At 43.9% G+C, this 72,089-nt stretch overlaps 1 protein-coding gene and 2 long non-coding RNA genes across 3 annotated transcripts; 2 read left to right on the top strand and 1 right to left on the bottom strand.

The window, feature by feature from the left end:
- Window positions 1–62,839: 62,839 nt before the first annotated feature.
- On the top strand, window positions 62,840–63,723 carry LOC136482840 (uncharacterized). Its single transcript, XR_010765214.1, has 3 exons — window positions 62,840–63,216; window positions 63,331–63,489; window positions 63,599–63,723. It is a non-coding gene; the product is annotated as an uncharacterized lncRNA (long non-coding RNA).
- Window positions 63,724–64,484: 761 nt separating this feature from the next.
- LOC136482285 (uncharacterized) lies at window positions 64,485–66,341 on the top strand. Its single transcript, XR_010765026.1, has 3 exons — window positions 64,485–64,959; window positions 65,471–65,562; window positions 65,656–66,341. It is a non-coding gene; the product is annotated as an uncharacterized lncRNA (long non-coding RNA).
- Window positions 66,342–68,585: 2,244 nt separating this feature from the next.
- Window positions 68,586–70,398, bottom strand: LOC136483874 (uncharacterized). Its single transcript, XM_066481019.1, has 6 exons — window positions 70,298–70,398; window positions 70,081–70,217; window positions 69,828–69,998; window positions 69,495–69,719; window positions 69,163–69,396; window positions 68,586–69,010 (listed from the first exon to the last, which is right to left on the bottom strand). Exons 2-4 carry the CDS (start codon window positions 70,213–70,215, stop codon window positions 69,591–69,593), a joined length of 435 nt encoding a protein of 144 aa, XP_066337116.1. The 5' UTR covers window positions 70,216–70,217; window positions 70,298–70,398; the 3' UTR covers window positions 68,586–69,010; window positions 69,163–69,396; window positions 69,495–69,590.
- Window positions 70,399–72,089: the final 1,691 nt, after the last annotated feature.

The raw sequence follows: 72,089 nt of genomic DNA, 5'->3' as shown, positions 1-72,089 counted from the left end.
GTCCAGAAACTCCTTGAATGAACTGTGCTGATTTGGCTCGGCCCCTGGTTGCTGTGGTTGGCCACGAGCAGTGTTTTGCGCGATAAGGCGCAAGGCTTCCTCCATTGTTCTTTGGCTTCCTAGGAACTGGGTAAAGAATTCCTGAGCAGATGGTGGCGGTGGGGGTGGCAAGTCATCATGGTTGCCATCCTGGCTGCTGCTAGCTCCTGCACGGGTGCGCGTCATCTGCGAAGTTGCAACAATAAGCGATTATTGGTCGATGCCAAGAGATTGCAGACGAATTAGGTACTCATGCCAAACTGAAATTACTGGAGAAAATTCTCAAAAGCACAATAAAAACAGAGGCATAATAATTCATTCTCGCAACATGACATCACCAATTTGACCACTTATCGTGCTCATAACGCATGCAATTTAAAGCGTGATGACCGACAAGGAACTGGAATTGCATTAACGTTTACCCAAACGTGCGATTTAACATTACATGATAGTCTAGTTACTAATGCCAAATTCAAACTATAGGTCCATTACATAAATAAATGTGATACATTAGTCTTCCCACTACACGCTAAGCGATCTAATCCTCATCATGATCACTATCGAGGTCAGACACAGAATCATCTCCTTCCCCAGGTTCTACTTCTTCTTCAAGTGCCACTTCTTCTTCTTCCTCGTACCCCTCTAGACCCATTTCTGCGGCTCCAGGTGGTACATAAGGGTGGAGCTGATTGTGCAGTAGGTGAACCTCTTCATGCAGATTATCATTGTATCCCTCCGCATTGGCCAGCTGCTGTTCCAGCTCAAACTGTTGAGCTCTTAGGACATCTTCCCTGGACCAAGCTGCATTTCGCTGGTGAGTTAACCGAGTCATTTCTTCAGTGAGCCTCTCTATCTCGGCGTCGTGCTCCCTCTGAAGCTGACGTCGGTCTTCGCGGGCATGACCAAGAGCACCAGACACACGTCTAAGGCTACCTTCAACTCCATCTAACACTCTCATCACTGCGAACATGGCGCTCATGGCAGGGTTATCGCTGTTCTACCTTTCTGCTGCACCAATCTCCAAAGGTCTTCCTCTTGCCTGCTGCCATGAGTCAGTGGAGGGATTACCTCTTGGAAAGACTCCAACCATAGCGGCTGCCAGCTCCTAAGGAAAACGATCCATGATATCCCTCAGGATCCCAAAGGCTACCCTGCCAGCTGCTTCTTCAGCAGTCCTGCCAGTCGACTCATAACACCAACCTGTCCACTCAGAATCGTCACCTCGAGGACGGACAATGGCCTCCACAGTAACTAAGAGACCTTCTCCCAACCGCTCATTTGCCCAAAAGTAGCGGGGTTCCATTCCATCGGGATAACCTACATAGCTGAGCACTCTCCACAAGAGGGTAGGCATCCCAAACTCTCCAAGGAACGTGTGACGTTGACGGGTACGTGGAGCAAGCTGACGGCTAGGAGCTCTACCTCCAGTGGACTTGCGAGCAGTCTGCTTGGTGCGTGCCATCTGCACCATCAACATGTACCCTTTTGTGAGACAATGCCATAATGGATAAGAGTTACATAACCGAGTAAGAATTTTATAAGGGGAGGAACAAATGTGATTATGTGAATGGTGTTTAACATGATGCATGCTCGTGCCGTACGTCCTCACAAACTTAGGAAAAATTTGTTTCTAACGGTAGACACGGTGGCATACATACGTTCTCTCATATAGATCGTAACTAGTCGAACTACACATTTCGTTGTTAGTGTACCTGCATAAAATTTCATTTCAGCCCTAATCCCATAATGAAATATGCAGAATGTAATTGTAAATACTTTCATATATGTATCCCCATACATATACTTCTGTATCAATCTACCCAACAATAATTTAAACCCACAATTAAATACGTACCATGTACACATGCAAGCATGCATACATAGCCGTACCAAAGCTAACTCTTCCCGACCGCACGCTCACATCTTGCGGTCATACACTCATCTTACCTTGGCGTAGAGGCATTTGATCCATACATTACCACTCAAGTGAATGGCATCCATACTATAGCACGCCGTATGGACGGCGAAGTAAAAAAAAAAACCCCATGTTAGTACTTAAATAGCCACCTAATAGTCCTTAATTTGGGCATAAGGAAAGTGATCATTGGCACAACAGAACGAATCCCGGCCAGAGTTGAATTACTCGGCTTCGCGGTCGGAACGAGTTATCCGGCCAGCTAAGTGAGAGGCATGCGTTCAATCTTGTCAGAAGCACCAACAACGGTACGGTCCTTAATCGACACAGACGGGGATAAGTCCACACCCAAGACCTCCATGCCTTGTTGCTTCCCTATCGACCTCCCGTCCGGTCTCACTTTACTTTTACCACATGGTTCTGTTCCATGATAGCAGATATAGCCAACCGTGCTCCGGTATCCACCTATATCTCGCAGGTGACAGGACATCACCTGACTTCTACTGGTCTAAGCATGGCTAAGCATATATATTCGATCCTGGACCTATACCGATTAAAGGTGTAATATCTGGACAAGGAATGTACATGCATCAAGTGGTTTCATTCAACTCTTATAACCTAATGCATCAATCATAAATACGTAAGTAAACATTTGTAAATTACTGGGAGACTTATAATGCTCCGGGGCTTGCCTCGCAGAAAGGAAGTAGGGCGGTGGTCAGGGCACTCCGGAAGCTCTTCAGGGTTCTGCTCCACGCCTTCGGGAGCGGGGGCTTGCGGATTCTCCTGCGGGTTCCCTTCCTCTGCTTCTTCGAATTCCAGCAATGTGATCTCTTCCTCCGATCCTAGATGCATGAGTATGGTATGAGTATTACGAATGCATAATGTTAACAAGTGCATCGCGTTGTTTGAGTAGGTGCATATCTCTTCTCGATTACTACTTAACTATTTCTACAATGCATCGACTACGCCATACCGTAGTTACTTGTTTCACTCATAACTGGAGTTCTACAAATCCAAAAGCCGTGATCCTAGACTTTCTGGAAAGCTTATCAAATTCTCTACAACTTTGTTATTAACCATTTTTACAGTCTACCTCAGTTTCCACATGCAACTCATCATATTCTAGAATCAGTCCGGAAATGACTTAACATGCAATATAAAGTAATAACACTTCTACTTCAGGTAATTATTCAAAATTTGACAACCTAGAACCTACCAACAGTTTCAGCATACCAAATACAGTTAAGATGATATAATGGCAAGGCCCAAACTATTTATTAAATTGCCTTTATTATTTTATTTAGATATCTAGGTTAAATAATAAATATATATCAGATGTGCTGAATAAATTCTCAAAAATTTACAGAGCCTTAATACTGCTATCAAAGGACTACTACAAAAATTTAATGTCATTTTGCTAAGTAGAACATCCTATACAAAAATGATAAGGAAGCAAGGCTTGAAATAGCATAAATGGAAAATCCTATTGAAAAGTGTCAAGCAACAGCTTTCATATTTTTCCTTACATCCATATAGTACTAGTATCACCTCCAACAAATTTCATGAATTTTGGACTCATAATTAATTTATAAAAATTCATGCAAGGATTAACTATTTATAAAATAAAAATCTATAACTATAGATCTACACATGCACTGGTCCTCAAATTTTTATCCAAGCTCACGTATAACAAGAATAGCCTACCACAAAAATTTCATAATTTTTGGAGCATAGGAACTCTAGATATAAAATAAACAAATTTAAATGCATTCAAAAGCACATTTGAAATCCCTATTTAAATCTCCAGAAATATCTACTGTACAAGTCAAGAACACATTTTTCCTAAATACTACTCTTCCTCAAGAACACTCACAAATTTATTTCACAATTTTAGGAGCTATCAGACTAAAGATACAAAAATAACAAGATACATGAAATCAGGGTTCAAATCTGTCAAAATGAGCTAGCTTTCTATTTAACCGACACTGACAGGCGGGACCCTCCAGCCAGTTGGGCCCACATGTCAATGAGACGGAACAGAGCAACGGCGCGGGAATGACGTGGAAACGGCGGAGCTCGCCGACGGCGAGGTTGCCGGCGGTGAGGTCATCACGACGTGCTCTAAGTGACCTAGCGCATCTATTGAGCCACTTGGCCGGCCCTATCGTCGATGGTAAGGACGACGGCAACGGCAATGGCGGAGCGGCGGAGCTGGACCACGGCAAAACGCCGGTGGAGGCTACGACAACCCAATAGAATGCTACGCCGAGCATCACCGAGCTACGGCGGACCTAGCTAACGCTCTATCGCGGCCTGGGGTGGATGGTGGCGACGTGGCCACGGAGACGGAGCTAGCGGCGGAGCTCCGGTGATGCTGTGCACGGCGCGGTGGCTTACCAATGCTTGAACCACGGCACTAGGGGACGTAGGGAGTCACAGGGACGATGGTGATGCAGTTGCGGTGGCGACTGGGCGGCTCAGCGCTAGCTGGAGCTAGCTATGGCGATGGTGGAGCGAGGAGGCGCTCGGCTGCTGCTGCGGCGAAGAAGGAGGCCGAGGCGAAGCGAAAATGGAGTGCGGGGCGACTCGGGCGGACGCTGGCGTGATGAAGGCGCGCCCAGGCGCTGCGTGGCCTGCGCGGTCAGGGCAACGGCGACGTGCGGCCATCGTCGGGGACACGCGGCGCGCGAACTCTGCCGGTGTCGGCCACTGACGCTCGCGATTCAGTTTCGTCAGTTAACTGAAAGGGGCGCCTGACAGCCGGTTTTGGCGATGACTTAACTTCCAATACGTGACGAATTAGTGCTAGGTTACTAAACCAACTTTGTAGACCTAAGTACCAGTTACAATTGTTGTTCAATGATCGAGTTCTAATTCTCACCTGAACTCGAGTTATAATGCCCTGAAGGTCAGCTTGTCAGGCTGTCAGGGTTTCACGACTTAGCAAGAATTTGCTAAGTGTAGAATTTGTGATTTCTCTGATTTTTGAAACCCAAATTCACACATGTTAGGAGCTGAATCAGTCAAAGGCCCAAAAATCAAAGTTGTTCCTTATGCCAAACACTACAACTTTGCTTTAGTGAACTCCTCCATGCAAGGTCCCTAACACCTAGTTCAACTTTAGTCAAACATGTCACTTTGAAATCATGATACACATTCAAACCATGGCTAAATGACCAAACTAGCCCTAGCACTAAATACCAAAGTTGTTCCTAATGATATCCTAAGCATGTTTAAACAATTTGCAAGGTCATTAAAGCATTTCATGTAGTAGTCACTCATATAGCCATTCAGGTCAACACATGAAATATCCCTTAAGTGCTTGATCATGAAATGTGGCCTTCATGAACAAGGTTCCTTTTGTTAACCTAAGTGTAGCTAAGGTGTTGTAGTGACTAGCACTACCCACTTGCATTCATTTGCACATGATCATATGCATATGTTCTAAGAAACACGAGATAACAAGCAATGTTTCATATGTTTCGATCAAATGTTTCAATTGTAAATGATGATTTATGAATGCTTGATGCTCATGCTCATGTTATGCAAGCCAAGTTATGCAAGGCTAACACCCGAGGTGTTACATCAAGTGTGGGGTGTAGCCACGAGCGGGATTGGGGGTGCGATGAGGCTCCCAGATGGAAGGAGTAGGACCGGTGAACGGAAGTAACCGACTGATCCCAAAATAGCCTGGACTAGAAGGTGGGGTCATTATGCACACATCCTTAGCAATAGTCCTCCCTTCTTGATCAAGAGCTTCCTTAGCAAGATCAACAGCAGGCACATCACCAAGGCTAGGAACGAACTCTTGAACAGCAGAACCAATGGGCGGAAGTAGAGCTTGGGTTTAAGCACAAGCAGCACAAGCACGACCACCATGACCACTAGCTGCATCATGAGGAAGGGACACCTTGGTGTGTCCAGTCGGCCAAGAGGATGTGGCGGGGTCATTGTTCTTATTAGAATGCTTCTTGCTATGACACGGAGGAGTGTCATCACTACTGGAAGCCATCGCTGCGAAGAAAAACAAAGAGAAACTAAGAATCAAGAAGAAGAAAGTTGAATGAGAGCCTAGAGATGGAGAAACATGGATGGAGTAATGACCAAGGGGATGGAGGTTTCGACTATTGCTGGGACTCCCGACAGTCGAGAGTTCTAGCCCTAGAGCCGGGACTTCCGGCGCACTTTGGTGGCCAATCCATACATGGGGCTCCAAATCTATGCAACCATTCGCACAAGGAATGGAGAAGAGAAGAGAGGGAGAAAGAACAGATTCATATCGCAAGGTACATTGGAATTTAGGGTTAGCCATAGAGGTTGTACCTTGGGATAGAGAGGATGAAAAGGAGAAACACCAAATCTGTTGCACCAACAAGCAGATCCATGACAGGAACCTGTATCAATCTACCCAACAATAATTTAAACCCACAATTAAATACGTACCATGTACACATGCAAGCATGCATACATAGCCGTACCAAAGCTAACTCTTCCCGACCGCACGCTCACATCTTGCGGTCATACACTCATCTTACCTTGGCGTAGAGGCATTTGATCCATACATTACCACTCAAGTGAATGGCATCCATACTATAGCACGCCGTATGGACGGCGAAGTAAAAAAAAAAAAACCCCATGTTAGTACTTAAATAGCCACCTAATAGTCCTTAATTTGGGCATAAGGAAAGTGATCATTGGCACAACAGAACGAATCCCGGCCAGAGTTGAATTACTCGGCTTCGCGGTCGGAACGAGTTATCCGGCCAGCTAAGTGAGAGGCATGCGTTCAATCTTGTCAGAAGCACCAACAACGGTACGGTCCTTAATCGACACAGACGGGGATAAGTCCACACCCAAGACCTCCATGCCTTGTTGCTTCCCTATCGACCTCCCGTCCGGTCTCACTTTACTTTTACCACATGGTTCTGTTCCATGATAGCAGATATAGCCAACCGTGCTCCGGTATCCACCTATATCTCGCAGGTGACAGGACATCACCTGACTTCTACTGTCTAAGCATGGCTAAGCATATATATTCGATCCTGGACCTATACCGATTAAAGGTGTAATATCTGGACAAGGAATGTACATGCATCAAGTGGTTTCATTCAACTCTTATAACCTAATGCATCAATCATAAATACGTAAGTAAACATTTGTAAATTACTGGGAGACTTATAATGCTCCGGGGCTTGCCTCGCAGAAAGGAAGTAGGGCGGTGGTCAGGGCACTCCGGAAGCTCTTCAGGGTTCTGCTCCACGCCTTCGGGAGCGGGGGCTTGCGGATTCTCCTGCGGGTTCCCTTCCTCTGCTTCTTCGAATTCCAGCAATGTGATCTCTTCCTCCGATCCTAGATGCATGAGTATGGTATGAGTATTACGAATGCATAATGTTAACAAGTGCATCGCGTTGTTTGAGTAGGTGCATATCTCTTCTCGATTACTACTTAACTATTTCTACAATGCATCGACTACGCCATACCGTAGTTACTTGTTTCACTCATAACTGGAGTTCTACAAATCCAAAAGCCGTGATCCTAGACTTTCTGGAAAGCTTATCAAATTCTCTACAACTTTGTTATTAACCATTTTTACAGTCTACCTCAGTTTCCACATGCAACTCATCATATTCTAGAATCAGTCCGGAAATGACTTAACATGCAATATAAAGTAATAACACTTCTACTTCAGGTAATTATTCAAAATTTGACAACCTAGAACCTACCAACAGTTTCAGCATACCAAATACAGTTAAGATGATATAATGGCAAGGCCCAAACTATTTATTAAATTGCCTTTATTATTTTATTTAGATATCTAGGTTAAATAATAAATATATATCAGATGTGCTGAATAAATTCTCAAAAATTTACAGAGCCTTAATACTGCTATCAAAGGACTACTACAAAAATTTAATGTCATTTTGCTAAGTAGAACATCCTATACAAAAATGATAAGGAAGCAAGGCTTGAAATAGCATAAATGGAAAATCCTATTGAAAAGTGTCAAGCAACAGCTTTCATATTTTTCCTTACATCCATATAGTACTAGTATCACCTCCAACAAATTTCATGAATTTTGGACTCATAATTAATTTATAAAAATTCATGCAAGGATTAACTATTTATAAAATAAAAATCTATAACTATAGATCTACACATGCACTGGTCCTCAAATTTTTATCCAAGCTCACGTATAACAAGAATAGCCTACCACAAAAATTTCATAATTTTTGGAGCATAGGAACTCTAGATATAAAATAAACAAATTTAAATGCATTCAAAAGCACATTTGAAATCCCTATTTAAATCTCCAGAAATATCTACTGTACAAGTCAAGAACACATTTTTCCTAAATACTACTCTTCCTCAAGAACACTCACAAATTTATTTCACAATTTTAGGAGCTATCAGACTAAAGATACAAAAATAACAAGATACATGAAATCAGGGTTCAAATCTGTCAAAATGAGCTAGCTTTCTATTTAACCGACACTGACAGGCGGGACCCTCCAGCCAGTTGGGCCCACATGTCAATGAGACGGAACAGAGCAACGGCGCGGGAATGACGTGGAAACGGCGGAGCTCGCCGACGGCGAGGTTGCCGGCGGTGAGGTCATCACGACGTGCTCTAAGTGACCTAGCGCATCTATTGAGCCACTTGGCCGGCCCTATCGTCGATGGTAAGGACGACGGCAACGGCAATGGCGGAGCGGCGGAGCTGGACCACGGCAAAACGCCGGTGGAGGCTACGACAACCCAATAGAATGCTACGCCGAGCATCACCGAGCTACGGCGGACCTAGCTAACGCTCTATCGCGGCCTGGGGTGGATGGTGGCGACGTGGCCACGGAGACGGAGCTAGCGGCGGAGCTCCGGTGATGCTGTGCACGGCGCGGTGGCTTACCAATGCTTGAACCACGGCACTAGGGGACGTAGGGAGTCACAGGGACGATGGTGATGCAGTTGCGGTGGCGACTGGGCGGCTCAGCGCTAGCTGGAGCTAGCTATGGCGATGGTGGAGCGAGGAGGCGCTCGGCTGCTGCTGCGGCGAAGAAGGAGGCCGAGGCGAAGCGAAAATGGAGTGCGGGGCGACTCGGGCGGACGCTGGCGTGATGAAGGCGCGCCCAGGCGCTGCGTGGCCTGCGCGGTCAGGGCAACGGCGACGTGCGGCCATCGTCGGGGACACGCGGCGCGCGAACTCTGCCGGTGTCGGCCACTGACGCTCGCGATTCAGTTTCGTCAGTTAACTGAAAGGGGCGCCTGACAGCCGGTTTTGGCGATGACTTAACTTCCAATACGTGACGAATTAGTGCTAGGTTACTAAACCAACTTTGTAGACCTAAGTACCAGTTACAATTGTTGTTCAATGATCGAGTTCTAATTCTCACCTGAACTCGAGTTATAATGCCCTGAAGGTCAGCTTGTCAGGCTGTCAGGGTTTCACGACTTAGCAAGAATTTGCTAAGTGTAGAATTTGTGATTTCTCTGATTTTTGAAACCCAAATTCACACATGTTAGGAGCTGAATCAGTCAAAGGCCCAAAAATCAAAGTTGTTCCTTATGCCAAACACTACAACTTTGCTTTAGTGAACTCCTCCATGCAAGGTCCCTAACACCTAGTTCAACTTTAGTCAAACATGTCACTTTGAAATCATGATACACATTCAAACCATGGCTAAATGACCAAACTAGCCCTAGCACTAAATACCAAAGTTGTTCCTAATGATATCCTAAGCATGTTTAAACAATTTGCAAGGTCATTAAAGCATTTCATGTAGTAGTCACTCATATAGCCATTCAGGTCAACACATGAAATATCCCTTAAGTGCTTGATCATGAAATGTGGCCTTCATGAACAAGGTTCCTTTTGTTAACCTAAGTGTAGCTAAGGTGTTGTAGTGACTAGCACTACCCACTTGCATTCATTTGCACATGATCATATGCATATGTTCTAAGAAACACGAGATAACAAGCAATGTTTCATATGTTTCGATCAAATGTTTCAATTGTAAATGATGATTTATGAATGCTTGATGCTCATGCTCATGTTATGCAAGCCAAGTTATGCAAGGCTAACACCCGAGGTGTTACATCAAGTGTGGGGTGTAGCCACGAGCGGGATTGGGGGTGCGATGAGGCTCCCAGATGGAAGGAGTAGGACCGGTGAACGGAAGTAACCGACTGATCCCAAAATAGCCTGGACTAGAAGGTGGGGTCATTATGCACACATCCTTAGCAATAGTCCTCCCTTCTTGATCAAGAGCTTCCTTAGCAAGATCAACAGCAGGCACATCACCAAGGCTAGGAACGAACTCTTGAACAGCAGAACCAATGGGCGGAAGTAGAGCTTGGGTTTAAGCACAAGCAGCACAAGCACGACCACCATGACCACTAGCTGCATCATGAGGAAGGGACACCTTGGTGTGTCCAGTCGGCCAAGAGGATGTGGCGGGGTCATTGTTCTTATTAGAATGCTTCTTGCTATGACACGGAGGAGTGTCATCACTACTGGAAGCCATCGCTGCGAAGAAAAACAAAGAGAAACTAAGAATCAAGAAGAAGAAAGTTGAATGAGAGCCTAGAGATGGAGAAACATGGATGGAGTAATGACCAAGGGGATGGAGGTTTCGACTATTGCTGGGACTCCCGACAGTCGAGAGTTCTAGCCCTAGAGCCGGGACTTCCGGCGCACTTTGGTGGCCAATCCATACATGGGGCTCCAAATCTATGCAACCATTCGCACAAGGAATGGAGAAGAGAAGAGAGGGAGAAAGAACAGATTCATATCGCAAGGTACATTGGAATTTAGGGTTAGCCATAGAGGTTGTACCTTGGGATAGAGAGGATGAAAAGGAGAAACACCAAATCTGTTGCACCAACAAGCAGATCCATGACAGGAACCACCTCTTCCAATGATTGGACGAACTATCCATCACTAGGGGCAACGATGAACACAGGGAGGCAGAGAAGTCGGCTGCATCAAGAAATGGAGGCAGCGGCGGTGTCAAGATTCCTGAGTGGGGTCAGAGGAAGGATGGAGCCGAAACCCCCGATGACAAGGATAGCCAGAGCTCCTAGGACACGGGCACGACGGCGGCTACAGTGTGGCTCGGGGGAGGGTGAGAAGGGCGAGGAGACGGTGAATGGCAAGTTACTAGGCCGATCCATAGTCAAATCAAGTTAACCCTTGGTCACACGCGGTCAAACGGGCGGTCTACCAACATAGATCTACATCGGAACTTTCGCTACTGAGTCAGGAGTTTTGGCAGTCGGAAGTTTTGGCTGGAGCCGAGACTTCTGACAATCGGGACTTTCGGCTCGAGCTGGGACTTTCCGATGTAGGAAGACCAAAAAATGTCCTAACTTGTACTCACAGTGCCATGTGGAACAAAAATATGATGGACACTAACATTTTCACATGTGACTTGATTTCAATCATCCAACACAAAGCAATAGTCACAAAGAAATTATAAAAAAGATTTTGAAAGCGTCACACAAAACTTTAGCAAATCTTTTCTCCTTTCTAGATCATACAAATTATGTGCAAGACATTAGGCCACGTTATGAGAATCAGTGATATTTAGCTCACTCCTCAAAGCACAAAATCTTGACTCCTCTAGGGGCTTTGTGAAGATATCGGCTAGTTGCTTTTTTGGTGCTCACATGATGAATTGTGATATCTCCTTTGGCTTCATGGTCTCTCAAAAAGTGATGTTGGATGTCTATGTTCTTTGTTCGTGAGTGGTTTATAGGATTGTTTACCAACTTAATGGCACTCTCGTTGTCATAGAAAAGGTGAATCTTGGTTAGCTCACAACCAAAGTCTTTGAGAGTTTGCTTCATCCAAAGTAGTTGGGCACAACATGCACTAGTCGCCACATACTCAGCTTCAGCGATGGACAAAGCAATGGAGTTTTGCTTCTTAGAGCTCCAAGACATCAAATACCTACCAATAAATTGACAAGTCCCAGTGGTACTATTTTGGTTTACTTTACAACCGGCATAATCCAAATCGGAATAGCCAAGTAACTCAAAAGTGGAGCCTTTAGGATACCACAAGCCAAGATTAGGAGTGTGCACTAAATATCAAAAAAATCTCTTAACGGCCATCAAATGACATTCTTTCGGATTAGCTTAAAATCTTGTATAGATGCACACACTAAGCATAATATCGGGCCTAGATGCACAAAGGTAAAGGAGTGATCTAATCATAGAGCGATATACCTTTTGATCGGTGTTCTTTCCTCCTTGATCAAGGTCAAGATGTCCATTGGTTGGCATAGGTGTCTTGATGGGCTTGGCCTTGTCGATGTCAAACTTCTTCAACATGTCTTTGGTGTACTTGGTTTGACTTATGAACATGCCATCCTTAAGTTGCTTGATTTGAAATCCAAGGAAGAACTTTAACTCACCCATCAAGGACATCTCGAACCTATTCGTCATAATCCTACTAAATTCCTCACAAAAAACCACATTAGTGCTACCAAATATTATGTCATCGACATATTTGGCAAACAAAGATATCATTATTGACTTTGCGAGTAAATAAAGTAGCATCGGCCTTTCCTATCTCAAACCTTTGTTTGAGTAGGAAGTCCTTCAAGTAATCATACCAAGCTCTAGGGGCTTGTTTGAGCCCATAGAGTGCCTTGTCAAGCTTGTGGACGTGGTTGGGATACTTGGGGTCTTCAAAGCCTGGTGGTTGCTCTACATATACCAACTCAGATAGGGGGTCGTTGAGAAATGCACTCTTCACGTCCATTTGATATAGCTTGAAATCATGATGAGTAGCGTAGGCAAGAAGAATACGAATTGATTCTAGCCTAGCCACTGGTGCATAGGTCTCCTCAAAATCTAAGCCTTCAATTTGAGTGAATCCTTATGCCACCAACCTTGCCTTGTTCCTTGTCACCATGCCATGCTCATCTTGCTTGTTGCGGAAGACCCACTTAGTTCCAATCACATTTTGCTTGGGCCTTTCAACTAAGGACTAGACTTCATTCCAAGTAAAGTTGTTCAACTCCTCTTGCATGGCTATCATCCAATCCGGATCATCAAGTGCCTCTTCCACCCTACAAGGTTCCAAAGGAGAAATAAATGAGTAATGTTCACAAAAACTTGCTAAATGAGAACGTGTCGTTACCTCTTGTCAGATGCTCCCTAATATGTTATCAACGGGATGATCCCATTGAATGGATTGATGCACTCTAGGATGTGGCACTTGAGTTTATCTTTGGATGGGGCCATCATCTTCAACAGCATGGTCATTATCAATTGGAGGGTTGTCTTCACTTCTTTCGTCATTGTTGAGTTGAGGTTGAGGTTGCTTATTGTTGACAACATCTTCATGAGAATGACCTTGTGTTTCATTTGATCTCCCATCTTGATCATTTCTTGTTGTGGAAGATTCACATTATTCATTGGATGAAACATGATGAGTGGTTGGATCAAGATCAACATGCACAATATTGTCATCATCTTCATCTTCGATGGGCTTTACTTCACCAATTGCAAGCTTCTTGATGGCTTTATGTGGAGCTTCTTCATTACCTACAATCTCAACATTGACTTACTCCTTTTGAGAGCCATCAGTTTCATCAAAAGTCACATCTACCATGATTTCAATCGAACCGGTGGTTTTATTGAAAACATGATATCCATGTTCATTAGTACCATAACCAAGCATGAAACCTTCATCAACATTTGGTGCAGACTTTGAGCTTTTGGATTTCTTGTTAAGTATGAAACACTTGGATCCAAAAACTCTAAAGTAGTGTGGCTTAGGCTTTTTACTGGTTAGAAGTTCATAGGTGGTCTTGTCCCTTTTCTTGTGAAGATATAAGCGGTTGGTAGCATGACATGCCGTGCTAACCGCTTCCACCCAATAGTTGGCTGGAGTCTTGTTTTCGTCCAACATTGCTCTTGCGGCTTCAATGAATGTACGGTTCTTCCTCTCTACAACACCATTTTGTTGTGGAATATATGGAACCAAAAACTCATGCTTGATTCCTTCTTCATCAAGGAACTCTTCAATGTTGGTGTTCTTGAACTCCATCCCATTGTCACTTCTAACTCTCTTGATCTTGACATCAAACTCATTTTGGGCTCCTTTTGCAAACTTCTTGAAGATGCCATGGCCATGTTCACTTCTCTTATAATCCGTCTTTTTTAGCTTGTTTTTTTAGCTAGAACAGTATTTTTCTCTCACAACAAATTAGTCAGAATAGTGTTTCAGCTTGTTTTTTCAGCGAAGCGAATGGGGCCCATGTACTTCACTCTTGTCATGCAAAAAAATACCCAAGTGAAATGTGAATAATCATCAACAATTATGAAACCATATTTGTTACCACCAAGGCTTATATAAGCGACGGGTCCAAATATGTCCATGTGAAGCAATTCCAATAGCCTTTCGGTTGTCACAATATTCTTGATGGGATGTTTAGCTCCAACTTGCTTTCTCGCTTGGCATGCGCTACAAATCCTATCTTTCTCAAAAGAGACATTTGTGAGTCCAAGGATGTGTTTCACCTTTTTGAAGTTTGGCCAAGTTCCTCATCCTAACATGGACAAGTCAGCGATGCCATAACCAACCCATGCTAGATTTTGCCATTAAACAAGTCTTGGGATTTACTCTATTTGATGTGAAATCAACTAGATAGAGTTTCCCTTTTAAATGACCCATAAATACAATGGAGGAATCCTCCGTTCTATAGACTTTCACACCCTTATCCGTAAAGAGACAATTGTAGCCTATCTCACAAAGTTGCAAAACGGACAACAAATTGTATCTCAACGAATTTACAAGTAAAATATTGAAAATGGAATTATCATTTGAGATAGCAATTTTACCCAAACTGTGAACTTCTCCTTTTTTATTGTCACCAAACACAATGTTCCCACTTAGGTCATATGATTGGTGCAACCACTATCCACCACCCAACTCGTTCCACCGGAGGAATATTCCTACAAAGACAAATCAAGCTTTTGTTTTAGGTACCCAAACGGATTTGGGTCCTAGGGGGTTAGTCATATGAAACTTGGGTACCCAAGCACTCCTCATATTTTCCTTCCTCTTTTGGGCACCAACATACTTGACTACAATCTTGCCATCCTTGCCCCAACAACACATATAGTCACTAGCATAGCACCGTGGAAGTGGTGCTTGTGGCTTGGGGCCTCAGATTGCTTCGTCTTGATTGTCTTGTCACTTGTAAGGTTGGATCTTGGGAATGTAGACCTTGTTGTTGGCCTTGCATATAAGTTCATCAAGAGCAATCCCCTTATTAAACTTTACATGAGGCACACCATTGATCATGTTTCTTCCATTGGCCTTTCCATCATACCTATTGTAGCCAATGCCTTCCTTGATTGATGGGTGCCTTGATGACTTGTATATAGTCTTATTGGATTGCTCTTGACACTTGCATCCATTCTTCAAGATCATCTTCAACCTATGAATCTTCTTGACTTTCTTCTCCAACTCAACAAGGTTAGTTGCATATGCATTCACATCAATTTTATAGCATCTTTTACAACCATTACTAGTAGGAGACATTAGAGTCTTCGATTGCCATAGGAGAAGTTGAAGTGCTAGCCCAAAGAGTGCTATAGTTTAACTCAAGATTTTGGTATTTTTCTTCCAAGCTTGTGAGGCTTTCTTGAGCTATACTCTTCTCATTATTGAGGATAGCTACTTGATCATTAACCGAGGAATGTTTCTTAGTTAATTTCCTAATTGAGTCATTGGCTAAAGACAATTCTACGGTTAACTTCTCAACCTTCATCTTTTCCTCGGCGATAGATGCTTCATAGTGCAAGGTTTTTCTCTCTCTCTTGAATGATTATATCTCCTTGCATCTTTAAGCATCTATCCCTCTTCTCTAATTTCTTCATTAGCATTTTTATTTTAGTGAAGGCCTTTTTACCAAATTTCTTTATCATAGTTGCTTCAATTTCTTCTATGTTCTCATCACAACTATCATACTCATCACTAGAGGGATCGGATGAGATATGTACATTCTCCCCCCTTAGCCATGAGGCAAGTTAGAGTGTAGTAGCCGTTGTCGATGAGGTTGAAGAAGAGCCTCAAGGATGAAGATAGGTCGGGGAAGAGTTTTGGTGGTGAAGTTGAATCTGAGAAGATCATGGTTGGTGAGGAAGCATGGTGGATGGTGATGTTAGTGGCGCCCTTCTTCTTCTTCTCATTATCACTTGAGTCACTATCATTTGACTCCCACTCTTCACCAAGATGAGCTTCACCTCTCTTCTTGCCTTTGTTCTTCCTGTCTTCATCCTTGTCGTGCTTGTGCTTCTTCTTCTCATTAGGGCAATCGGCTATGAAGTGACCGGTTTGACCTAGAAAAACCTCTTCTTGTACCTCTTCTTTCTATCACCATAGGTCTTGCGGTTGCTCTTCTTCTTCATAAACTTTCTAAGATTTCTAATCACAAATGCAACCTTCGCTTCAGAATCTTCTTCTTCACTTGAGGAATCATCTTTCACTTTCTTCTTCTCTTGACTTGAACCTTAACCTTCATGTTGTTGGGTTGCTTTAAGGGCTTCACTCTTGTTGTATCCCATTGCATTAGGATTTTGATTGTGAGCATTGATTGCATCTTCATCTAGACACTCATGATGCTTGAGTTTTGGAAGAACTTCTTGGGGTGTCATCTCATCATAACTGGGCCTTTCCATGATCATGGATGCTAGCATGTTATTCTTGGCTCTATAGGTTCTCAACATCTTTCTAGTAACCTTGTTGTCATCCCTATTCGGTGCTTCCAAGAGCTCTTATGTGGTTGACCAATGCCATAAGCCTATCAAACACGGATTGTGTTGTTTCATTTTGCAAGAACACAAATCTTTTTAATTCACCATGAAGTAACTCAATGTTGCCTTTTATCGCACTCTTATCTCCTTCAAATGACACTTTCAAAGTATCCCAAATTTGCTTTACACTTTCCATTCCATTCACCTTCCTAAATTCATCCGGATCTAGGATTGACATAAGAAATGCTATGGCTTGTGCATTTTGATGGAGATTGTACACTTCTTCCAGAGTTATCTCTCTATCTTCATCGAGTAATCATCACACCAACATCCACAACTTCCCAAAGTCATGCGGCAATGAGATGCATCTTCATCTTGTAAGACCAATCGGTGTATCTTGTTCCATCAAAGTAAGGTGGCTTGCCAATGTGGATAGACGGAGTATGTAGAGGTGAACCTTTGATGAGTTGTCCATAGTCAAAGTTCATGTTTGAATATATTCCCTTTCCATGAGCATGCTCACCGGCTCCAATATCACTAGCGCATCTTTGTTTGCTTCATTCCTGCCACTTGTTGCATCATTCTTGCCACTTATTGCATCATCAACCTTCTTGCTCAATTCTTCCTTCATCTTGCTCATATCATCTTACATCTTTTTCATCTAATCTTGAAAGAATTTGACTTGAGCAGCCATCCACTCTTTAGCTATCTTCTTGGCCATCTCGGTGGCATCGACTTGCATCTTGTCGGTCTTCGATATTGTTTCTTCTCACACGGTAAAGTGCTAAAAGAAGACCTTGCTCTGATACCAATTGAAACGATCTAAATAATGCCTAGAGGGGGATGAATAGTAAAAGTGCAATCAAGCCCTAATTATGGGTTTTGGTGATAACGACCATGCAATTAGAGAACTAATGAGATTTATCGAGATGACAAGCAGGGAATTCATGTTCGAGAATGCTACACGAAATGGAGGAACCCCCAATTACAAATGTAGATGGCTTCAAATTCAAAGGAGGTTTAAATTCTTTTATATTTTGAATTTGAGTATAGGAAAAGCCGTACTATAAAGGGGGACACAATGCTTAAACTAATATGTGCTACCAAGTGCTCAAACATACATATGCATTCTCAGATTCACAGCCAAGATAGCTAGCACTTCACTCTTACCATTATTGTCTTGCCTGGTGCAGCACTGCCACACTTGAAGAGAGGCACTGTCGTAACTTAAGTGACCGTTGGGGCTGGGGGTATTTATACCGTTCCCCTTCCTCCCCAATGGTGCTCTTCTTCCTCCTGCCCATTCCAGCTCATCCAAAACATAAAAGAGCCTCTCTCTCTCCCTTCATTGTTGACCTCAAGCCTCCAAGCAAATCCATTGATTTCCCATCAATCCTTGAGGGAAAAGGGTCCAAAACTCGATTAGAGAGCAACTCCATTGATTCCCCAACTCTAAAGAGCACTTGGTTCACGTTTTGGCTGGCGGTTGTGTTTGTTACTCTTGGAGCTTGGCTCCTACCTGGCTAGAGCATCACCCATGGAGCTTGCCAAATTGTGTGGCAGCCCTAGGAGGTTTGTAACCATCTCTTGAAGCTAGTAAAATCACCCCTCATCTCAAGAGTTAAGTCTCTTGACTTGAGAACGAGGAAGGGTTGGAAAGCCCTAAGCCTTAGTGGCTAACCTCAACAACGTGGAGGTAGGCAAGCCTTGGTGGCGAGCTGAACCATAGAATAAATCATTGTGTCACTTGTGCTTGATTTACATTACTTGCATGACATATTGTGGTTGAGGTGATTTCTAGGGTTTCTAGTCAATCTACTTGTGTGTGGTGTTCCTACTACTTCTAGCTCTTGATTTATGATTGTCATACCTGCAGTAAGCTAGGAAATTTCTCCGATCTAAGTTTTTGTTCATGGATTTTGATCTATGACTCGAAGTTGTCTGCAGGTGCGGCAGTGCCACTGTTCTAGCCCGGCGGTGCTGCAGTCCAATAGTGCTGCCCTCTAGAGCGGTAGTGCCGCATGGTGAATTTGATAAAAGTTTGAGTGTTTATTTTCATAGGCCTATTCACCCCCCTCTAGGCCAAGCAGAGATCTTACAAGTGGTACCAGAGCAGGTTACCTCTTATATGCTTCACTACATGAGGTATGGAGCCTGGTGGAGGAATTAGTTGCACGAAGCGGGTGGATGTCGACATGGACAATAGCGAGCTAAGCGTGTCGACAGCAAGCAATACCACACTACCACATCTTGAGGCTACTGATGCCAAAGGAGCTCTCAATGAGAATGAGAGAAGAAAAAGGAAGGAAGAAAGAAAGCTAAAAAGAGAAGCAAGAGAGAAGGAGGAGGAGGAGCAGTTAGAGGAGAAGAAGCAAAGGAAAGAAGAAAGAAGGCTCAAGAGAGAAGCAAGAAGAAAAAGAAGAGAATCTAGGAAGAAGAAGGAAGAAGAAGAGAAGGCAACAAGTGCATCATCAAGCATATCAAGTAGTTCCGAAGATAGGGATGATGATGAGTCATACCAAGTGTCGAAGGGAAACAAGAAAGAGAAGAAAGGAAAGGGCAAGGCCGACAACAACAAATATGCCGCCATATCCTTTAACTATTCTTCTATTCCTATGACTAACCATGATCGGAGGTCTTTCATCAATGTGCCTATGGGCAAATTACCTCATTTCAATGGGACTAGCTTTGCCGAGTGAAAGCACTTGATAAGAGTCTATCTTATAGGTCTTCATCCTAGCATTTGAGAGATTGTTTGCAATGGATTTGAGCCACCGGTTGATCCCAAGAACCCAACACTAGAAGAGATGAGAATTATTCACCTCAATGGTCAAGTCACAAGTGTGTTGCTTAGTTCCTTGGATGGTGATGAGTACAATAGAGTGATTGGAGTTGATGTTGCCAAGCGGATATGGGACACTTTGCACTTACCACATGAAGGGGTTAACAAAGTGAGAAAGGCAAGAATTGACTTGTTGATGTCAAAGCTAAACCAGTTTGTAATCTTGGATGGAGAGGGGCCACAAGAGATGTTTGATAGGTTGATGACAATGGTGGGCAAGATTAGAGGCTATAGTTGTGATGAGCTAGATGATCACAAAGTTGTCAAGATTATGTTGGAAGCTTATTCACCTAGAAATGAGATCGTAGTCACTCTAATTAGAGACAAGAAGAAGTTTGAGTACTTCACACCAAATGATGTACTTGGGAGGATCTTGACCTTTGACATGCAAAGAGAAGAAGCAAATGAGAGGAAGAAACTTGGTGAATTGCAAGCAAAGTTAGAGGGCATCAAGATCAAAGATGTAGCTCTCAAGGCTCTACAAGCAAGTCCAAGATCAACCAACAAGCTTCAACTAGCAAGCCCAAAGCAAGCAAGCAAGTTCAAGAAAGAGTAGAGACCACATCATCTTCAAGTGAAAGTGAAAATGATGATGATCAATATGAGAAAGTTGATGATGTTGCTCTCTTTATGAAGAGGTATCACAATGGGCTAAAGAAGCAAGGCTACAAGGTAGTGAAGAGAAGCTTTCCAAACAAGAAAAAAAGGACATGCTAATGGAGACGGGGATCCCGATCTTCCGTCAGGTGATGGTAACTATCGTTGTGGCGGAGAATGACACACCGATCTGGCTTCAGATCGAAAGATCGAACCCTGCAATCTTAGCACCATAGCTCCTCTGGTTATCAACCAAGTCACAAACCAGGTTGACCTCGCCAAGAAGGCTAATCCTTGCTTGCGCAATGAAGAACACAAGCAAGAATAAGAAAGAACACAACCAAATTGCAGATGAATGATTATCTCACGAAGTTGGGGTCTCACAAACTGATGAACGCCGAAACTATTCTTGACAGAATAATCTAAGCAAAACCCCAAACCCTAATGGAGGGGCGGCGGCTGTTTATGAAGACTCTAGGGTCATGAAAGACCCCTGGACATGCCCCTAATGGGCCCAAACACGATACACGGTCCAACAGACAAAAAGACAGTGTCGCAGCACCTTGGTAGATTCTGGATGCTGAATTGTTTCAACGATTCCTATTGATTCTGAAGAGCTTTTGATGTGAGACCACTTGGATTTGCTTCCTTATCAAATTATCTTTCCATCCATATGTGGATCGTTGAAAACGGAGTCCAGATGCGTCCTGGGTGACCAGTTTAAGGTAGACTGGTCCTAGAGGCCGAGACAGACTCGAATTCTTGTTGGACTGGGCCTCCGGCTTGTGTTGGACGTCCTTGCTGGTCATCATCACCTCCACCACTTCCTCTAAGTCCTTCATGACCCTCTCCAATGTTCTAAGCAAGATAACATCATTAGGTAGTAGTCTATTCTCAAAAGTATGAAAAGGATCGCTTAAGCTCATCTTCTTCTCCCAAATAAGGTTTCAAATCTGCAATGTTAAAGGTGGGACTAACCCCGACTTCGAGTGGCAACTCAAGTTTGTATGCATTATCATTTATTTTCTCAATAATCTTATAAGGACCTGCTGCTCTTGACATTAATTTAGACTTATGTAGCTCAGGAAATCTATCTTTTCTCAAATGTAACCAAACCAAATCACTAGGTTCAAGTTTAATCTCTTTTCTACCTTTACTACCAGCAATTCTATACTTTTTATTCATTCTTTCAATATTTGCTTTAGTTGTTTCATGCAACTTACGAATAAAATCAGCACGCTCTCTAGCATCACTATGTATTCTCTCAGTGGTAGGTAAAGGCAAAAGATCAATAGGAGCACGGGGGTTAAAACCATACACTACCTGAAAAGGACTTACCTTGGTGGTGGAATGTTCCGCCCTGTTATATGCAAACTCCACATGTGGCAAACACTCTTCCCACATCTTCAAATTGCGCTTCAAAATGGCTCTCAACATGGTGGACAATGTTCGATTCACAACCTTAGTTTGTGGATGACATGTTGTAGAAAACAGCAGCTTGGTCCCCAATTTATTCCACAACGTGCGCCAAAAATGACTCAAGAATTTTGCATCACGATCTGAAACAATAGTAGAAGGCATACCATGCAAGCGAACGATTTCTTGAAAGAAAAGGTCAGCAATATGAACATCATCATCGCTCTTATGACAAGAAATAAAATGTGCCATCTTAGAAAAACAATCAACCACCATAAAAATACTATCCCTCCCCCTCTTAGTCCTTGGCAATCCCAACACAAAATCCATAGATATATGTACCCAAGGAGTAGAAGGAACAGGAAGAGGCATATACAAATCATGTGGGTTCAACCATGACTTAGCTTTTTGACATGTGGCACACCGAGCCACGTACCGCTCTACATCTCGCCTCATCCTTGGCTAAAAGAAGTGTGTGGACAGCACCTCCTCCGTCTTCTTGGCACCAAAATGTCCCATCAATCCGCCTCCATGTGCCTCCTGCAACAACAAAAGAAGAATGGAACCAACTGGAATGCATAGGCGGTTAGATCTAAACAAAAACCCATCATTGATCATAAACTTATTCCATGTACGTCCCTCTCTACAATTAAGCAACACATCCTTAAAATCGGGATCAAGCGCATATTATTCTTTTATTGAGTGAAGACCAAAAATCCGACAATCAAGTTGGGACAGCAATGTATATCTTCTAGACAAAGCATCAGCAATCACATTATCCTTCCCTTTCTTGTGTTTGATAATATAAGGAAAAGATTCAATAAATTCAACCCATTTAGCATGCCTACGATTCAGATTATTTTGAGAGTGAAGATACTTAAGCGATTCATGATCAGAATGAATAACAAATTCTTTAGGCCACAAATAATAATGCCACGTCTCTAAAGAACGAACAAGTGCATACAATTCTTTATCATACGTGGAATAATTAAGAACAAGACTGTGCAATTTTTCACTAAAATAAGCAACAGGTTTACCATCTTGCATCAAAACACCACCAATGCCAACAACACTAGCATCATATTCTAGCTCAAAAGTCTTACCAAAATTTGAAAGTTGCAGCAATGGTGCGTGTGTGAGCTTGTCCTTCAAAGTGTCAAAGGACTCCTCTTGTGCCTCTCCCCAATGAAACACCACCCCTTTCTTCGTCAACTCATGCAATGGGGCAGCAATGGTACTGAAATCTTTGACAAAGCGGCGGTAGAATCCTACAAGACCAAGAAAACTCCTCACCTATGTGACGGTTTAGGGAACCGGCCAGCTCTTTATGGCTTCAATTTTCATCTCGTCCACCTCAATTCCCTGTGGAGTTACAACATAGCCAAGAAAAGAATCTCGATCCATGCAAAAGATGCACTTCTCAAGGTTACCAATTAAATGTGCGTCACTTAAAGCATTAAAAACAGCACGTAAGTGATCCACATGTTCATTAAAAGACTTGCTATAAATCAATATATCATCAAAGTAAACTACCACAAAATGACCAATAAAAGCTCTTAAAACCTCATTCATTAAGCACATAAAAGTGCTAGGTGCATTTGTCAAACCAAAAGGCATTACTAACCACTCATACAACCCGAATTTGGTTTTAAACGCAGTTTTCCATTCATCTCCAAGTTTCATTCTAATTTGGTGGTAGCCACTTCGCAAGTCAATCTTAGTGAAAATTATAGAACCACACAACTCATCAAGCATATCGTCTAGCCTAGGAATAGGATGGCGATACCGAATAGTAATATTATTGATGGCTCTACAATCAACACACATACGCCAAGTTCCATCTTTCTTAGGAACCAAAAGTACATGAACAGCACAAGGACTAAGGTTTTCATGTACATACCCGCGGTCCAAAAGATCTTGGACTTGCCACTGAATTTCCTTAGTCTCCTCAGGATTGGTTCGATAGGTAGCTCGGTTGGGTAAGGTCGCTCCTGGAATCAAATCGATTTGATGCTCCATCCCTCTCATAGGTAGCAGCCCTGGGGGTATCTCAGCTGGAAAAATGTCCTCATACTCCTGCAAAAGGTTAGTGACAGCAGAAGGTATCGAGCTAACAATATCATCTAGCGAAAATATAGCTTGTTTGCATACCAAAGCATAGCAAATATCATCATCAGAAATTTTAGCAAAGTCACATTTTGTTGCAAGCATAACACCACCCTTCAATTTAATCCCCTCAGCCTTAGAAATAGATGTAGACTTATCCTTTTTAGGTGGGAAAATAGAATTAGCAACTTGCTGATTTTCAGATTGAACATCATTGAAACTAGCAGCGCGTTCTCTATCAGCTTGTACAATTTGAGCAGGGGTCAAAGGTATCAAAGTAATTTTCTTTCCTTTATGCACAAAAGTGTATTCATTACTTCTACCATGGTGTGTAGCATCATTATCATATTCCCAAGGATGACCCAATAAGAGTGAACAAGCTTGCATAGGTACCATATCACAATCAACAGAATCAACATAAGAACCAATGGAAAATGAAACTCTACAAGTTTGTGTTACCTTTGCTTTACCAAAATCATTTAGCCACTGAATATGGTATGGACGTGGGTGTGGGCGTGTGGTCAAGCCAAGCTTCTTGACCAAATCAGAACTCACCAAATTGTTGCCGCTACCTCCATCAATAATGACACGTGCTCGATGGTCGCTGATGACGAAGAAAATCTGGAACAAGTTATGGCGTTGTAGCTTCTCAGGTTGCTAGACTTCTGAGCTGAGCACCCGCTATACAATGATGCTCCTATAGGACGTCGTGGCCTCATCACCAAGGACTTCGCCGTTGTCCTCATCTGCATCTTGGTCTTCTTCATCCTCAATGTTAGAGGTGCTGATGTAACCATCTTCTGTAGCAATATATGTCCACTGACTTGGGCAGTCCTTCTGCACATGGCCAATGCCATGGCAGCGGTGGCACTGAATACCCAAAGTGCGTCCCATCGATGCAACGGATGAGGAACTCTTGGTAGGCACCTGTAGAGAATTTTTACCTGAATCTGAAGGTCGTGCAGGAGGTGCCTTAGGTGTAGCGGAAACTGCAGAGGCTACTGGTTGCTTGCTCGCTGGTGGAGGCGCTTGAAAAGTGGTTGGCTTGGTCAGCCCCAAAGATGGTGCCGAGCGTGGCGTGTATGTGCTGGTGCTAACCTTGCTCTTGCCCTGCTGTTCACGCCCCTGTAATTCCTTTTCTGCAAGCATAGCAAACTAAAACAACTGGTTGACAGTGTTAAATTCTTTATAATCAACAATGTCCTGAATCTCACGCCTCAAACCCGAATAAAAACAACAAATGGCATCTTCGTTTCCCTCCACAACACTACAGCGCATCAATCCCTTTTGGAGCTCACCATAGTAATCATGTACATGTTTATCTCCTTGTTCTAAACGCATCAATTTCTTACACAAGTCTCTATGATAAGAAGGAGGAACAAAACGATCATGCATAGCTACCTTAAGTTCTTCCCACGTACCAGGTAAAGCATTCTGTGCAGCTATCCCATTCCACCAAATAATGGCAAAATCCTTAAACTCACTAGTAGCTTGTCTAACTCTATGCTACTCAGGTACAAGGTGGGCACTAAACTTTTGTTCTACCATCATCTCCCAATCAAGATATCCCTCAGCATCATAATGACCTGAAAAAGATGGTATTGTGAACTTAATTTTAGCATAAGGATCATCGGGCACATGGTGATTATTACCTTGATGGTGGTGGTGGACACCACCCATACCTATCGTGTTGCGGCGAAGACGTTGTCATAATCTCTCTTGTCAGAAAGATGCACGACCTATGTTCCCATTGGCATCATACACTGTGTCTTAACCATTGGTGTTGTTGCTGGAGACGTCGTTGTTGCCCACCACAAAGGTTTCCAACTCAGTAACCTTGTCGGTTAGCATAGAAATTCGCTTGTCCAATCTCTCCATGCTATTGCCAATGTTGAGTTCAATGAGTGCGTCAGTGACGGCCTTCCTGATGGCCTCATTCATTCTTTTTTGGGCATCCTCTACAACAGCTTGTAGTTGCTCTTGACTGACACACTCGTTGAAACCCTTAGGATTATTATCTCCAGTCTGTTCACCTCCTGCCATTGAAAACACAAAAATAGGAACAAACAGGTGAAAGTTATCCCTACCAAATGACTACGTGGTTGCAGTGGTGTCACTTTTCATAGCAAGTGGAAGCGTCTTACCAAGCTCTTACAAAGTTTTACCAACACAAGCAGTGGGTGGTACAACCGGTAGCTGGTTTGTGATACCTGTGAGGCAGTGGTACCGAGATTGCAAGGCCCTTTGTCTATACTGATCTGAAGAGTTTGTGGAGCTTGGAAGGCACACAAAGAGTAATATGTACATCTGGCACACAAGTCAGTAATAGAAAGTAATGCTGAATTATAGTCCAAAGTACTTGTTCTCGTTGCTGGTCTAAAATGTTCCAAGTACCAATTGTGTGACAAAAGTATGGTGGATAGCAAGGTGACAGGTGTATGAAAAACAAGTATGGTGGATGGAAACATCAACACAAACAAGGAACCAGACAGCACACGCTAACACAGCTCACTTTGGTCTTCTCTATGTGCTCCTCTAAATATTGTTCCTCTTTTGCCCCTCTCTTTTTTTCTATTTTTTGTGTTGTCGTTATTTTTTTGGGAAATTTCGACTTTTTTATTTTATTTTTTTGATATTTTCCTTTACTTAGGAGCACAAAAGAAGTAACCACATAAAATATGAGCTAAAACAAGTGAAAGACGTGGCCTGTGGAATTTTCAGAAAACTTGCTCAAAATCGATAAAAACCTTGTGACCACGAAAAGAGGATCTTGTGACCACTTTTTGACCAATCTAAAATTTTGGAACAGCAACACGACAGGGATGGACGGATCTGAATTTTTTTTTGATTGATTTTGATATATGGAACGTCAAAATCAGAGTTCGTATGTGAAAACTAAACCAGCTTTAAGAATTGGCTCCGAATTAGAGGACAAAACGGAAACAATATGCGCAAAAATGGTCACAACAGCAAAGATTTGATGGAAACAATGGGGGAAAATACATGAACTGGACTCTAACACGACCTAACTAGCAACAAGACCTCGACCAGGACACAAACTCAACACGACGGACTCTGAAACCGAAATATGCAAAGGCTATGGCGCGGAAGGTTCTAGAATAGGAAATAAAAGTATAGCACTGGACTATGGGACGAAAGTGAAACACTCAAAACTAGGGAATAAATGTGAACCTGACGGTATACCTTAGCTCTGATACCACTTAATGGAGATGGGGATCCTGATCTTCCGTCAGGTGATGGTAACTATCGTTGTGGCAGAGAATGACACGTTGATCCGGCTTCAGATCGAAAGATCGAACCCTGCAATCTTAGCACCACAGCTCCTCTGGTTATCAACCAAGTCATGGACTAGGTTGACCTCGCCAAGAAGGCTAATCCTTGCCTGCATAACGAAGAACACAAGCAAGAACAAAAAAGAACACAACCAAATTGCAGATGAATGATTATCTCACGAAGTTGGGGTCTCACAAACCGATGAACGACAAAACTGTTCTTAACAGAATAATCTAAGCAAAATCCCAAACCCTAATGGAGGGGCGGTGGCTGTTTATAAAGACTCTAGGGTCATGCAAGACCCTTGGACATGCCCCTAATGGGCCCAAACACGATACACGGTCCAACGGACCAAAAGACGGTGTCGAGCACCTTGGCAGATTCTGGACACTGACTTGTTTCGACAATTCCTGTTGATTCCGAAGAGCTTTTGACGTGAGACCACTTGGATTGGCTTCCTTATCAAATTAGCTTTCCATACATATATGGATCGTTGAAAACAGAGTCTGGATGCATCCTGGGTGACCAATTTATGGTAGACTGGTCCTGGAGGCCAAGGTAGACTCGAATTCTTGTTGGACTGGGCCTCCGGCTTGTGTTGGACTTCCTTGCTGGTCATCATCACCTCCACCACTTCCTCTAAGTCCTTCATGACCCTCTCCAATGTTCCTAAGCAAGATAACATCATTAGGTAGTAGTCTATTCTCAAAAGTATGAAAAGGATCGCTTTAGAACGAGCTCACCTCTAAATTGAGTTGACGCATTCGAGCTCGGGTCATTGGACCTTGCATAATGGTTGGAGGATCAGCAGGTGCATCTGAAAGAGTGATGTCCTCATCACATGCTACAATTGTGGAAGCACCAATCACTTCATTGCCAAGTGTTCATATGAGATCAAGGACAACAAATACAAGAAGGACAAGAAATAGGAGAAGGCCAACCGTAAAAAGAGCAAGAAGTACATGGGAGAGGCTCACATTGGGCATGAATGAGACTCAACTAAAGAGAGCACAAGTGAAGAGGATGAGAAGGTTGCAACTATTGCTATTCACAAGTCATCCCCTACACCAAGGCTCTTCAACGACATGGCTGATTATGACTACTACTCCCCTCACATTTGTCTCATGGCAAAGGGTGAGAAGGTAAAATCTAAATCAAAGGCCAAATCTCCTCCACCTCCTAGTGATATCTCTAGTAGTGATATTAGTGACAGCTCTAGTGATGATGAATCTAGTGATGAAGAAATAAACATGATAACTAAAAATTTGATGGAAAGACTAAATTATTCATCAGTGAGCTAATGGAGGATTTAGAGAGTGTCCAAGCCGAGCTAGAATCTAGAGAAGAGGCTCTTATCCAACAAGAGGATCTCAACATTGCTAGCAAAGAAGCTCTTACATTAGAGAGAAGTGAGGTGGAATCCTTGTGCAAGGATTTGGCCAAAGAGCAAGAGGACCATTCTTTTACAAAGAAAGCAAATAAAGCTCTCAAGAAAAAGTATTGTGACTTGGATGAAAAGCACAAAGAACTTGAGATGCAATATGGCATTCTTTGGGATAGCAACTCACATCTCCCTAAGGCAAAGGAAACCTCTACTCCCTCCATTAGTCAAGGTTGTGGAGAATATTTTAATCTTGATTTGAATGCCTATTCCACTAACCTTGCAAACAAGGAGGCTATGAGAAAAGAAATTGCTAGGCTCAATGAAGTCATTGGAAAATGGTGGATTGGCAAGACCCAATCCAATGACAAGAAGAATAATGAATCAAAAGGTCCACAATTTAAGCAAGAAAGGCATCCCTCAATCAAGCATGGGCTTGGACACACAAAAGGAGCCAAGACAAATAGAAGAATGATAGTGAATGGCTATGAGTGTGTGTAGTTTGAAAGGAAGGGCAAATTTGGTATAGATCAGCCTGCATAGACTGCGATAGTCATCCTCGAGCAGCCATGCCACGCAGCGGTAGTGCCACGGTGAAGGGCGGCTGTGCCGTGCCCCACAAAAATGGGAAGGCTACCAATTCTGCTCTTGATCAAACTAAGCCCAAGAAGAAGGTGTACTAGGAGAAATAGGTTTTCTAGAAGCCTAAGGAATTAGTGTGGGCCACCAAGAATAAGTATGCCTATCAACCAAAGACTTATGCATCTCGACGAAGCTTGACATCATGCTTTGTTTTGAGGAACAGCAGTGGGAAAATGGTTGTAAAATATGTTGGAAAGAAAACCAACATATATAAGAATACTTCTATTTGGGTTCCTAAGATTCTTGTGACTAACATGCAAGGCCCCAAGTCAAATTGGGGACCTAAATCTAGCAACTAAACTTGTTTTGTAGGCATACTCCTCTGGTGGATCAAGTTGGGTGTTTGATAGTGGATGTACAAATCATATGACCAGAGAAAGGAGTATGTTCTCATCATATTCCCCGATGATGCACTCAAATGAAAATATTGTCTTTGGCGACAATTCAAAGGGGGATGTGATTTGTCTTGGTAAAGTTGCTATAACCCTTGAGCATTCAATTACAAATATATTACATGTTGATTTGTTGAGATACAATTTGTTGTCCATTCCTCAATTGTTGTCCTTACAACCTCCAGTGTGTGCATGTTCACTTACCGGGTCCTGGCCTGAGTTGAGCTACCCGTCTTCGCGGTTGGAACAAGTTATCCCACCAACTAAGTGTTACGCATACGTTCAACATAACATGAGGGCATACAACGAATCAGTCCTTAACCGACACAGACGGGGATAAATAGGCATCAAGACCTCCATGCCTTATTGCTTCTCTATCACAATCCCACCAGATCTCCTTTTATTTATCAACACATGGTTATTTTCACAATAGCAAATATAGCCAACCGTGCTTTGGTATCCACCTATATCTCATAGGTGACAGGAAATCACCTGACTTCTACCGGTCTAAGCATTGCTAACCATACCTTCGATCCTAGACCTACATAGGGTTCAAGGTATATTTCTAGACAAGGTAGTTCTATGCATCAAGTGGTTCCAATCAACTCTTATTTATAACCTAATGCATCAAGCATAAAAGAACTCAAGTGATATTTGTAAAAACATAGGAGGCTTAGAATGCTCTAGGGCTTGCCTGGGATCCAACACTAGGTTAGTGTTTGTTAGACGACACTCGCTTGGCGAGCATCTCCTATTCAGGCATGTACTCTAGGGGTCCTTCCATCTTTGGGAAAGGTCCACCATACACTATCTTCGGGTTAGGCTCCAACATCACGTCCTTCACATGGTTCATCTAGCGCACCTAGATGAGATGCAAGATGCAAGTGCATGAATATGAAGAATGGTAATAAGAGATGCATCACAAAAGAGTGTTCAAGACAAGCACAAGATTATGTAAGACATAGGCACCTAGAGTTATTTAACTAAACACTATTCTAGCAATATAGGTGGATATGGGAAGCATATCGAGCATGACATACCCGTTAACTTAAGTTCAGCTATTACAAGCATTTATCAATCATGAACTAACAAGTTTAGCCAAATAAGAGCACACATGTACATAATTCTAGAGAGCAGCACAACAGTCACTTATTTTAACCATAACTAGAGTTATAAGTATCGAACAAGGGTGCTAGACTTTATAGAAAGCTAATGAAATTATCTAAAACTTTGTTATTAACATGAAAAGCTGATTCAATAAATAAGAAGGTCAAAATACATCATTAAGCAGAGCTTATATAGCTAAGGACAGAAAACTGATATTAACTTCAGAAATGCATAACTGAAGTTCTAGACATTCAGCAAACATGATTCTTAACTTTATAGAAATCTTATTAAGTTATCTATAACTTTATCATTATCATTTTAAGATGATTCGACAACTAACAAGGTCAAACAACACCAAGAAGGCATCTCTGTCTAGATTTGGACCGAAATCTGCCATTCCACTTTGAACAGCTATAACTGGAGTTCTAGACCACCAAAAGTAGTGATCTTAGATATTTTAGAAATCTTAGGAAAAGCACTACAACTATACTATTATCACCAATACATGATTCCATGTTTAAATAAGCCAAAAAATACAATGATTTAGATCTGTTCAGAGGACATGCAAAAACGTGACAGTAAACTTCTAAAATCTATAACTCCTAAACCATTAGGCCTAAAATCATGAAATTTTAGGACAAGCAAGATAAGGAAATTATATACAACTTTTGTATTCACCATATTTACAGAAAACATCATTTGATTCCAAAGTTATCATCACAACAAAAAATGCACATGCAACCACTTTAGAATATAACAATTTGATGTTTCACTTGTTTTGCTAACAAAGAGCATGCACACATGAGCCATTTAGGAACTTCAACCACCACTGACATACTTAGCAACACTTTATTGAACACCAATCACTCAAAGCATCACCAACTACAATTATAAGTTTTATCTACAATTATGCTTTTATTAATCCTGCATGAATTTAGTGGTGGTTTTATCTCCTAATAAACATGAGCCAATTATAAGTTTTATCTCCTAATAAACATATATATAATTTTAGTGATATATGAGAACAACTAGTTTGGGGCTGAGATTTTTATGAGTGGTATATGTTATGGAAACATGGCTACTGCATGAATTTCACATGCTTAGCTTTTATAATTTAATTACTATGAAAAAGATAAATTGCTATTGCAAGAAAACAAGTAAAAGTAAGATAAATCTAAAGATCATCATTTTCTATAAATATATAGCCATATTATGGTTTTAAGGTCACAATATCCCCATGCAACGGCAAGGGAACCACATTTCACATTTTTGCATATATTAATTATTTATAAACCATTTAAAACCATTTATCAAGCATTACTCAAGATAAATTCATAACTTAGTTATACATGCACCAAAAATTATGAAATTTAAACAGAGCTCACACATTCTATAAGTATACTATCATAAACTTTTTAGGTCATTTGGAGCAGTACAATAGTAGATATGACGATAGCAAGCAAAGTAAGCTAGAATTAACCATTAATCTTGATTAAATCAAAACATCATTAAAACAGTGATCAAACAACATGTTTAATGTTTTTCTTGGCTAGCAAATGACAAAACAATACTCCCAAAACTAGAATTACATTTTTAGGATATTCCTACTTCAAGATATGCATCTCACAACTTAATAGGATTTTTAAAAGCACTTTGCAAGAATAAATAAAAGCATCAAAAACTTTTTACTAACACATATGATATTATGACTATACTGTATAGATCTACTCTCAAGGATTCTAAAAAGTCCTCATTTGCTATTTTATGATTTTTGATGATTTATTATGATTTTCCAAAGTTTTAGCCATAAAAGAAAAATAAACTTGCACCGAGGACCACGAACTTCCATGAAAATAAATTCTAGCAAAATAGTCCTTCTAGCCACTATTCATATGAGTCAACAGATTTGCAATTAGGCCCTTCCCTTTTGTTGAATTCATGCGCGAGGTCCCTCACGTGGATTAGAACAGAGGAGGCGGAGGAGGATCGCCGATGCCGGCCGAAAGAGGCTCATCGGTGGCGGTGGATTGGCGGAGAAGCATCAGGGGACTAGCGCACACCCGTGGGTGGCCTTGGCTTGACTGGAGATGGTCCGTGGCGTCCTGGCCATGGAGGCGGCGGTCTGCAGTGGCAGTGGCTCCGATAGTGGCGAGCGTCAGTGGGGGAGGCGACCAAAGGAGGGCTGGCCGGGCTCTAGCCATGGCTAGCCATGGCCGCGCCTAGCCCTTGCCTTGGCTGGCTGCAGCCAGCAGCTGCTTAGCCATGGCAGCAGGTGGCGGCGTGGACATGGCTCTAGCGGTCGGGGCTGTAGGCGACGACATGGCCTACAAAGCGGCACGACGGAGGCAGCGTGACACAAGGAAGGGGATGGCGAGGCTAGCTGGTGTAGAGGTGGTGCGCAGCAGTAGCAGCGAGCTTAGCTCGGGAGTCGGCCATGGTGTGCACGCTCTAGCGTGCACGTGCAGCCTAGACGGAGAGCGCAAGGGAGGGCAAGAGCGAGTTGGAGAGGCATAGAGTGAGCCTAAGAGTCTCTCCATCAACATAGGGACGAGTGGCACACGATAGTGGAGGTGGGGCATGGAGCCGTGCATGGCCGCCACGCACAAGGCACGCGTGCCCTTTGGAGCATTTCCCCAAGCGCGTGGCGGGCAACGGTGTGGCCGGCATGGGAGGCGATTTTGGGCTAGTTACGGGCTGAATTGGACCATGGGCCCAAAAGCAAAGTTGAAGCCCATGAACTGCTATATATCTTTCATTAAGGGCGCCAAGTCATTAGAGAAATGGATTAATAGGTAATTAAGCCCAGACTTGACACTATTAGCGTCTAATCAAGGATTAAGCCTTGCTCTGCTTGAGCTTGAATTACTTGGTCAAAACATGGTCAAATTGATTCCAGCTTTTTGTATGTCCTTCTCCAAAACATATATTCCAACTTTTACTTTTGGCTCAACTAGAGGTGTATAACAAATTGTAGAGAACGCGGAACGCCAATGTCAATGACGATGAATTCCGGACTTAGAATTATTTAGAGCCTAGAAACACCAGCTGATTCCATCTTGAGTCCTCTGTTTGAGCCACTTAAGAGTTGAATCAGGCCTTGGTACAAAAATAATGTTTGTTGTACTCCACTCAAACTTCAACTTTTATTAAAGGTCAAACTTCATATCTGGTACATAAACCATTGCTTCATCTTGGCCAAAGCAGCACCTCGTTAAACCCTCAAATTAGGGTTTTTGACCAATTGAGGCATTTTCTTGACATTTGCTCAACATGAACCCATCATGACTTTTGTTGTAGAGTTCAATTAGAGTCCTTTGGGCAAGGTTTGGTCAACATCCCATGTTTCCATTTGCTAAATAAAGCAACTCAATCAAGGTTATAACTTATCATTTCATATGACTTCTTGGCTCCAAACTTCATGAAACTTTTCCACTGGTCAAGATGGATGCATGTTGATGTAATGTTCATGCAATAAGCATGTTTAACATTACTCATGCCTAATCTTAACCAGGGTCCACATGTAAGCAAAGTGTATTGTCTGAGTCCAAGTTGGGGCTCATTTTCATAGGTTTGACCTCAATACCTTCATCATTACTTCCAGATTATGAACTAGAGATCGTAATCAATGCTTGACATATCCTACTTAAGTCCAATTTCGTTGCTTAACTCATGACTAACACCCAGGGTGTTACATAGCGCATGTCAAGCCGAAAAGCAAGTAGGAGCACCTCACCCACCAAATAGCATCATGACCACAGCAACCATTGGAGCTAATACGTATGGATCTCTTTGGACTGGTCGCCTATCTAAGTATTGGAGGTAACAAATATGGTCTTATTATTGTTGATGACTATTCCCATTTCACTTGGGTATTTTTCTTGCATGACAAGTGCCAAGTTCAAGAGAAGGTGAAGATATTTGTTAGAAGAGCTCAAAATGATTTCAGTCTTCCCATCAAGAAAGTGAGAAGCGACAATGGGACCGAATTCAAGAATACTCTAGTTGAGGAGTTTCTTGATGAAGAGGGCAACAGGCATGAGTTTTCAACTCCATACACCCCTCAATAAAATGGTGTAGTAGAGAGGAAGAACCATACACTCATTGACATGGCAAGGACAATGCTAGATGAGTACAAGACGCCGAACATCGTTTGGTGTGACGATGTCAACACCACTTGCCATGCCATCAACCGCCTCTACCTACACAAGAAGTTGAAGAAAACTTCATATGAGCTTCTAACCGGTACCAAGCCTAAGGTGTCTTACTTTAGAGTGTTTGGGTGCAAGTGTTTCATACTTAACAAGAAACCCAAAATTTCTAAGTTTGCTCCTAAAGTTGATGAAGGTTTTCTTCTTGGTTATGGATCAAATAAGCATGCCTACCATGTCTTCAACAAAACCTTCAGGAGAGTTGAGATTGCGATAGATGTGACATTTGATGAATCTAATGGCTCTCAAGTGGAGCAAGTTGATTCAAGTGTTGGAGGAAAGGAGGATCCACCATGTGAAGCAATCAAGCAATTCGCTATTGGTGATACAAGACCACAAGAAGAAGAAGTCACTGAAGTGGAGGTTCCTCAAGTTGTTGCTGCACCTATTTCCACTGACATACCTGATACTACACTACAGCAAGCATCTGCTGCACCTCTAGAGCACGGCAGTGCCGAACCTACACAGTCAGTAGTAGCTGATTCGACTCCAACTCAAGGACAAAACCTACAACCCATATTTGAGCAAGATGATGATGAAGATCCAGAAGATGAATAAGAGGCCATTGAGCATCCAAGGCTAAGGCAAACCATACAACGGGATCATCTAGTTGACAACATCCTTAGGAGTCTTCGAAAGGGGGTAACAACTCGTTCACATTTAGCAAACTTTTGCTAATTTTACTCGTTTGTTTCCTCTTTAGAGCCTCTTAAGGTAGAACAAGCACTTAGAGACCCAGATTGGGTGATGGCCATGCAAGAAGAGCTCAATAACTTCAAAAGAAACCAAGTGTGGACTTTGGTGGAATGACTCAATACCAATGTCATTGGCACTAAGTGGGTCTTTCGCAACAAGCAAGATGAAAATGGAGTTGTGACAAGAAACAAGGCAAGGTTGGTTGCTCAAGGTTTCACTCAAATAGAGGGCTCAGACTTTGAAGAAACATATGCACCGGCAGCAAGACTTGAAGCAATTCGAATGCTTCTAGCCTATGCCGCTCATCACAACTTCAAGCTATATCAAATGGATGTGAAGAGTGTATTTCTCAACGGCCCTATTGAAGAACTTGTCTATGTTGAGCAACCACCGGGCTTTGAAGATCACAAGTTTCTCAACCATGTCTACAAACTCCAAAATGCGCTCTATGGGCTTAAGCAAGCACTAAGAGCATGGTATGAATGCCTTAAGGAATTCTTACTTAAACAAGGCTTTGAAATAGGCAAAGTCGATCATACCCTTTTCACTCACAAAGTTGGCAAAGATATATTTGTGTGCCAAATATATGTCGATGACATAATATTTGGTAGTACTAATTATTCTTTTTGTGAGGAATTTAGTAGGATCATGACCAAGAGATTTGAGATGTCCATGATGGGTGAATTGAAGTTCTTCCTTGGATTTTAAATCAAGCAAGTGAAGGATAGAACTTTTATTAACCAAACGAAGTACACCCATGATATGCTCAAGAAGTTTGACATGGTGAATGCCAAGCCTATCAAAACTCCCATGCCAACCAATGGACATCTAGATCTCAATGATGAAGGGAAAGCCATAGATACTAAGGTATATCGCTCTATGATCGGCTCTCTACTTTACTTGTGTGCATCTAGGCCCGATATTATGCTGTGTGTGCATGTGTGCTAGATTTCAAGCTAACCTGAAAGAGTGTCACTTAGTGGTCGTTAAGAGAATCTTGAGATATTTAGTGCACACTCCTAACCTTGGCTTATGGTATCCTAAGGGCTCTAGGTTTGATCTAGTTGGGTATTCGGATTCTAATTACGCCGGTTGCAAAGTAGATCGAAAAAGCACTTCGGGGACATGTCAATTCCTTAGATGGTCCCTAGTATCTTGGAGTTCTAAAAAGCAAAATTGTGTAGCCCTTTCCACTATCGAGGCTAAGTATATTGTAGTCAGTGCATGTTGTGCTCAACTACTTTGGATGAGGCAAACCCTTCAAGATTTTGGATGTCACTTCACTAAAATCCCACTCTTGTGTGACAACGAAAGTGCCATAAAGTTAGCCAACAATCCCATAAGCCACTCAAGAACTAAACATATAGACATCCAATATCATTTCTTGAGAAACCTTGAAACCAAAGAAGATATCAAAATTCACCATGTGGGCACCGAAAAGCAACTAGCCGATATCTTCACTAAGCCTCTTGATGAGTCAAGGTTTTATGCTTTGCGTAGTGAGCTAAATATTCTAGATTCTCGTAATGAACTATAGTACACCTTGATTGATGAACTAGCATGGATAGGCAAAATGAATTGCAAAAGTATAAATATTGTGCTTAAAATGTGTTATCATAAGAAACAAGTGTATTATGATCATTGTTTGTATTGATTATTTGTTGCTGATCATAGTGTGCTTGAGATATGTGTCCATATCCTATATATATAGAGGTATTTAGTTAGTAGCTAAACTTGTTATACTGGAAAGTGCGGTTGTGTCATGCCTGCCCTGCGGTAGTGCCGCACTGTGGCAGTGCCGCACTTTGATTTTCAACTGAAATTCAGCCCACGACACAGTTACTATGTGGGGGCCATTTTCTTACCTCTTATTTACCTAGGCCTCCCTAGGGTAACCCTCACCTCTTCCCTTCAGTAGTCCGACGCCGTGCCGCCCTTCTCTCTCATGTACGCGCCAGCCGTCCGCCGTCTCCTTGCTGCCGCGCCACCGCTTCCGGCTATGCCATGGCCTGCTGCTACTCTTCCTCGCCAATAGCAGTAGCTAGCTCTAGCTCATGGATGGTGACATTCTTTTCCTCTCCTCCTCAATCCGTGTAAATCAAGGTGAAACCCTAACCTAATCCTGATCTATGCCATGGAGTTCTATATTTGTTGCAAGATGGTTTCTAGTGATCTGTATGATTAGGGTAGAAACTAGTTTGATGGATGAATTGAATCAAAACAACTGATTCGTTGGTTGAGCCTCATCTGTATCCGTGGATAGTGCCGCATGTTGGGATGCGGCAGTGTCGCACTCAACAGATTGAACTTATAAATACAGATGTTGTTCATTCGATGACTCTCTATTTTGGTTGGATTTATGCACCAGATTTGTTTCTATCTTAAACATGTAGCCACTTTACCTATATTGTAGACAACTCCATGTATTTGTTTAGGTCTACTCATTCTGAGATTGTCTAGTGGTTTAGGAGAATGTTTGAGAAATAGTCTGAATAGTTGAGAAGAATTGAATCGTGCGAGAAGTGAAGCACTAGGTGCGGCAGTGCCGCATCCTCTGATCTAATTAGTTTAGAGTGCTTTCCTAACTCGAGATTTGAATTATCTCATCTATCCAGAGTGTTTTACAAGTGTTCTTTTATACCCCTTATGTATAGTTTCTTATTTGGTCCTATATTTGTTTGCATAGATGCCCTCTAGAGGTGATGATGACCGGAGGGGGAAGAGGAAGATGATTGAGACTTGGGATAAGCAGATGCCTCGTCATGGTCATGGCAGGACCATAGGGGCAGCAATAGTGCAGCAGGTAGAGATGTTGCTAGAAATAGGGAGAGGAGAGATCAGATGATCCAAGATGAGGAGAACCTATAGAGGGCTAGCCACACTATTCCTCTAGGTGCTTGCCCAATTACTCCACCTAATCTTGAGGAGTTTGATAGGAGCTACATCAGAGAGTATTCTAAGGATGTAGTCATGAGGCGTCCTATTGACACAGGTGCTCATCCCATGCTCAACTATGCAGGAAAACTGAAGATGGTGGAGGAAGCACGTGAGAACAATCCTCATGAGCAGCCAAAGGATTTGGAGATAGACTACAGGTTTTGGAATGAGTTTCATTCCAACTTCTATGCATCTGTGAACTTCAACTCCAAGAAATCCAAAGTTGTCAAGATGTAGTATGTTGATTGGGAGGAGATGAAGGCAAAGAATGAGCCAGAATTTAATAAGGTGATCAAGGCTTGTGAGTTATTTGGCCTCACTGATATTATGAGCTTTAGATATAATTGGAATGAGGAATTGCTAGCCCAGTTCCATGCCACTTTCTTCTATAGCATCTACACTGATGAGGGACGACATTATAGAGTTGATTTTGTGACTTTCAGCTGGATCCTTGGTTTTGGAGAGGAGCAGGGTTTCACTTACATTCGTGATGAGGCTAGAGCTAAGATCCACAACCTTGCATACATGTGGATTGATAGGAGAAGTGCAGATGGGAAGGTCTTTGGTCTGAAGAGCTATTATTACATTCTGAACAATTTGATCAGGCACACTTTCAATCCCAAGGATAGAGCAGCTTCTGATCTTAATGGATATGTGAGGAATATGCTTGCTAGATTTGCTCCTAGAGGTGACAGGTTTAATATCCCTCGCTTCATGTGGTGTGAGCTGAGGAACACCATGGAGGATGGGAGAAAGGGGATACCCTATGCCCCTATCTCATGTTTATGATTGAGAGGGTCTCTGGCTAAAGATTTGAGAAGACCAGAGGAGCAGGTGCTAGCAGGGCAGTGAGATGCTCTCCATCAGTTGAGGACATGCCTAAGTCATCCCAATCTAGGACTCGTAGGGAAAAGAAGATGGAGAAGTTTGGGAGATGGATTAAGGACATTTTCACCACTTGCACCTATGTAGCGAAGACCGCATATCAGGACCGGTTGGAGGACCATGAAGCCTACCAGGGAGGCTAGAGAGCAGTGTAGGGATGCCACCTCTTTCTCCTAGTTTCAGTCATCACTGAGGTTTGATGACCTCCCTAGCCTATTCGACAAAGATTCAGAGGAGGAGGAGGAGGAGCAGGAAGCAGCCAGAGCTTGATCCACACACTAGTTTGATGGACCACCTTGCAGTCCATGAAGAGGAAGCACTAGGCGTGAGCTGCCACACTTCGACCACTCATCGCCAAGAGGAGGGACGGTGGTGTCTTCTTCTTCCTCCTCCTCCGACTAACGATGATGATGATGGTGGAGAGGAGGACATTGTAGGTGCTAGTGGAGCTGCTGGTGGGGATGATGTCGATTGGGACACCTATCCAAGAGGATGAGGAGTGAGTGTTGGTCTTTCTTCTTTTCTTCTCTTTTTGGTGCTTTATGCCAAAGGGGGAGAAAATTAGAGGGGTCCATAACTTTTTCGATGCCATGGAGAGGAGGTTGATGCAGCTAGAGTCATGTTCGTATCTGTTTAGAGTAGTATTCGTTAGGTGAAAGTTTGAGAGCCATTAGAAACTCTATTTATGTAATAATGCTACTTAAGTACTTTTTATATGTGTGGGATATGGAACATATAGTAATCTATGTTGTTGCTTGTGATACAATTGTGCTAGAATATATATCTTTATATATAGCACATGCTGTGTGGTGTCTGTTCTGATCTGTGATGTTATAGCATATGCGGCAGTGCCGCATTCTAGTGAGGTAGTGCCGCACCCAGCTGCAACAGTAAACCATGTTGTGCATAAACTATCATTTACATCACGTTTTACATACCTAACATAGTATGCAGCACCCCACAGGAGCTTAGATGTAGGGGGAGCCCCATCACTTTCACTAAAATGTGAATCGTGACTTCTTATGTCAATTTGAGAATTCAATTCTCTATTCACATACTTAGGGGGAGGCCCTACATCCATGGCTCAAAAATCTCAGTATTTATTTCATATCTTTTGTAAGCTCTAATTGGGTTGTCATCAATCACCAAAAAGGAGGAGATTGAAAGTGCAATCAAGCCCTAATTGTGGGTTTTGGTGATAATGACCATGCAATTAGAGAATTAATGAGATTTATCAAGATGACAAGTAGGGAATTCATGTTCGAGGATGCTACACAAAACGGAGGAGCCCCCAATTACAAATGTAGATGGCTTCAAACTCAAAGGAGGTTTAAATTCTTTTATATTTTGAATTTGAGTATAGGAAAAGCCGTACTATAAAGGGGGACACAATGCTTAAGCTAATATATGCTACCAAGTGCTCAAACATACACATGCATTCTTAGATTGACAGTCAAGACAACCAGCACTTCACTCTTACCCTTGATGTCTTGTCTGGTGTGGCACTGCCGCACTAGAAGAGAGGCACTACCGCGACTTAAGTGATCGTTGGGGCTAGGGGGTATTTATACCGTTCCCCTTCCTCCCCAACGGCGCTCTTCTTCCTCCTACCCATTCCAGCTCATCCAAAATAGAAAGGAGACTCTCTCTCTCTCTCATTCCATTGTTGACCTCAAGCCCCCAAGCAAATCCATTGATTTCCCCATCAATCCTTGAGGAAAAAGGGTCCAAAACTCGATTAGAGCAGCTCCATTGATTCCCCAACTTTAAAGAGCACTTGGTTCATGTTTTTGCCAGCGGTTGTGTTTGTTACTCTTGGAGCTTGGCTCCTTGCTGGCTAGAGCGTCGCCCATGGAGCTTGCCAACTTGTGTGGCAGCCCCAGAAGGTTTATAACCATCTCTTGAAGCTAGTAAACTCACCTCTCATCTCAAGCGTTAAGTGTCTTGAGTTGAGAATGAGGAAGGGTTGGAAAACCCTAAGCCTTAGTGGCTAACCTCAACAACGTCGAGGTAGGCAAGCCTTGGTGGCTAGCCGAACCACGGGATAAATCATTGTGTCACTTGTGCTTGATTTACATTACTTGCATGACATATTGTGGTTGAGGTGATTTCTAGGGTTTTTAGTTGATCTACTTGTGTGTGGTGTTCCTACTACTTCTAGCTCTTGATCTGTGATTGTCATACCTGTAGTAAGCTAGGAAATTTCTCCGATCTAAGTTTTCGTTCATAGATTTTGAACTATGACTCGAAGTTGTCTGCATGTGCGGCAGTGCCGCTGTTCCGACCCAGCAGTGTCGCCCTCCAGAGCGGCAGTGCCGTAGGGTGAATTTGATAAAGTTTGAGTGTTTATATTAACTGGCCTATTCACCCCTCTTTAGGCCAACCAGAGATCCTACAAATAGGCATATCTAAAAATTTCTGCGTAATCTCAAAGTCAAATGTTAGTGACAGTCGGAAGTCCCGACAGTTTGGGCTGGAAGTTCCGACAGCCAGAAGTTCTAACGCAAATAGCCAAGAGTTCCAGCACCTACGAGAATTTCACTACAAGTGCTAAAAACCCCACTCCCTAGTGGTAAAATGAAGTGTTGGGGTTGCTCCTTTGACGCCAGAAGGTCTCCACTCTGTAGATCGAGGCCAAACCCTAAGAGGAGAGTTGGGGAGGAATACAAACCAACAAGAACAAATATGATAGCATAAATCACAACAATAACAAGCATGCAGGACACAAGAATTTATTCTGAGGTTCGGCAACCCCACAAAGGAGCTCCTATGTCCTTGTTGTTGAGGTGACCACAAAGGTCGGAGTCTCTTCCACCTCCTTGCCTCTCTCAAAGCAACCACAAAGGTTACTTGAGCTTTCCACTAAAAAATTGAGGGTAATACAAACTTTCCAAGACTCTTCACAAGATGGAAGCTCTTGAGCAACGCCTAGCTGGCTAGGGTTCCAAGAACCCAAGAGTAAAAGACGCAAATCCAACCGGCTTGACGAAAAAATCAAGTGCTCAAGCTTGCCAAAGTAATTCTCTCACTCAATCCACTCTCCTTTCACTCAAAACCCTAGGAGGATTGAAGATTGGAGCAAAGGGGAGAGGAGAGGGGCACCTTGAATGCCTGAGAGCTATTTTGCACGAAGGTTGGTGAACAATGAATGAGTGGTGCGCAGTTAGAAGAGAGGAGAGAGCTATTTATACTCATAGGCAAATCTAACCGTTTAGATCTGAGTCGAAAGTTCCGACACAGATCACCGAAACTTCTAGCAGTACGTAAAAGTACTATTCACATAGATAGTCCACTGGGCTTGCTTGCATATCGTCGAAACTCCCGGCGGTAGCCGGGACTTCTGGCTTTCGTCGGGACTCCCGACAGACATGGCGAGCCAAGCGACTAAGTCCCAAAGCGTCGGGACTTCTGGCACCCGAAACTCCCAACTTCCGTTGGGACTTCCAACAGACGAAGGTGCGCAGGCGGGTTGCGGCTAAGTCAGCAAGCGCCGGGACTTCCGACTATCAAAAGTCCACAAACTATGTCTAAGTGTTCGTGAGGTGATTTTGTGTCTCTCTTTTGATTTTATTTTTATGCTTGAGCACTCTATATTCCTCAGACCACCTAAACTTGCATCCCTCTTATAGTACGGCATACCTAAACCCAAAACACAAAAGCTTTGGAGAGCGCTTTGGGTTCGTCCGCTTTTTGCACTTGAAGAATTGAGGGATACCATTTTATCTTAGATCAACTCTTTTAAAGCTTTCAAGGGACTAAAGCTGCAATATATCTCATTAAGATCTCATTAGTACCTAATTTGGATGTCATCAATACACCAAAACCCACGTAGGGGGCAAATGCACTTTTCACTTATAGTGCTATTTTGCATATATTTACTGTTTTTTTAAAAAAAATAGTGCTACAAGAATTTGGTTCCAACAAGTTTCTTTGTAGAATGACATCCAACTTTTTTGCGACAAAAGAAGAATTATATTAGATAATAGCTGGGTACATCAACACATTACAAGCACTCTGGAATACACTACATATATCCAAAAACTAATTTTCATCTAAATTATACCCACGCTGTGAATAGCTCCAAATCTCAAAACCAAACCTGTTTGGCGCTTCGTATGGATGGACTGCATAGACAAACACTCAGCAACAGACCTGAGAACAGATACCCAACGAATGACGGCCAACATCCCTGCAGGCAGAGTTAAGAAACTTCGTCTTTCTTGTGTCTTCCTTCTTCTTTCTGCCACGAAGAACGAGAAAGACTGATCTGAAACTTATTCTCCCTAGTCCTTCATCGTGGCCATATCTAATCACAAGAAAACAGAGAAGAGATCGGAGAAAATTATTCTATGGCGGCGACATCATCTCCGCCTTGATGCCGTCCGTCCGAAAAGAAAAGTCTCCATGTCGTCATGCTTGTGAAGTTGCTGACGCCGTAGTTGTCGTCCTCATCTTCAACAGAGCTATTATGGAGAAAAACGTTTCGATCCTGCCCCTCGCCATCGTCAGAGAGGAGATAAATCTGCAATGCTAAGAAACTTGGCATAGAGAGACCCTAACCCTAAGGACTTGATCTACTAGAAAACTTATTAAAAATGATTGAGTCCGCTTAGCATAGCTCTTTTTTTTGGTTTTTTAGAGGGATTCCGCTGCCATGCTCATGCTCCCACTTCCTCAACTGCTGCCAATTGGGCCACTCCTGCCAAGAAGCAGGCCCGTAGGCCCATCCTGGTTGCAAAGGTTTAATGGTCCGTAGGCCCGTGGCGTTGCATACACGTGTGAGAGGAGGTGGGCAGCTAATGGTAGGCCCATCTGATTGCAAAGGGTACAATGGCCCAAGCCTATCGAACCAAAACAGGCAACCAACACGCCATCGGGACGCTAGAGAACTTTTGTTTTTAGATTTTGCATAGTTCCCTTTAATCTTGATATGGATAAATAGTGGCAAATATGCTCGTTGCAATAAAATGTATAACATTTTATACAGTCATCTAGATGATTTATGGCTCAAACATTTATTGTCATCCGTTCAAATACGTCTTGAAAATTAAACTGTCTATCGTCACTTGACGCATCTTGAAATTGGACTTCATATAGTCGCTAGACGAATGTTGTTCTAACTCGTGCGAGCATGGGTCATTACTCTAGATCGCATATGGTCCGCGGGTAAAACACATATGACCGTGCTATTAGCATGTTGCACCCACACTTCTTTGCGCCCCTGCCCGGCTCTCACAGCGAAACGCTGCCTCAGTAGTTGCCTACGATCACCTCTAGCTAGCCCTATCCTAACGATATTCTCCAACTTTGCATAAATGCCCCCTCCACCCCATCCCCCGCGTGCCTCTGCCACCTCCTATTCGACTTCAGCGGTGAAATGCTGCCTCCACTGCCGTTCACAATAGTCATCGGCCCTAATCACAATTTCGATCTCCTTCCTCTCAAGTTGATGCCCCCCGCCATCCTGCTCCCACCCTGTATCAGTCGCCATCATCGTCAATCCGTTGGACTCTCAGAAACATTCCTTTATAGATGGAGAACATAGAATTGCCCAACCCCAACCCTAATGCTCTAACCACTAACTTGGCTAGGCTCATTAGATCAACTCGACTCATCAGAGGAGACATTGGGTCAGCCATAAGGGCTAGTTGACTAGGATTTTCATCTACCTGGATGAGAGAGAAAACAAGGAGAACTCGTGGCTATCGACGAGTAACTCGCAAATCAATTTGCAGCTCCCAAGACAAAGCACACTTCATCCACCATGTTCTCTCCGCTTCTCATGTTAAATAAGTAAACACAATACTCTTTAGGATGGACCTACCACTACCGGAGATGGCTTCTTTGTCGAGTGTCCCAGACTTTGCCGAGTGCTTTTTATCAGGCGCTCGACAAAGAGGCTATTTGCCGAGTGCGAGAGAGAAAGCACTCGGCAAACAACTGGCACTCGACAAAGAGGTAGTTTGCCGAGTGCTGAGCACTCGACAAACAATAACACTCAGCAAAGACTAGGTTTGTCGAGTGTCGGGCACTCGGCAAACCAGAACACTCGACAAAGGGCCGCCACCGTTAACGGCTGGCAACCGCCGTTAACCCTTTGCCGAGTGTCTTCTCCTGACACTCGACAAAGCGCTGATTTGCCGAGTGTCATTTTTTGACACTCGGCAAACCATATTTTTTCACTTTTGACCTCCAAACTTTTTCTACAGTCCTCATACAATACCTGGTACTCCATGTTCCAATGTGGCACATTTCTTGGACTTTTCTATATTTCTTTAATTTATTTCATTTAATTGAATTTTCTTGGATAATTTAGATTATAACTGCTAGCCATTCGAATAATGAAAAAAATGAATGGAAAAATGATATTCATGTTATTTAGTATAATGTGAGGCCATATCCAGGAACATACCACAAATTTCGAACACTTGTTCACGAAAAATGACCACGAACTTCGGTCGAGTTGTTTTAAATTCTATAAAAAGCAAACGAAGACCGAAAATCTTGAAACTTGTCGAGATGTCATGATATCATATGTGGAGGCTATGATAAAAATTGAGAAGGTTCCGCGCAAGTTGTCATGTATGATGCTTGCAAACCGAAGAATAGCACTTTGCAAGAATAAATAAAAGCATCAAAAACTTTTTACTAACACATATGATATTATGACTATACTGTATAGATCTACTCTCAAGGATTCTAAAAAGTCCTCATTTGCTATTTTATGATTTTTGATGATTTATTATGATTTTCCAAAGTTTTAGCCATAAAAGAAAAATAAACTTGCACCGAGGACCACGAACTTCCATGAAAATAAATTCTAGCAAAATAGTCCTTCTAGCCACTATTCATATGAGTCAACAGATTTGCAATTAGGCCCTTCCCTTTTGTTGAATTCATGCGCGAGGTCCCTCACGTGGATTAGAACAGAGGAGGCGGAGGAGGATCGCCGATGCCGGCCGAAAGAGGCTCATCGGTGGCGGTGGATTGGCGGAGAAGCATCAGGGGACTAGCGCACACCCGTGGGTGGCCTTGGCTTGACTGGAGATGGTCCGTGGCGTCCTGGCCATGGAGGCGGCGGTCTGCAGTGGCAGTGGCTCCGATAGTGGCGAGCGTCAGTGGGGGAGGCGACCAAAGGAGGGCTGGCCGGGCTCTAGCCATGGCTAGCCATGGCCGCGCCTAGCCCTTGCCTTGGCTGGCTGCAGCCAGCAGCTGCTTAGCCATGGCAGCAGGTGGCGGCGTGGACATGGCTCTAGCGGTCGGGGCTGTAGGCGACGACATGGCCTACAAAGCGGCACGACGGAGGCAGCGTGACACAAGGAAGGGGATGGCGAGGCTAGCTGGTGTAGAGGTGGTGCGCAGCAGTAGCAGCGAGCTTAGCTCGGGAGTCGGCCATGGTGTGCACGCTCTAGCGTGCACGTGCAGCCTAGACGGAGAGCGCAAGGGAGGGCAAGAGCGAGTTGGAGAGGCATAGAGTGAGCCTAAGAGTCTCTCCATCAACATAGGGACGAGTGGCACACGATAGTGGAGGTGGGGCATGGAGCCGTGCATGGCCGCCACGCACAAGGCACGCGTGCCCTTTGGAGCATTTCCCCAAGCGCGTGGCGGGCAACGGTGTGGCCGGCATGGGAGGCGATTTTGGGCTAGTTACGGGCTGAATTGGACCATGGGCCCAAAAGCAAAGTTGAAGCCCATGAACTGCTATATATCTTTCATTAAGGGCGCCAAGTCATTAGAGAAATGGATTAATAGGTAATTAAGCCCAGACTTGACACTATTAGCGTCTAATCAAGGATTAAGCCTTGCTCTGCTTGAGCTTGAATTACTTGGTCAAAACATGGTCAAATTGATTCCAGCTTTTTGTATGTCCTTCTCCAAAACATATATTCCAACTTTTACTTTTGGCTCAACTAGAGGTGTATAACAAATTGTAGAGAACGCGGAACGCCAATGTCAATGACGATGAATTCCGGACTTAGAATTATTTAGAGCCTAGAAACACCAGCTGATTCCATCTTGAGTCCTCTGTTTGAGCCACTTAAGAGTTGAATCAGGCCTTGGTACAAAAATAATGTTTGTTGTACTCCACTCAAACTTCAACTTTTATTAAAGGTCAAACTTCATATCTGGTACATAAACCATTGCTTCATCTTGGCCAAAGCAGCACCTCGTTAAACCCTCAAATTAGGGTTTTTGACCAATTGAGGCATTTTCTTGACATTTGCTCAACATGAACCCATCATGACTTTTGTTGTAGAGTTCAATTAGAGTCCTTTGGGCAAGGTTTGGTCAACATCCCATGTTTCCATTTGCTAAATAAAGCAACTCAATCAAGGTTATAACTTATCATTTCATATGACTTCTTGGCTCCAAACTTCATGAAACTTTTCCACTGGTCAAGATGGATGCATGTTGATGTAATGTTCATGCAATAAGCATGTTTAACATTACTCATGCCTAATCTTAACCAGGGTCCACATGTAAGCAAAGTGTATTGTCTGAGTCCAAGTTGGGGCTCATTTTCATAGGTTTGACCTCAATACCTTCATCATTACTTCCAGATTATGAACTAGAGATCGTAATCAATGCTTGACATATCCTACTTAAGTCCAATTTCGTTGCTTAACTCATGACTAACACCCAGGGTGTTACATAGCGCATGTCAAGCCGAAAAGCAAGTAGGAGCACCTCACCCACCAAATAGCATCATGACCACAGCAACCATTGGAGCTAATACGTATGGATCTCTTTGGACTGGTCGCCTATCTAAGTATTGGAGGTAACAAATATGGTCTTATTATTGTTGATGACTATTCCCATTTCACTTGGGTATTTTTCTTGCATGACAAGTGCCAAGTTCAAGAGAAGGTGAAGATATTTGTTAGAAGAGCTCAAAATGATTTCAGTCTTCCCATCAAGAAAGTGAGAAGCGACAATGGGACCGAATTCAAGAATACTCTAGTTGAGGAGTTTCTTGATGAAGAGGGCAACAGGCATGAGTTTTCAACTCCATACACCCCTCAATAAAATGGTGTAGTAGAGAGGAAGAACCATACACTCATTGACATGGCAAGGACAATGCTAGATGAGTACAAGACGCCGAACATCGTTTGGTGTGACGATGTCAACACCACTTGCCATGCCATCAACCGCCTCTACCTACACAAGAAGTTGAAGAAAACTTCATATGAGCTTCTAACCGGTACCAAGCCTAAGGTGTCTTACTTTAGAGTGTTTGGGTGCAAGTGTTTCATACTTAACAAGAAACCCAAAATTTCTAAGTTTGCTCCTAAAGTTGATGAAGGTTTTCTTCTTGGTTATGGATCAAATAAGCATGCCTACCATGTCTTCAACAAAACCTTCAGGAGAGTTGAGATTGCGATAGATGTGACATTTGATGAATCTAATGGCTCTCAAGTGGAGCAAGTTGATTCAAGTGTTGGAGGAAAGGAGGATCCACCATGTGAAGCAATCAAGCAATTCGCTATTGGTGATACAAGACCACAAGAAGAAGAAGTCACTGAAGTGGAGGTTCCTCAAGTTGTTGCTGCACCTATTTCCACTGACATACCTGATACTACACTACAGCAAGCATCTGCTGCACCTCTAGAGCACGGCAGTGCCGAACCTACACAGTCAGTAGTAGCTGATTCGACTCCAACTCAAGGACAAAACCTACAACCCATATTTGAGCAAGATGATGATGAAGATCCAGAAGATGAATAAGAGGCCATTGAGCATCCAAGGCTAAGGCAAACCATACAACGGGATCATCTAGTTGACAACATCCTTAGGAGTCTTCGAAAGGGGGTAACAACTCGTTCACATTTAGCAAACTTTTGCTAATTTTACTCGTTTGTTTCCTCTTTAGAGCCTCTTAAGGTAGAACAAGCACTTAGAGACCCAGATTGGGTGATGGCCATGCAAGAAGAGCTCAATAACTTCAAAAGAAACCAAGTGTGGACTTTGGTGGAATGACTCAATACCAATGTCATTGGCACTAAGTGGGTCTTTCGCAACAAGCAAGATGAAAATGGAGTTGTGACAAGAAACAAGGCAAGGTTGGTTGCTCAAGGTTTCACTCAAATAGAGGGCTCAGACTTTGAAGAAACATATGCACCGGCAGCAAGACTTGAAGCAATTCGAATGCTTCTAGCCTATGCCGCTCATCACAACTTCAAGCTATATCAAATGGATGTGAAGAGTGTATTTCTCAACGGCCCTATTGAAGAACTTGTCTATGTTGAGCAACCACCGGGCTTTGAAGATCACAAGTTTCTCAACCATGTCTACAAACTCCAAAATGCGCTCTATGGGCTTAAGCAAGCACTAAGAGCATGGTATGAATGCCTTAAGGAATTCTTACTTAAACAAGGCTTTGAAATAGGCAAAGTCGATCATACCCTTTTCACTCACAAAGTTGGCAAAGATATATTTGTGTGCCAAATATATGTCGATGACATAATATTTGGTAGTACTAATTATTCTTTTTGTGAGGAATTTAGTAGGATCATGACCAAGAGATTTGAGATGTCCATGATGGGTGAATTGAAGTTCTTCCTTGGATTTTAAATCAAGCAAGTGAAGGATAGAACTTTTATTAACCAAACGAAGTACACCCATGATATGCTCAAGAAGTTTGACATGGTGAATGCCAAGCCTATCAAAACTCCCATGCCAACCAATGGACATCTAGATCTCAATGATGAAGGGAAAGCCATAGATACTAAGGTATATCGCTCTATGATCGGCTCTCTACTTTACTTGTGTGCATCTAGGCCCGATATTATGCTGTGTGTGCATGTGTGCTAGATTTCAAGCTAACCTGAAAGAGTGTCACTTAGTGGTCGTTAAGAGAATCTTGAGATATTTAGTGCACACTCCTAACCTTGGCTTATGGTATCCTAAGGGCTCTAGGTTTGATCTAGTTGGGTATTCGGATTCTAATTACGCCGGTTGCAAAGTAGATCGAAAAAGCACTTCGGGGACATGTCAATTCCTTAGATGGTCCCTAGTATCTTGGAGTTCTAAAAAGCAAAATTGTGTAGCCCTTTCCACTATCGAGGCTAAGTATATTGTAGTCAGTGCATGTTGTGCTCAACTACTTTGGATGAGGCAAACCCTTCAAGATTTTGGATGTCACTTCACTAAAATCCCACTCTTGTGTGACAACGAAAGTGCCATAAAGTTAGCCAACAATCCCATAAGCCACTCAAGAACTAAACATATAGACATCCAATATCATTTCTTGAGAAACCTTGAAACCAAAGAAGATATCAAAATTCACCATGTGGGCACCGAAAAGCAACTAGCCGATATCTTCACTAAGCCTCTTGATGAGTCAAGGTTTTATGCTTTGCGTAGTGAGCTAAATATTCTAGATTCTCGTAATGAACTATAGTACACCTTGATTGATGAACTAGCATGGATAGGCAAAATGAATTGCAAAAGTATAAATATTGTGCTTAAAATGTGTTATCATAAGAAACAAGTGTATTATGATCATTGTTTGTATTGATTATTTGTTGCTGATCATAGTGTGCTTGAGATATGTGTCCATATCCTATATATATAGAGGTATTTAGTTAGTAGCTAAACTTGTTATACTGGAAAGTGCGGTTGTGTCATGCCTGCCCTGCGGTAGTGCCGCACTGTGGCAGTGCCGCACTTTGATTTTCAACTGAAATTCAGCCCACGACAACAGATATTGTGGGGGCCCATTTTCTTACCACTTATTTACCTAGCCCCTAGGGTAACCCTCACCTCTTCCCTCAGTAGCCGACGCCGTGCCGCCCTTCTCTCTCATGTATGCGCCAGCCGCCGCCGTCTCCTTACTGCCGCACCACCGCTTCGGCTATGCCATGGCCTGCTGCTACTCTTCCTCGCCAATAGTAGCAGCAGCTCTAGCTCATGGATGGCGACATTCTTTTCCTCTCCTCCTCAATCCGTGTAAATCAAGGTGAAACCCTAACCTAAACCTGATCTATGCCATGGAGTTCTATATTTGTTGCAAGATGGTTTCTAGTGTCTGCATGATTAGGGTAGAAACTAGTTTGATGGATGAATTGAATCAAAACAATGATTCGTTGGTTGAGCCTCATGTGTACCGTGATAGTGCCACATGTTGGGTGTGGCAGTGTCGCACTCAACAGATTGAACTTGTAAATACAGATGTTGTTCCATTGACGACTCTCTATTTTGGTTGGATTTATGCACCAGATTTGTTTCTATCTTAAACATGTAGCCACTTTACCTATATTGTAGACAACTCCATGTATTTGTTTAGGTCTACTCATTCTGAGATTGTCTAGTGGTTTAGGAGAATGTTTGAGAAATAGTCTGAATAGTTGAGAAGAATTGAATCGTGCGAGAAGTGAAGCACTAGGTGCGGCAGTGCCGCATCCTCTGATCTAATTAGTTTAGAGTGCTTTCCTAACTCGAGATTTGAATTATCTCATCTATCCAGAGTGTTTTACAAGTGTTCTTTTATACCCCTTATGTATAGTTTCTTATTTGGTCCTATATTTGTTTGCATAGATGCCCTCTAGAGGTGATGATGACCGGAGGGGGAAGAGGAAGATGATTGAGACTTGGGATAAGCAGATGCCTCGTCATGGTCATGGCAGGACCATAGGGGCAGCAATAGTGCAGCAGGTAGAGATGTTGCTAGAAATAGGGAGAGGAGAGATCAGATGATCCAAGATGAGGAGAACCTATAGAGGGCTAGCCACACTATTCCTCTAGGTGCTTGCCCAATTACTCCACCTAATCTTGAGGAGTTTGATAGGAGCTACATCAGAGAGTATTCTAAGGATGTAGTCATGAGGCGTCCTATTGACACAGGTGCTCATCCCATGCTCAACTATGCAGGAAAACTGAAGATGGTGGAGGAAGCACGTGAGAACAATCCTCATGAGCAGCCAAAGGATTTGGAGATAGACTACAGGTTTTGGAATGAGTTTCATTCCAACTTCTATGCATCTGTGAACTTCAACTCCAAGAAATCCAAAGTTGTCAAGATGTAGTATGTTGATTGGGAGGAGATGAAGGCAAAGAATGAGCCAGAATTTAATAAGGTGATCAAGGCTTGTGAGTTATTTGGCCTCACTGATATTATGAGCTTTAGATATAATTGGAATGAGGAATTGCTAGCCCAGTTCCATGCCACTTTCTTCTATAGCATCTACACTGATGAGGGACGACATTATAGAGTTGATTTTGTGACTTTCAGCTGGATCCTTGGTTTTGGAGAGGAGCAGGGTTTCACTTACATTCGTGATGAGGCTAGAGCTAAGATCCACAACCTTGCATACATGTGGATTGATAGGAGAAGTGCAGATGGGAAGGTCTTTGGTCTGAAGAGCTATTATTACATTCTGAACAATTTGATCAGGCACACTTTCAATCCCAAGGATAGAGCAGCTTCTGATCTTAATGGATATGTGAGGAATATGCTTGCTAGATTTGCTCCTAGAGGTGACAGGTTTAATATCCCTCGCTTCATGTGGTGTGAGCTGAGGAACACCATGGAGGATGGGAGAAAGGGGATACCCTATGCCCCTATCTCATGTTTATGATTGAGAGGGTCTCTGGCTAAAGATTTGAGAAGACCAGAGGAGCAGGTGCTAGCAGGGCAGTGAGATGCTCTCCATCAGTTGAGGACATGCCTAAGTCATCCCAATCTAGGACTCGTAGGGAAAAGAAGATGGAGAAGTTTGGGAGATGGATTAAGGACATTTTCACCACTTGCACCTATGTAGCGAAGACCACATATCAGGACCGATTGGAGGACCATGAAGCCAACCGGGAGGCTAGAGAGCATGTAGGGCTGCCACCTCTTTCTCTAGTTTAGTCATCATTGAGGTTTGATGACCTCCCTAGCCTATCCGACACAGATTCAGAGGAGGAGGAGGAGGAGCAGGAACAGCCAGAGCTTGATCCACACACTAGTTTGAGGACCACCTTGTAGTCCATGAGGAGGAGCACCAGGCATGAGTGCCACACTTCTACCACTCATCGCCAAGAGAGGACGGTGGTGTCTTCTTCTTCCTCCTCCTTCGATAATGATGATGATGATGGTGGAGAGAAGGACATTGCAGGTGCTAGTGGAGCTGCTGGTGGGGATGATGTCGATTGGGACACTATCCAAGAGGATGAGGAGTGAGTGTTGGTCTTTCTTCTTTTCTTCACTTTTTGGTGCTTTATGCCAAAGGGGGAGAAAATTAGAGGGGTCCATAACTTTTTCGATGCCATGGAGAGGAGGTTGATGCAGCTAGAGTCATGTTCGTATCTGTTTAGAGTAGTATTCGTTAGGTGAAAGTTTGAGAGCCATTAGAAACTCTATTTATGTAATAATGCTACTTAAGTACTTTTTATATGTGTGGGATATGGACATATAGTAATCTATGTTGTTGCTTGTGATACAATTGTGCTAGAATATATATCTTTATATATAGCACATGCTGTGTGGTGTCTGTTCTGATCTGTGATGTTATAGCATATGCGGCAGTGCCGCATTCTAGTGAGGTAGTGCCGCACCCAGCTGCAACAGTAAACCATGTTGTGCATAAACTATCATTTACATCACGTTTTACATACCTAACATAGTATGCAGCACCCCACAGGAGCTTAGATGTAGGGGGAGCCCCATCACTTTCACTAAAATGTGAATCGTGACTTCTTATGTCAATTTGAGAATTCAATTCTCTATTCACATACTTAGGGGGAGGCCCTACATCCATGGCTCAAAAATCTCAGTATTTATTTCATATCTTTTGTAAGCTCTAATTGGGTTGTCATCAATCACCAAAAAGGAGGAGATTGAAAGTGCAATCAAGCCCTAATTGTGGGTTTTGGTGATAATGACCATGCAATTAGAGAATTAATGAGATTTATCAAGATGACAAGTAGGGAATTCATGTTCGAGGATGCTACACAAAACGGAGGAGCCCCCAATTACAAATGTAGATGGCTTCAAACTCAAAGGAGGTTTAAATTCTTTTATATTTTGAATTTGAGTATAGGAAAAGCCGTACTATAAAGGGGGACACAATGCTTAAGCTAATATATGCTACCAAGTGCTCAAACATACACATGCATTCTTAGATTGACAGTCAAGACAACCAGCACTTCACTCTTACCCTTGATGTCTTGTCTGGTGTGGCACTGCCGCACTAGAAGAGAGGCACTACCGCGACTTAAGTGACCGTTAGGGCTAGGGGGTATTTATACCATTCCTCTTTCTCCCAAATGAAACTCTTTTTCCTCCTGCCCATTCCAACTCATCCAAAATAGAAAGGAGCCTTTCTCTCTCTCCCTCCATTGTTGACCTCAAGCCCCCAAGAAAATTCATTGATTTCTCCATCAATCCTTGAGGGAAAAGGGTCCAAAACTCGATTAGAGAGCAGCTCTATTGATTCCCCAACTCTAAAGAGCACTTGGTTCACGTTTTGGCCAGTGGTTGTGTTTGTTACTCTTGGAGCTTGGCTCCTAGCTGGCTAGAGCGTTGCCCGTGGAGCTTGCCAACTTATGTGGCAGCCCCGGGAGGTTTGTAACCATCTCTTGAAGGTATTAAACTCACCCCTCATCTTAAGAGTTAAGCCACTTGACTTGAGAATGAGGAAGGGTTGGAAAGCCCTAAGCCTTAGTGGCAAACCTCAACAACATGGAGGTAGGCAAGCCTTGGTGGCGAGCCAAACCATAGGATAAATTATTGTGTCACTTGTGCTTGATTTACATTACTTGCATGAAATATTGTGGTTGAGGTGATTTCTACGGTTTCTAGTTGATCTACTTGTGTGTGGTGTTCCTACTACTTCTAGCTCTTGATCTGTGATTGTCATACCTACATTAAGCTAGGAAATTTCTCCGATCTAAGTTTTCATTCATGGATTTTGAACTGTGACTCAAAGTTTTCTACAGGTGCGACAGTGCCACTGTTCTAGCCCGACAGTGCCGCAGTCCGATAGTGCCGCCCTCTAGAGCGATAGTGCTGCAGGGTGAATTTGATAAAAGTTTGAGTGTTTGTTTTGATAGGCCTATTCACTCCCCCTCTAGGCCAACCAGAGATCCTACAAGTGGTATCGAAAGTTTCGACGTAAATAGCCGAGAGTTCCGGCACCTACGAGAATTTCACTACAAGTGCTAAAAACCCCACTCCCTAGTGGTAAAATGAAATGATGGGGTTGCTCTTTTAAGGCCGGAAGGTCACCACTCCATAGATCGAGTCCAAACCCTAAAAGAGGAGTTGGAGAGGAATACAAACCAACAAGAACAAATATGATAGAACAAATCACAACAACAACAAGCACATGGGACACAAGAATTTATCCTGAGGTTCGACAACCCCACAAAGGAGCTCCTACATCCTTATTGTTGAGGTGACCACAAAGGTCAGAGTCTCTTCCACCTCCTTGCCTCTCTTAAAGCAACCACAAAGGTTACTTGAGCTTTCATTAAGAAATCGAGGGTAATACAAACTTTCCAAGACTCTACACAAGATGGAAGCTCTTAGGCGATGCCTAGCCAGCTAGGATTCCAAGAACCTAAGAGTAATAGACGCAAATCCAACTGACTTGATGAAGAAATCAAGTGCTCACACTTGCCAAAGTGATTCTCTCACTCAATCCACTCTCCTTTCACTCAAAACCCTAGGAGGATCAAAGATTGGAGCAAAGGGGAGAGGAGAGGGGCACCTTGAATGCTTGGGAGCTATTTTGGATGAAGGTTGGTGAACAATGAATGAGTGGTGCGTAGTTAGATGAGATGAGAGAGCTATTTATACTCATAGGCAAATATAACCGTTCAGATCTAAGTCGGAAGTTCCAACACAGATCGACGGAACTTCCAGCACTATGCAAAAGTACTATTCATGTAGACAGTCCACTGGGCTTGCTCGCATATCGTCAAAAGCCCTGGTGGTAGATGAGACTTCTGGCTTCTGTCGGGACTCCCGACAGACATGACGAGCCAGGCGACTAAGTCCCAAAGCGTCGGGACTTCCGGCACCCGGAACTCCCGACTTCTGTCAGAACTTTCGACAGATGAAGGTGCGCAGGCCGGCTACGTCTAAGTTAGCAAGCACCGAGACTTCCGACACTAAACGTTGGGACTTCTGACTATCAAAAGTCCACAAACTATGTCCAAGTGTTTGTGAGGTGATTTTGTGTCTCTCTTTTGATTTTATTTTTATGCTTGAGCACTCTATATTTCTCATACCACCTAAAGTTGCATCCCTCTTATAGTATGGCATACATAAACCCAAAACACAAAAGCTTTGGAGAGTGCTTTGGGTTCGTCCGCTTTTTGCACTTGAAGAATTGAGGGATGCCATTTCATCTTAGATCAACTCTTTTAAAGCTTTCAAGGGACTAAAGCTGCAATATATCTCATTAAGATCTCATTAGTCCCTAATTTGGATGTCATCAATACACCAAAACTCACATAGGGGGCAAATGCACTTTTAGTTATAGCGCTATTTTGCATACATTTCCTGTATTTTTTCTAAAAAAATTAGTGCTACAAGAATTTGGTCCCAACAAGTTTCTTTGTAGAATGACATCAAACTTTTTTGCAACAAAAGAAGAATTATATTAGATAATAGCTGGGTACATCAACACATTACAAGTACTCTAGAATACACTACATATATCTAAAAACTGATTTTCATCTAAATTGTACCCACACTGTGAATAGCTCCAAATCTCAAAATCAAACATGTTTGACGCTTCGTATGGATGGCTGCATAGACAAACACTCGGCAACAGGCCTGAGAACAAATACCCAATGAACGACGGCCAACATCCCTACAGGCAGAGTTAAGAAACTTCATCTTTCATGTGTCTTCCTTCTTTCTACCACGAAGAATGAGGAAGACTGATCTGAAACTTATTCTCCCTAGTCCTTCATCATGGGCCATATCTAATCACAAGAAAACGGAGAAGAGATCGGAGAAAATTATTCTATGGCGGCAACATCATCTCCGCCTTGATGCCGTCGTCTATAAAGAAAAGTCTCCATGTCGTCATGCTTGTGAAGTTGCTGACGCCATAGTTGTCGTCCTCATCTTCAATAGAGCTGTTATGGAGAAAAACGATTCGATCCTGCCCCTTGCCATCACCAGAGAGGAGATAAATCCCCAATGCTAAGAAACTTGACATAGAGAGACCCTAACCCTAAGGACTCGATCTACTAGAAAACTTATTAAAAATGATGGAGTCCGCTTGCATGCTCTTTTTTTGGTTTTTTAGAGGGATTCCGCTGCCATGCTCATGCTCCCACTTCCTCAACGGCTGCCAATTGGGCCACTCCTGCCAAGAAGCAAGGCCCGTAGGCCCATCTGGTTGCAAAGGTTTAATGGCCGTAGGCCCGTGGCTTTGCATACACGTGTGAGAGGAGGTGGGCAGCTATGGTAGGCCCATCCGATTGCAAAGGGTACAATGGCCCAAGCCTATCGAACCAAAACAGCAACCAACACGCCATCGGGACGTAGAGAACTTTTGTTTTTAGATTTTTGCATAGTTCCCTTTAATCTTGATATGGATAAATAGTGGCAAATATGCTCGTTGCAATAAAATGTATAACATTTTATACAGTCATCTAGATGATTTATGGCTCAAACATTTATTGTCATCCATTCAAATACGTCTTGAAATTAAACTGTCTATCGTCACTTGACGCATCTTGAAATTGGACTTCATATAGTCGCTGTACGAATGTTGTTCTAACTCGTGCGAGCATGGGTCATTACTCTAGATCACATATGGTCCGTGGGTAAAACACATATGATCGTGCTATTAGCATGTTGCACCCACACTTCTTTGCTCCCCTGCCCAGCTCTGACAGCGAAAAGTTGCCTCAGTCGTTGCCTACGATCGCCTCTAGCTAGCCCTATCCTAATGATATTCTCCAACTATGCATAGATGCCCCCTCCACCCCACCCCCCGCGTGCCTCTGCCACCTCCTACTCGACTTTAGCGGTGAAATGTTGCCTCCAATGCCGTTCACAATAGTCATCGACCCTAATCACAATTTCTATCTCCTTCCTCTCAAGTTGATGCCCCCGCCATCCTGCGCCCACCCTATATCGGTCGCCATCATTGTCAGTCCGTTGGCCCCTCAGAAACATTCCTTTATAGATGGAGAACATAGAATTGCCCAACCCCAACCCTAATGCTCTAACCACTAACTTGGCTAGGCTCATTAGATCAACTCGACTCATCAGAGGAGACATTGGGTCAGCCATAAGGGCTAGTTGACTAGGATTTTCATCTACTTGGATGAGAGAAAACAAGGAGAACTCGTGGCTATCGACGAGTAACTCGCTAATCAATTTGCAGCTCCCAAGACAAAGCACACTTCATCCACCTGTTCTCTCCGCTTCTCATGTTAAATAAGTAAACACAATACTCTTTAGGATGGACCTACCACTACCGGAGATGGCTTCTTTGTCGAGTGTCCCAGACTTTGCCGAGTGCTTTTTATCAGGCGCTCGACAAAGAGGCTATTTGCCGAGTGCGAGAGAGAAAGCACTCGGCAAACAACTGGCACTCGACAAAGAGGTAGTTTGCCGAGTGCTGAGCACTCGACAAACAATAACACTCAGCAAAGACTAGGTTTGTCGAGTGTCGGGCACTCGGCAAACCAGAACACTCGACAAAGGGCCGCCACCGTTAACGGCTGGCAACCGCCGTTAACCCTTTGCCGAGTGTCTTCTCCTGACACTCGACAAAGCGCTGATTTGCCGAGTGTCATTTTTTGACACTCGGCAAACCATATTTTTTCACTTTTGACCTCCAAACTTTTTCTACAGTCCTCATACAATACCTGGTACTCCATGTTCCAATGTGGCACATTTCTTGGACTTTTTCTATATTTCTTTAATTTATTTCATTTAATTGAATTTTCTTGGATAATTTAGATTATAACTGCTAGCCATTCGAATAATGAAAAAAATGAATGGAAAAATGATATTCATGTTATTTAGTATAATGTGAGGCCATATCCAGGAACATACCACAAATTTCGAACATCTTGTTCACGAAAAATGACCACGAACTTGCGGTCGAGTTGTTTTTAAATTCTATAAAAAGCAAACGAAGACCGAAAATCTTGAAACTTGTCGAGATGTCATGATATCATATGTGGAGGCTATGATAAAAAATTGAGAAGGTTCCGCGCAAGTTGTCATGTATGATGCTTGCAAACCGAAGAATCTCCGAAGAAGTCAACTTGATATCATATGTGGCGAGTGGAGGTGCTCACACACGCCAAGTCTATGGCGTCCTCGGTCTTCTATGCAAGGAGCACTTCCCTGGCCTAGTTGAGTACGCCGGAGTGACGGGGCCGGCCTACTCGTTTGACCACTACGCCGCCGCCCCCGATGTTGCAGATCGCGACCGCAGGGTATTCAACAACAAGGAGGAGCGGGTGAAGCAAGAGCTGTGGGTAAGTCTTCCTCGCACTACATTGCTCAATACATCGCATTGATTGGACATTCTTGAAATAATGAATGGATACATCGTGTTTGTAAGTAGGATTTCTTTAGATGCTAGGATAGACATGAGGCCAGGGTGGATGCGGTGGCTACCAAATGCTGCAAAAAACTGGTTGTGGACATGCATTACGAGGCGCGCATCCAGGCCATCGTAACTTACCATGAGACCGTCCTTGGAATGAAGGTCACCAAAAGGGACGCAAGAACCATGACGCTGACCCAGGACCAGTACCTGTAGGTAAATACAGAACATTAATACTGATTCCTTTTGAGATTAAGTAGGCTTAATTTCATCTTCTATAATGTCATGTACTTGATGGCCTATAGATGATTCCTTATTGGTGCACCGTGCATCCCCAATGCTGGGTACAAATGGTGGACAAGTGGTGCTCATGCGAGTGGGAGGAGATGCACAACTTGTGCTAGGAGCGGTGTTTGATGATGCTAGGTGTAGCACACCATCAAGGCAGCCGCAGCCTTAGCGGATACGCAGAAACATGGGTACGCGAATTCATTTATTTATTCTAACGCTCAATTCTGCATGATTTCTAATCATCTTGCTGTTTTTTTCACAGTTGGCATCATATGGTGGCCAGCCTTGCTCCATCTTCAAGGCATTTGCTATGGCCGACAAGGGCAAGGCAACGTCCGACATCGACTACAACCCGGAGGATGGGCCCGAGGCATACAGCAATGCGACCATCCACAACTGCCTCAGTGAGTATACATTGATGGCAAGGGAGGTCCATGGGCCAGAGTATGATCCAAGCACTGAGGACCTTGATGGAGAAGTCGTCATGAGGGTGGGAGGAGGCAAGAAGCATGGGCGGTACTGGATTGGCGATGGTGCAATCGACTCGGCCGCTACTCCTAGTCTCTCCTAGATTCGAGCAAGAAGCACGAGCACGAGCCTGGCCATACAACCTTGGCAGGACACTTCACACCACCGGGTGGAGGCACTCAAAGTTATTCCTGGTTTATTCATCGTTCATTGGTTTTTTCATACCTTTCCTTTGCATTATTGTAACATTGGGGTGAATATATTGTAGGCCTAGCTGGAACAAGAGAGGAGGATATGGGAGCAGATGCGGGCAAAGATGGAGAGGGTGGAGGCCAAGCGGGAGGCCGAGCAGCGGAGGATGGCGGACATTCTTCAGTACATGCAAAGTCTTGGCGCCGCTACAGGTGTAGTTCCGCCACCTTCGCTATTCGCTCCACCTACACCTCCACCTCCTCACTATTCTACTCCTATGAGTATAAATGTTTTAGTTTGTATGTTCATGCTTACGGTCAAACCTAGTGGAGTATGAAAGTTTTATTCATGTATGGTATATATTTATCTTGTCTCACACATGTAATCTCTTCTCCTTTGTGCAGAATCAATCGGCGGCATCAAACGATCCTCATGCTTCAGCGAATCCTTCACCAAATCAGTCTCATTGGCCATCTTGGTGATGATTCTTGTGGTTGTTAATGGTACTTCTATTTGCAATTGTGGTTGTAGATGATGGAACACTTGGATTACTTGTGAACTTATTTGTGATATATTATGAGACATATGACGTTTGTGATATATATATGTGACGTTTGTGATATATATGTGGTGTTGGTGATATATATATGTGATGTTGGTGATGTTTGTTATATATATCTTCTGTTTGTTTGGATGGGATGTAAAAAACAAATAAAAATGTTGTTTTCAGTCACTTTGCCGAGTGCAATGGCCATAGCACTCGGCAAAGTCACTACCTGGGAACATATTTTGTTGAGTACAAAGGCCATTGCACTCGGCAAACATCACAAATTTGTCGAGTGGCACAGGCAAGGCACTCGACAAAGGTCATCTGTTTGCCGAGTGTCTTGTCGGTGGCACTCAGCACAGTGGCCACCTTTGCTGAGTGTCTGAGTCAACGACGCTCAGCAAAGCATCGACTTTTGCCGAGTGCTTGACCTTGACACTTGGCAAAGCCGCCATCACAGTGACGCTCGTCGTCACGACGACCACAACACCACAACACCGCAACACCGTCAGACATCTGACGCTAAAAATTTTATTTATCGATGGACGATCTGACGCTAAAGAAATCTCACAGATGATCTATCGCTGAATCCTCATTTAGTGATTTACTATCTGACGCTATAGATAATCATGTATAGCATCAATCTGTCTGTCCCTAAAAAATATACAGCGTCAATCTATCTGACGGTAAAAAGAAGTGGCCCCCACCTAGCTCGCCCGCCGGGCTTACATTGAGCTCGCGCGCCTGCTTGCTTTGAGTTCGCGTGCAAAATTTTAGCGTGGGCCCACAAATACAGTGACAATTGACAAACCCTAATGCTTCTCACCCCCACTCCCATCCCAAATCCAGCCGCCGCTGCCCTCTCCCTGCCCCTGCTCCCTCTCACCGCCTCCTGTCGATCTGCCACGCCGCCCCGGATCCGCCGCCTCCCTCCTCCCGCCGGCGGTTGGCCCCTCCCCTCCTCTCCTCCTGCCGGCGGCCAGCCCCGGCCCCTCCCCTCCTTGCCCCGCGCCGCCTCTCTCCTCTCATCGGCGCCGCCCCGGATCAGTCGCCTCCCTCCTCCGCATGGCAGATGGCGCATCGGCCTCCTCCGCGTGCAGCCCCATGATGGCAGCCAGGCGGATGGCGTGTCCGCCTCCGTTCTATCCGCCTCGAATTTGAGCGACGACGATGGCGACAATGGGAAGGGAGATGGAGGCGATGGGAGGTGGTGCGTGGTGACTGGCGGCTGCGGGTTCGCTGCGAGGCATCTGGTGACGATGCTGCTCCGCTCCGGCGAGTGGCGGGTGCGCGTGGCTGACCTGGCCCCCGCCATCACGCTCGACCGCGAAGAAGAAGAGGGTTTCTTGGGTGCTGCTCTCCGCGAAAGCCAGGCCGTCTACGCCTCCGTCGACCTCCGCGACAAGGCCCAGGTCGCCAGAGGTGTGTGGTCTCCCATTTTGTTTTTCCTTCCTAGGTTGTTAGCCAGGGTAGGATCTGTAGGCGATGCGGCAGCGGTACCCTTTTGGTTTCATGTGGCTGTGGGATCGGAAGATCCCTTCTATTGGCTCTTGGGGTCTGCTTTAGAAATCGGATGAACTAGTGATACTGGACATTGGGGACGCATAATTTGGTTCGCAATATTGCTAGGATCTGCATTATATAATCTTCACTTAGTTCCATATGATTAGGCTAATTTTAGGTAAACGCCTAGGTACATACTTGCATTGATAGATACTATAGTGCTCATCCCATTTTTTCAGAACTTCCTATTAGCTTCACATTGTATACATTGCTGGGTATGAGTTCTGTCTAGTTTGTCTAGTGGCCTAGTGCTTTTATTTCGTCCCAGACAATGCTCCCATGTTGATCTTGATCCTGTTGAAACTATTGAATTCATCCACAAAGGGTTCACTGCTGAAACCAATGAGATAATCCGGAGGGCCAAATTACTTGGAAGCTTTCATGATGAAACAACCAAAGCATGGTGATTGGTAATGGCCTTCTCAGTGTGCTTTGGTACTTCTCAAATACATGTTTAGCTTGCATATGCCACATTCTTATGTAAATTTGTTTATTTGCTCGGAATTTATGTTTTGAAATTCCAGTAGCAGTCCTCAATCTGTTTAGCAGCTTCTTCGTTCCAACTATTTGTTGAAAACCACAACAATAGTAAGTGACATAGCCGCAATTAAATATGAAAGACTGTAGTCCATTCGATGCAATCCTTGCCGTGCGGCCTCAGATGAACCTGCAAGTTTGTTTGGGTTAGTACTTTACTTGTGCTTACTTCACTGTGACCAAATATGTCCTACTGCCTTTGCTTTTCAATTTGTTTGTCGGGACCTCACCGTTCCCTGTTTGTTTTACCTTTAGGAAAGGATGCAATAGTGAGGCACCACGACCTTGTCGTGCTGCTGGAGTGAGAACAATCACAAGACAGCTAAGCCCTGCAATAATCCAACACATGAACAACGTTTACCCTGAACGCAAAGGATCAGGTATGCTGCTGTTATTATATCTTTCATCTAAAAATGTTGTTCCATTGAGTTTGTTCTTGAGGCTGTTTAGTGTTCAGGTGACATCATGGGTGACATGGATAAATGCCCAACCCTTTCCTTGCAATAGAACAGATCTATTTGCTTATGGATGCTCCTGATAGACTGCATGCCGCTTCTATAATTTATTTATGCTTTTTTTCTCCTTCTATGGTCTGATCAAGCAGATGCCTTGGAAGCTGAAAACAATCAGCTGATCTTGCCTACATCTGTCTTCATATGAAGAAGAGGTATAACATGCAGGTGAATGCATACTCACGTGTTGTGTCTGTTTTTTTTGTGGTACCTGACCATGAAATTTAATTTGTAAGTGCAGTCTGTGGGTCATTGGAACACAGATCAGAAAGGGAAGATGTGAAGCCATCTCGTGGATGAGCGAAACATCACAGCTGAACCCCACAAAGTACCAGGTATGCCACACCCATTTTACTCCTGGATCCCGTGATTTCTTCCGGGTCACGGCGCACGTTGGTTGGACTCGGACCTTCTCTTCCGTCTTGTTTGGCAAAAAGCACATACAGCAGGCAGCTGGTGGAGCGCTACCAAACAAACCTATAATTAGAGTAAGTTTGATCAGTCTACTGGATATCTAGTTTGACATATGGAAACAGCACTAACAGGCCATAAGGACTGACTTTAAAATCAAAATGGATTGACAGAGCTAAAACTTGTTGATCTAATAAGTAAGTTGGACCGACTCAATCATTACATACAAACTTTTATGTAATTATTAGCATCCAAAATGTCCTTTACTCTTTTTGGGTGCCAATTTGCCATCGGGAAGACTAAGACTGACTAAATGTTGACTTAGTTCAAATAGTGACTTACCTGTGCTTCTCTTTTATCGTCCGATGGAGCAATCAAACGAGTAGTTACTGGTGATCAAGATTACATCGCGGTGGCCAACTGCATTTCCCTTGTCCAATAGGACTCCTCCACTGGTGCACAAGATAAGGTAGGAGCCTGAGCCTCGTGGCTCTCGAACGTTCCTGTTCCAAGCCCCTACACGCACCAAAGTTGGAAGAGCATGCCTCCGGCATTAACCTCTGTCTTCGACACCTACTAGGGTGTACAAAGGAGCAGGTTTTTGGAGAGCGTATACGTGATTGCTTGTGTTCTCGGTGACAGGAAAATATGCTTCCTAGCAGCAGTGAACGTCTATTTCTTGACGACATTTAGGTGAGTGAACTACTATTTGCTCTCTGAACTACTATAGAAAGGTTCAGTTTGCTCTCTAAACTACTATAGAATAAATCAGTCTCGTCTACTATAGAACCTTTCTAAATCAGTTTCCTGAAGACGAGGCTGCACTGGCTATTACTTGACGTCTGTTTGCTCTCTGAACTACTATAGAATAAATCAGTTGAATACTAACATTGCCATTTTTAATTTTATGTCAAACTTTCTATTGGTTTATCTCTAGATTTTGAGATTTTTCCTCAAATACTGTATGTTGGAACTCGTAAATTGGCTGCAATCTTGAACTGAGATAACTTGGAATGGTTGATTCTTGCTGTCAAATAAAACTGTTTTTGCATTTTCATGCAACTTGTACCACTCAGATTCTGTCCTTGTCCCTGTTTTATTTTAACTTATCTTCAGAGTTTTATTATTCGAACTTGTCAAAGTATGCTCCAAATGCCCCTGTTCACTGATCATGCACTGTCGTCTGTGGTTTAAAATTACTCAGGGCTGGATGCATCTATTTATGTTCTGGTGGATTCAATATATGCTTCACAGACCGCAGGAGATGGTTACTGTGGCAATTTGTCTGACTATGAGGTTCGTCTTAGGTGAACTGTCCATACAAGTCTACAATAAGATTTAGTTCTAATTTAATGGTCTGATAATGGAACTGTGTTTGCAATACTGCAGGATAATTCCTATGGAGGGATAAACAAGGGAAGGTTCATGGATGGGAACAAAAAAAAGAGAAAGAGATATGGAGGTCAAGCACAGGGAAGTAGAGGCCCATTAGATGGTAGCGCTGATGAACCCATGCCGCTCCCAAATCCAATGGTTGGATTTAGCTTGCCAGATCAGTGGACAAGACCAGTGAACAGAGATCTACCTTTACAAGCTATGGGTCCACCATACTTCTACTACGAGAATGTTGCTCTTGCTCCAAAAGGTGTCTGGACTATCATATCAAGATTCTTGTATGATATTCGGCCAGAGTTTGTGGACTCGAAGTACTTCTGTGCTGCTGCCCGGAAAAGAGGTTATATACACAATTTGCCACTTGAGAACAGGTCACCTCTCCTCCCTAAACCTCCAAGGACAATATCGGCAGCATCAGTACTCTAAACTGTATTACTTTAGCTACAAGTAAAACAAGTAGTATCATCAGTACCATGTGTAATATAAATATGCATAAGCTCTTTGGAAACATCAGCATGTGTAATATACATATATATGTGTAGGCGCGCGATGGCACACCATTCACTAGTGTATGTTTGTTCTTAGTTGTGTAGTGACATTTGTATTATTGTGGACAATTGTTGATGGATTAATTTTTATTTTTTAACCATTTAAAATTGTCTCGTTGGACTGTCTGTCGCTAAAACCATATGTACCATCGCACAGTCTGTCGCTAAAAAGTAGCAATGGACTATCTGTTGCTAAAAAGTAGCAATGGACTATTTGTCGCTATAAATATTCAGGGCAGCAGACTGTCTGACACTAAAAGTAATGTCTGGCACTAAAGATTTTTAGCGACAGGACTTACAGCGTCTGCAGAAGTCTGACGCTATAACTTTTTAGCGTCATATTGTTTGTCGCTGTAGCCGCTTTTAGCGTCAGACCGTCCATCGCTAATCTTGGTGTTGTGGTGTAGTGGACTTTTCTTTGCCGAGTGTCAGATTAGTACTCGGCAAAGGCTTTGTCGAGTGCCCGATAAAGTGCACTCGGCAAAAAGGTCTTTGCCGATAAACTGTTTACCGAGCGTCCTTTGCCGAGTGTAACACTCGGCAAAGGCTTTGCCGAGTGTATATCGGCCTTTGCCGAGTGCCTGAGACACTCGACAAAGAAGCTTAATCCGGTAGTGTACAGGGTGAGTCAGATTTCAAATAGCTAGTGACTGTCTATTTCCATTGAAAAACGCCCTAAATCTGAGGGGGAGAGAGAGAAGGAAAGTAGAGGAAGATGAGAATTTGTGGGGTGTGAACCAATAGAAGCGAGAAGACATACTCCCTCTGTCCCATTTTAATGGTCGTTGTAGCCTTGAACCTGATGCAGCGAAGATGCCTTGGGCCTAGACTCTGCGTGTGTCCATGTGCATGAATGAGACAATGAATACAGACATTTTAAAGTAGTGCCAGGACGACAAGTAAAACGGGACAGAGGGAGTAAGGCAGACTCGGCCCTGTGTGCTTGTATGTGTTAAGGGCCTGTTTGGTTGGCCCAGACAACCTTGCTTGGCAGGAGCTACAATCCCGGCCGGGTGTTCAATTTCAACTGCTTGGGGCCAGGATTGCAGCCTGGCCAGCAGGTTGCCTAGGAGGCTCCGAAATAGACACGCCCTAGGGAAGGCTTTGCCACAAAAAAATCAGCCAATTTTGGGAGTCAAGAATGTGTCAAATTACACGTCAGTCCACTATTGTGGACCAAGAAAGATGAATAAAATCCCTAGTGTGTGATTCTGAGCGGAGGGCGTACAGACTGTTTTGTCGGCCCTGATCAAGAACATGGAAGGATTCAGCGATATTCTTTCAATATGCGTCGATTCTGGTTGCAGGTAGTTCATATCTATTTCCTTCTCATTTTGTGGCCCTGAATGCCATGAAAACGTGGCCAGTTAGGTATTGGAGCTGATGAAGAAGCCCGCATGTGGGTTACAGAGCTATAGGTACTATGTGTGGCTTAGTAATTCTAGGTGCTTAGTTGATAATATGATTTGTGGAGCTACCCTGCGGGGGCTCTGGAAACTAAGAAACAAGCTTTGTTTTCAGCGTTCTCTTTGGAAGGATGGGAGACTCCTGTTACTGAAGGTAACAGTGATGATCCAAGATTGGAGTATTCTCTGTCCGGAAGAAAAATATCTGGAGCTCAAGTTGAAATTGGGGAACCTATAGATCCTGGCTACAAGACCACACAGACTGCGTGGCTAGCCCAGGTGGATGGTGATTGGGAAAAGTACCTCTACAACCATGCTCTGGACTTGCAGCAGGCCAACCTGCCGACTGAAGTGAGCCAGCACCTCCTCCTAACACTGGCATCCCCTAACCCTGACAGGTAGTCTTAGCTGCTCCCGTCGGGTGAAGCACCTAAGGAGGATGTGTCGGGCCCCTAACACCTCGACGATAGGCACCAACCGGTTCATGGAGACGCTCAAGCATGCTCTCTAGACCAGGAGAAGGCAAGTGCGGTGCGAGTGGATTCCTTGCATGTGCAGCTCTGTGCGGCGTCCAATCACTCTAGTCGGACCTCCGTGGCCTCCTCTATGTCTCGGCCGCCGCTGCCAATGTCGGGGCCTCCATCCACACTAGGATGGTCCAAATCCTTGACATCGTGCAATTGCTGCTATCATAAGTCCGAGGGCTCCTCGCCGCCACTGCCGCCCCTCCAATGGGAGGAGATCTACAACATTTCCTCTTCAACAATCCCTACCCTTCTGTAAGCCCAGCTTCTAGCCCAAAATCTCCAGTCAACTTCAGACTGTCCTCAAGGTGCATTCATTGCAAGAATTCCGGAGGGACTAAGGGGGGACTCCACGGCTTCAGCAGCACTAGGGGGGCTAGAGCAGCCCCCCCACCCACCGCTGGATCCGCCCCTATCTTATACGTCATGTGGCAGGTGAAAGCTCATCTGGTGAACCACTCTGACATGGAGAAGGCTGCGGAGGAGAAGTGGATCAATCTGTATCAATTCAAATCGGTTTGGCATATGTAATAGGCGTTTTTGTTGTCAGTTTTAGCTTGATGGTTTGGGTCGTTTTCTGCTGCTGTTTGGCTTTTCGGAGTAAACTGGATGCTGTATCTGAACTACACTGTTTCTGTCTTGGTTAATACTAAGGCTGGGGCCTCGCCCTCCAACTCTAAAAAAAAAAACGGGCCCACTGATCGTCTTCAACTTCAGCTTCCATAACGACCCTTGTGCTACCATCATCATCGCACCTCATCAGCAGGTTGCTCTACTTGTGTATGCCGTCATTTGGCCCCAGATCATCGATCGGCGGCCGCTGTTTGTTGTGATTAGTGACGGACTGGTATGCCATTGCCTGCGCCAGAGCCTGCGAGGAAATGGGAGTCAATACAACAGGTAGCCATGGTTGCCACATCGCTGCACCGGCAGGTTTCTTCGGTCTCACTGAGGCACTGACAGGTTGCCCTACTGATGCTGACATCTGATAAGAACAAGAGGCTATGAGCGGAGGAAGCTTACAATGTGGTCGTGGTCAGGAGGAGCGTATACGCCTGTAGTCACTGTGGTTCTTCTCTTTGTACCGCCTTTCGGTGGGTCCTCAATGCTCTTCAAGCCCGTCGGCACCACGACCACAGGCATACCAACAAGGTTCCCGAGACAGACGCGCTCCCAGTCGGTCACATTGCCAACAAATGCATCAACTGTGAAACTATCTTTGATTTCTCTGATCAACTTGCCCCGTGCTCGCTGCGCCTGTTCATCAGAAGTTCAGAACACAAACACTGTGACTCGGCTCCAAAGGAGAAGTCGAGACATATAAATGTGCAGCTTAGTTTCCTCTGATAAATAACCTGTATATAGTCCACTGCTGGGATTAACCGCGCACGACGAAGCTCTACTGGCCACTGGTCTTCCGCCTCATAGTCATCATCATGTCCTTCCCGCTGCTAGTTGTCGAAGTGCGCAAGCATATCAGTGTCCATCGTTATGTTCAGGATGGACTGGACTGATTCGACAGTGTAGTTCAGCTTGAAAGGGACCAGTTTGACACCTTTAGAGGAAAGAACATGGACAACCTGGCATGATCACAACAACAAAAATATGTATCGTGTTTGAGGAGCAAATCAGGAATGATCAATACACAAAACTACAGACAGCTGAGCAGATTAAAAGCTCTGTACTACCTCCATCTCAGCGTCATCAAGATAGCCAACAGTGAGTTTGGTGATGTCAACATGAAATGGATCACCCAAAGCAACCTCGCGAGATGACGGATCACCCGCATCCTTTCCACGAACTGCGTCTAATACAATAGCACAATCTACTGCACTTCTGCAGAAAGGTCCCAGCTTGTCCTGCAATTTAGACTCATATATTCATCACTCAAAAGATCGACAGGAATCTGAAAATGCCAACAAAGAATTCACATATAAATACCAAACTCTCAGAAATGCTCATGACATCAGTTCGTGCAACTGTTCCAAATGTTGGGCGCAATGCAGTTACTCCGCATCTAGCAGCTGGATATGTTATGGATCCTGCAGTTTCTGAACCAATTGCGAATGGAACCATTCCTAATGCAGTGCAAAATCACAGCGTTCAGTAAATAGTTTATAAATTTCTAGGTTCACACATACACGTCATATAAACTAACCTGCAGAGGTGCTAGCCGCTGGACCTGCTGACGAGCCAGTAGAGAATTCCTCGATGTTCCAGGGGTTTCGTGTCCTTCCCCCAAACCATATATCATCATAGGCAAGCGAGCCTGTGACAAGCTTCGCTACAAGGTGTCATGTGGGGACGCCATTACTCCCGCAGGCAGCGCAAGACCAGGGCTACTGATGGTTCCAGCAAGGTCTAGGCGCATGGTGACTACACTCAGATGGCGCCCAGAGCAAATCAAGGAGAGCAACATGCAAGGAAGGCTAAGTTTAGGGGATTTATAGCTTTCAATTCCTATCTTTGAATAGGCCTAAGAGCCTATATATAGTGGCTGTAATCAGACGTGAAGAGGGGAGAAAAATTGAGAAATCAATTCCCTAATCTTCCTATGCTGTCTTAATCTCACCTCTTCACCATTGGGCGTCCTGGAGAAAAACCCCAGCGCTAGTACCAACTCCGGTTACGAATTCCGTAGCCGAGGACCTCCTGTCTTGGGCTTGAACGCCCTTGACAACCTGGTATCAGAGTCCAGACGATCCTCATCCACCTCCACCACCCCGCCACTGACCCTCACCACGCATGCGCCACCATCTCCAACCGGATCGGTGACATCAGCCATGGCCGAGCCGACCGCTGCTGAACTAACCACCATCATCACCAACCTCACCAAGACCGTCGAGAACCTAACAGCCAAGGTGGACGCCATTCAGCAGGCGTCTCCAGCGGCTGCTGCATCATCCGGCCATAAGGGAACCGGCTCCGACGAGCACCACAACGATCGCCCGCCGCATTTTCAGAAGATGGACTTCCCCCACTACGATGGCAAGTCTGATCCATTGGCCTTTATCAATCGTTGTGAATCATATTTTCAGCAACAGAGAATTGCGGAGGAGCAGAAGGTGTGGATGGCTTCCTACAATTTGGAGGACGCTGCACAAATGTGGTACATCATGGCTCAGCAGGACGAAGGCACACCATGGTGGCGCCACTTCACCGAGCCGCTCCACCTGTGGTTCGGACCTCCCTTGCGATCCAACCCCCTGGCCGAACTCATGGCATGTCACCGCACGAGCTCCGTCATCGAGTACCAGGATCGTTTCGAGGTGCACCTTCCTCGAGCGGGCCGCCTCGACAAGGAGCAACGGGTGCAGATCTTCACGGCGGGGCTGCAGCCTCCGCTAAGCATGGATGTGGAGATTCACAATCCCCAGTCCCTTGCGGTCGCGATGAGCATCGCGCGGAAGCTGGAGATGCGCGATCAGTACGCTGCGGAGCTCGCACCCTGACCCGCGCCACCGCGACAGCAGCAGCAGGCCCTGCTCCCCGCTCCCCAGCGGCAGCTCACCCTGGGGCACCTCCGCCACCAGTGGCCAACCTAGCGAACACGGTCACGGTGGAGGGCCGGTCGGTTCGCCGCCTGTCCACGCCGGAGATGGAGGAATGCCGCCGCCAGGGACAGGCGGCGAACCGATCGGCCCTAACCATGTTGTTCTGGCACAAAGACCACCATGTCTGCTGGCATGAAGCGGCAACTGCATCAGCACCCAGTCTCCGTTCCTGCTCTGGCCGGGACATGCTCGACGCGGTGCTCCATGACTACGCCGACATTTTCTCCGAGCCACGCGGTCTGCCACCGCCGCGATCCCGCGACCACAACATCATCCTGTAGCCGGGCGCCGCGCCAGTCGCCGTGCAGCCGTACCGCTACCCGGCCTCGTACAAGGATGAGCTGGAACGCCAGTGCATGGACATGCTGCAGCAAGGGCTCATCCGGCCCAGCTCCT

Source organism: Miscanthus floridulus, chromosome 9 (assembly GCF_019320115.1).
Source record: "Miscanthus floridulus cultivar M001 chromosome 9, ASM1932011v1, whole genome shotgun sequence".
Taxonomy (NCBI): Eukaryota; Viridiplantae; Streptophyta; class Magnoliopsida; order Poales; family Poaceae; genus Miscanthus; species Miscanthus floridulus.
Note: the sequence above shows the minus strand (reverse complement) of the source record. Positions and strands in the feature narration are given on the sequence as shown.

Excerpts from the sequence above, each read along its gene's own strand:
- LOC136483874 (XM_066481019.1), bottom strand. The coding sequence starts at position 70,215 with ATGGTTCCATTCGCAATTGGTTCAGAAACTGCAGGATCCATAACATAT. Across the intron at positions 69,999-70,080 it reads TGAGCATTTCTGAGAGTTTG|GACAAGCTGGGACCTTTCTG; the intron begins GTATTTATATGT and ends TCTAAATTGCAG. Across the intron at positions 69,720-69,827 it reads TTGATGACGCTGAGATGGAG|GTTGTCCATGTTCTTTCCTC; the intron begins GTAGTACAGAGC and ends TGATCATGCCAG.